The sequence below is a fragment of the Rhea pennata genome, chromosome 5, assembly GCF_028389875.1.
Source record: "Rhea pennata isolate bPtePen1 chromosome 5, bPtePen1.pri, whole genome shotgun sequence".
Taxonomy (NCBI): Eukaryota; Metazoa; Chordata; class Aves; order Rheiformes; family Rheidae; genus Rhea; species Rhea pennata.
Window position 1 is genome coordinate 25,357,798 of NC_084667.1, and position 72,089 is coordinate 25,429,886.

General features: G+C 40.4%; 1 long non-coding RNA gene across 1 annotated transcript; it reads left to right on the forward strand.

The window, feature by feature from the left end:
- Positions 1-24,081: 24,081 nt before the first annotated feature.
- LOC134141616 (uncharacterized) lies at positions 24,082-37,160 on the forward strand. The gene is made up of 3 exons (XR_009958671.1): positions 24,082-24,170; positions 35,739-35,828; positions 36,963-37,160. It is a non-coding gene; the product is annotated as an uncharacterized LOC134141616 (long non-coding RNA).
- The last annotated feature ends 34,929 nt before the right edge of the window (positions 37,161-72,089 follow it).

The window sequence follows — 72,089 nt, forward strand, 5'->3', positions numbered from 1 at the left end:
GAAACTTGAACCAGCAATAGCTATGCACATCACTAATAGTTTGTTCTCACTTTGAACATCTACATGAGGCCATTCACTAGCATTACTCTGAGGATGGAAAAAAATCTGTGCAGCTGTCTTCGAAGACTACCAGTTAACTGCTTAGATGACCTACTTCCAGCCTATCCGAACTTTACGTTTGATTTAGACAAAAATATATAAATGTGAATACAGTTCTGGCTCTTCACATCAACCGCTTTCCCTGCTGCTACTGCAGTTGGTCAGCAGCATACTGAATAGCACCATTTTTCTACTACCTTTGGTACTTAGCAAAAAGTGGATCTTTAATATGCTTTTCTCCATGCTATCTGACTGTAGATTATGTCAAACTCCCCTGTACTGGCTTAAACCATGAAAACAGAGGCTGAGATTCTCATCTGTTATGTGTGAAGTATGTGGGACTCTGAATCTTACTCCTTGCAAAAGAAACTGCCTGTGATTCAAGCATATGAACAGAGGTTTCCATTTACAAGCTTAGGTTGAAACATGGGCATGGGTTGAGACTGACACCTCTCTTCTACAGAAATAAGAGAAAATCAAGAAGGTCCTACAAGAACTAGAAAGAAATTAAGTTTTCTTGCTTTATCTGTTCTCTGATTATTACACAGGATCTGCATGAAATATGCTTGGAACATTTTCATTTTGTACTTGGGATAAATGTCATTTTTAAATAGTGCCTCTCTTCTTTTCTTTCTGAGAGATCCTTCCTGGGGTGAAACACTTCTCTAAGGAGGAAGAGAAGGAGGAAGAGACCATCTTCTGTATGGACTCAGTCCTTTGGAGCACTGTTAGCTATCAGATCTTCTACTAGATGGGCGCAAGAGATAACTGGGAGCTAAGAAAACAAGTGTAAACTCGGATGTCCCAGGAACCACACTACTGCAATCTTTAATCAACTGCTGGAAGAGGGTGCTTTACAGGCACCTTGCTGAGCCTGCACCCGGAGTGTGGGCTAGCTAGAGCGGTGCAAGCATGAGCAGGCTGAGGCAACGTTGGTATGAAAGGGAAACAATCAAAAGGAAGTGCAGATAGTATCTCTCAGCAGTGATGTCTGTGTCTGTGTAAATAGTTAATAGATAAGGTTTCAGGAGATAAGTTTTCTAAGACCAATAAAATTCCTTCTTTTTGTGCACTGCAAATGGTTTCCTTTGTTCAGATCTTTCAATCAGCTCCTGACAGTATCAGTCCTCCACAGGGTGTGCATCAGCTCCTTGTTAGGCAGGTTTGCAGGACAGGCTTGCCTGGGAGTCTCAGCTGTTCCTGGATGCCTTGTCCCTTTACCCTGTAGCCCATAGCCCAGAGCATCTGGGCTTGGTTCTTAAAAGTGTCACTTTTCTTTTGGATGCAAAGTTTCTTGCTATTGCCCCAGCTCTTGTCACCCTGAGATTAGACTGCAAGGCAGTGCCCTAAGCCACTGTAGAGCTGAATTGCATCTTGTGTAGGATGGATTGGCCAATGCAGATTGAATATTGCCTTTTAGAATATTTTCTTCTTCCAAATAAATGAGGGTTCATTCCTTCATTCATTTCTTCATTCATTTGCTTGTCTCTTCCTTTTCTTCCTAAGGGGCTAATGAGCAGTGGAAACAAGACATTGTAGCTTTTCTGAAATGTAAATAGGCAATATGAAACCAACAGCAGAGCTATTGTTTTGATCTTTCTCCTCAGGGTAAACGACACTTTTCTCCTCTTTTCTCTCTTTTTGTAGCAGAATAGCAAAGATGTGGTAATTGTCTAGCAGTGACAGCAAAACTTCAGTCTTCTGGTTGCATGTAGTTTCAGGGTAAAATACTGGGGCCTTAAAACTTTGATTTTAGCCATTTCATCTGCCATCTGTTTGAGCTTACACTCTCCCCCCCCCCGCAAAATATGAGTGGCAGGGGATTTTCCATGATGAAACTTCAGCCCTTAAATCCTTTACTTTCTTTAGACTATTAGGCTCCAAACTTATTGTCTCTACAAGATCCTAAAAAAGTCACCTTTTCACCAGAAGGGATACAGAAGAATTTGACTGATTCAATAATGTTATTTTCTTTCTTTAATTTATTCCATTCCAAGAATTCTCTCTCATAAACTGGAAAGAAGATATTCCTATTCCTTGCAATTTGTTTTGGCATTTCCCTCACCACCAAGTGCCACTCTGCACCTAATGCTGTGGCACTTCACGTCCTTGCTTGAGGTACCGACTAGGACTAGGCTAGTGGAGCACGCTATGTGGGAGCATATCCTGACTCTGTGTTAATCAAATCAGGTTACAGCTGGCGCAAGCCAGGCAAATCTGGACCTTCCAGCTGGATTTCTCTCACCTCACCCTGAAAATAGAATTTCAGGCAAATCTATGAGATTCTCTGCTTCTCTGAGTGAACAGGGGAGATACAGTAGGGCTGAAGTAGGATGGTGGCAACAGTCATATGTTTCCCTGTGCTCAGGACTTACAGCTAAGTCCTGAACATTCAGTACGATAAAATAAGTTTGCTATTTGTAAATAGCAGGGCCATCTCCAAATTTTTGAAGTCTTAGATCCAATGTTAATGTATGCCTCTCCAGCCCCAAATATAGGCACTGAATGTATATTATATTTCCATTTGTGCATATGTAGGACTGTGAAAGAACTGTAAGCTGTGACACAGCTGAGGCAAAAGCCATATCCTATTGTCATTTCATAATGAACAAGAGGTTTGACCATATTATAATGTGGGATGCCTGGCAACTCCTGCACAGGATTAGCATGAAGGTCCTTCAAGACTGGGCACGCAGGCCTTTCAAAAGCACTCATAGCTAGAAGGTGGCCATCCCTCTGTTCTGAGAAAATTTAATGACAATAAAGCTCTGCTTCTAGTGGCTGAAGACTGGTCAGCTTTAACAAACTTTTGAGAAGACCTTAACCATATTCAGAAAGTGAAACTAGTGAAAAATACTCCAATGAAAGCCCAGTGAACTCCAGATTTTTCATTCTTGGGGAATGTCGTATGGTTGAGTTTCATTTCCACTCCTAATGAAAGCAATAAAGCAATCCAGAAAGCTATTATAAAGCGGAATTATGAATAAACTAATTGTTGTTCAATCAAGTAATTTGTTTGAATAATAGCAAAATACTTCATTTAGATCTCAACTTGAAATATTATGAAAAATAGGAAAAAATATTTTGCAATGCAAAATTGAAAACGTCATTTTAAAAACGCAGTAACATTTAATTTTCAGCAAGCTGACTCTTCTGTTTTTCTCTTCAAAAGGAACGTTAGTCAAGATCATCACTTTTAAACAGATGTGTCGTTTTCGTGAAGCAGCATTTTCTGAGAGTCTAAATGTAACTGGCTTGTATGTAACATACCTAACTGATAATATATTAAAATGGTAATCTAATGTCAATGAGTTTAAGGTGTCAAAGTGAAACTATAGTGCCAAAAATATCTGAAACAGGCCTACAGATAAGTTTCCCCCCCCCCCCAAGTTCTTGGTCAGCCAGAGTATTTTTATGGACAAAAATTATAATAAGGGGGAAAAAAAATTACATAAGTTGCACCGATTTTCCTGTAGGTCCAGAATTTTTCTTTAACGGATGCCATTTTCTAGCTCAAGTGGAACAATTTTCAAGCCAGAATAGTGTGCTACTCACAGCAGTCTGTTATAGTTCTTCTTTTTTTTTTTTTTTTTCCCCACGTCCTTAGTTTAAGAAAACCTCTAGAATATTTTCTAGCCAATTGAAAATAGAATCCCAGAAGAGCACACATTTGTTGGTGAGGTAAATAGCGTTCTCTAGGCAACTTCAGCTGCAGCTGTTTGGGTTTATAGCCATTGATTTGCATTGCAAACTCTGTGCAGCACCGCTCCCTACTGCTTGATAAAAAGAGAGGGATGAGTCCCTGTAGCTGTCCATTGGTATTAATGGGGACCCAATGACGGTTATGGTAAACTGTTTTTGTTATGGTGGCAATTAAGCTCAACAGTAGCTTTTTGGAATCAATGGAAATTAAATGCAGATAACAGACATAAATGGAACATTTATTGGAAATAATTTAAATTATGTATAGTTGTGACTTAATTAATGGAAATTAATGACTACCATTTGGGAATAAGCAGAACTGCTGGAAAGTAATGAAAGTCAATACAAGCAGTTACAAATGGTTGAGATAAGGAAGTACTTATTGATATTAGTGATCTTCAATATTTTCCATTGGAAGTATAGTCTAATACAGACCATATTGCTGTGAGATAATAAATTGGTAATAATATTATAGAAGTAAAGTACTACTAATTTGGTAACTTGTTATGCTGAGTATTGAAATAATTAATGCAGCAGATCATTCTTAATTATACTCTTATAGATAAACTTGAAACTAAGGCTGTTATTGATTAAAAGAGGTGCCACACTGCAGACTTTTCTAACCCTGTAACTATATTGTTCTTGAATTTCATGTAGTGTTGCTCAGATTTTTACATCTGACTTGAATTACATGAATGTCTTAAAGATCTGTGTTCCAACCAGATGTGAGAAATTACTTTGGTTTGGACGGTTTCAGGGAAGGACCACCTAATAATCAGGAAACAAACAATTCTATATTATTTTTTACTATATCATTTTTTACCAGAAACAAAAAGTATAGCCATTTTTTTAAAAATATATGTTGAGATCCTGTCACGAAAATGTTTTCTACCTGCCAAGTATGATATGTTTTTTCCAGCCTGCTCTATTTCTGTAATCAAGGTTATATACTGTTTCACCTTACTTGATAAGCCCCTTAATTGAAAGCATTACAAATTTCTGTACATATTATTACTATTTACTTTGCTTTGTGCATGTTTTGTTACAAAGCCACCACTTTATGCAGATTTTCTGCTAATTAAACACCACTGGTTGTACTAATGGGAATAATTGTGTATACTGATAGACTACATATATTCTAGTTAATCATATAAATATAAATTTATCTTCCTTTTCTTATCATTAATTTTTTAACTTTTTCAGTTAGTTTAGCTAGTTTTTAACACTACTTGTAAGGAGCCACTTATTATTACTCCAAATTTAAAATGAGAGGTGTTACCTCTTTAAGAGGAAACGTGGGCCATGTGGTAATTTGTTTTGTCTTGTCTTTACTTGATTGAAGTACTTTATCTCTCAGAATCAGTTTTGTGTTGCTAAGTCACATGCTAAACATTAAAGACATTCATTTTGTTCTATTTATTCTGTGAGGTGTAATGAAAAACCCTCTACTGCTGTGAAATTCTCCTTGGCAAACTGAAGATGACGGCTAGGAATTGACTGCAGAAAGAGCAAGAAAAAAGGCAATGGGAATTTATCTACAAAGGGTGAATAAAGGTTGGAAATTTCTTTGGAAATACTTCTAAAACTCTGTTGAATATATCGCTGAAAAATTTAGAGAATTAACTAGTCTGTTTTGCCGTATGCAATTTTTAATACTGGTAGTATCTCAAGGTAGTGGTAGAAACAAAGGAGCTATAATAAACAGGTTCCTATTTGCTCTCTAAGATACTATCTGTACTTATCTGTGATAAGTCCAAGAAGTACAGAGACCAAGTTTCAAGTACTGAGAATGACTGGAAAATATAATTGGCATTATTCCTTTTAATTATACCTGGTGATTTGTTCAGGGATTTATAACCCTGACCTTGATATTTTATAAACAGAACCTTCATTGAAAAGGGATTAAGGTTGGTTATGTGTAGTAACTCACCTTAACATAAACTCCACCTGTAAGAATACGCCAGGTTACAGAACACCTCCTCACCACCCCCTTTTGCTCACACAACATGCTTATTGCTAATGATTGACTACATGGCTTCGGAGGAGGGAGCACATCACACGCAAGCCTCCTCTGGGTATAAAACACTGTCTTATTCATCTCTTATTTGGGATCGACAGACCTGGCACACACAAGATCAATGAGCAGTATTATACGTATTTGTGTGCAGACCATAAGTGAGAGTTTTTGGCAAAGCAATAAAAGAAAAAAAGAAAACAGTATTTGGTTCATCTGTTCTGAACCCCTTAGTCTCAGGTAGCCAAAGCTTGCTAATACAGACGGGCTTGTGTACGCGGACAAGCGCAGACGGCGCCGAGCTCTGTCGTACCCTCCGCGCCGGTCAGCGGGGGCTGCTTCTGGCCCCAAAGGCCTGTGTAACTTCAGAGCTAGCGTGGCTTCCACGGCTCCCAGGCTGGAGCTCGGGTCAGGACACAACAGAAGAGCTCTGGGCTGTCTTAGGTCCGCCTGGTCTCTGGTTGTCTGAAGCAGAAACTGTAAGGGAGCCAATATCTTCAGTCCCAACAGAAAAAAAATGCTAAGAATTAACCATTTTTCCTAAGTGCAGCTCTCACACGTACAGAACTGCCTGAATCCTGGTCCTGGTTTGTGGCTTCTGTCCCACTGGAAATTCTGGGAAAGATGGCCGTTTCTTTTACAAATATATACCATATACCCCCCCACACACACACAGAGTTGTGAAGCGGTTACATCTTTACTGAGGATTTTGTTACAGGCTGGGTTAAGCCTTGTTGAAAATGGTAGGTTTAACCACCACCCATGGCCCTTCTCTTATGAGAGACAGTTCAGCACATGTTTCTGCCCAAAACAAAGGCGAATGCAGGGTTGCCCAGGAATTTAAAAGATCTGGGTGGGGAGCTTTGTTGAGTTTGTTTTGGGCAGGGATGTATGTGGAAAAGAGACAGAGCAGATGATTGAGAAGCAGAGACAGCCCTCAGGAGCAGACGGGGAGGAGAGGTACAGAGTCTGCAGGAGCAGCAGTGGATGGCTTGGGGAGGAGACTGCAGAGAGGGAATTCAGTTCTCACATTTTCTGGGAAAACCTTGGGAATACAGACAAGGAATCTTTCTCTGATTACATGATTCCTCCTGTGTTCAAGATAAGCGGGGTTCAAGCATCTTGTGAACAGATCGAATTTCAGCAGGGATAGATACCTGTTTCCCGCGTTAGCTAGTTTTCCAGCTCAAACAGCTTGCAATGTCCTGAATATGATTTAGCTGTGGGTCAAAAAGGGCAACATTATATCCAGTCCCATTCAAAGCTGCACAAAATTGTAGTCATTCCAACTAATGAGAAACTGTGGATAAAACATGCAAGACAGGAAGTACAATCAGGAAGAAATTCGCTTACTTTTGATCTATTTTCTTGAAATGTATGACCAAAGTATCTTGCCAATGACTTTAACCATCAGCGAATTTTGAAAGGCTGCTTATTTAGCTGGCCTTAAAAGAATCAGTTTAAGAAAGCTCTTACAGGTCTATTTTCTGTATTAATTGAGACTTACAGTCTAAACAACAAAATTATTTGAAAATTCCCAGATAATTCAGTCTTTACTTGTAGATTATGAACAGTGAATCTGGTAAATTCTGTATACAGCCAAAACAAAGAGTCTGAGACCTTCTTTAGTTAATAAACATAACTGAAATACTTGAACAATCTGATAACAAACACAGAAACAGGCCCTGGACTGCTTATTTAAGTCACAGTTTTCACAACAGCCTGGGAAGATTTACCTGTGTTAGGGCTGCAAATACAGTTACCTAGAGATTTTGGTTGGATTTTTGGAATCTTATAACTGTACTTTAGTTCTCTGTATTTGAACTGGAGCCAGAATACCAGTTGCTGCAGATTTATAGCACTTTATCCCCTGTAGTGTTAACGTAGGAGGCCACGGAGCCCTCCTTCTTCAACATGCTCATGAGAAGATAATCATCTTTGTACCAAAATTTGCAGGAGCCAAGTCTCCTCCTGCCAGAGTCAATGGAAATGCTATTGCTGACTTTAGTGGTAGTATATCTCAGTTCTAACACTTTTTTACGACACCCCTTTTTGGAAAGGATACATTTACTTGAGCATTGGTTAATAATTATCTGTATTTTTGTTCATATTATCGTCTAATGAGACTTGCAATGTATTTCTCATTTTTAACACAATACTCACTGAAAGTAAGGACTGCATGCATTGAGCAATATTTTTAAAAACTGAACTAGCTTTTTTCCTTGATCTTTCCTTTTTAATTAGTCATTCATTTAACAGGAATGTGTTTATGATATGAAGTTTGGCAAACAGTTCATAAAATCTAAATTCTATTTTATTCTTTATGATACAGAGAGAGGGGGGAATCCTCTCATCTCAGCAATTTTTCACACTGTGCTGCAGCTCAGCATGATTTGAAATGATAGAGATGTACCAAGCCCAGCAATGCACATTACACAGTGGAAATGCCAACTGCTTCTTTAGAAGAGCACTATTACTGGCACCACTGTTCACTGTTATGGAAATGAATTCAAAGGAGCTGGTCTGCTGTTCTCAGATCATGCATTATGTTATCACTTTTCCATTCTCACATCATTTATTTAAAAGCAATTGTTTTCTTGATTCATAGCAATCTCCACATACGCGATATGAAACACTACATGCCATGTTTTATCTCTCCCTGGGTGTAAGTCTACCATATGTTGATGTTGATGTGAGATGAGGATGCTCAGCACTTCACAAAAGCAGGGCCTCAGCAAAAGGAGAATGCAATGTTTCAGCAAGTACAAGTAACAAATGGACATGATGAAGGTAGTGATTAAAGACTGCTATAAATACACTTTAGGTTCTGATGACGCAATACTAGGCTAATTCTATTTCATTTTTGCAACTCATTTCTTTACAAAGTACCTCTGATAGTCCTGTGGTTTATTACTGTTTTCATGCCAGTGCTTTACATACTATTTTTATTGAGTGATTCTTGACTAAGGGAAGAGATTTGCTTTTAGAAACACAAGATGAAGCACTGACCTTCACAGCACTGCGTGTTTGTTCTGACTGCCTTCCTCTTCCACCAAATTTCACTGTGTTGAGGGCACTCAACCCTCCTGTTCAGCAGACATGGACAGCGGAGCTCACTTCACCTGTAGTGGAGGTAGACATCTGCACATCAGCTGATCACTCACACTCCCATTGTAGTTGATGGAGATAAATAATAAGCACCTATAGGATGTGATTCATCTTACCTATTATAGACATCTAGAAGAGTGTGAGCAGAAGCTTGAAACTGAAACTTGAAACTTGAGTGCTTCAGGCTTCTCACAGACCACACTAGAAGCCCTGGAATTCAGTGATGGCTGCTTATACCATATGTATCCACTATTGCTCAGAAGAATCCCAAAGCTTGATACTTTTCTCAGTATGACCTTAAGTCTAGGATAACTCCACCTGAAGCCATTTTCAGGATTTATACACATTACCTCAAGTCATTTTCCTTATTACTTTGAAGACACTTTGATAAATGGGCACGTTTCAGGGTTTCAAAAGCAACTGAAGTCATCCGATGACTATGCAGCATTCACAGTACCCTAAAAATAGCACCTCTGGATTTCATCTAGATTTCATTTTGTTATCATATCATTTCAATTTCATTTTGGTATCAGTAGCAAGCCATGTTCAACAGTCATAATATTGTGAGGTGTCTGTAATCTTCTACATAGTCTCATTCACTCTGGAAAAAGAATAAAATTGTTTTCAAGATTAAAAGTAGTCATGCTAAAAACTGAAACAAAGAAAATTCTTCTGTTACTAATTGAGATGTTGAAAGCAACATGTGTTTGATGTTGCTTGATTGAGAAGCCACAGAGCCTCTTACATTGAATCCTGTCATATGCACTGCTCTGTCACTTCTTTATGTATATTTTTGGTTTGTGTTTTTAGAGAGAATTGCCTCATGATTCTGAAAACTGATTAAGTAAGATAGTAAGGCTGGCTTAATCTAGTCTCTATCCTAGCAACACTCTGCTTAATTTTGCTACAAGAGCCAGCAAAATCTCAGTGAGGCTCCCATATTCTGCAAATTCAAAATTTCATCATCAGCCAACTAAATCCCCCAGATCTGAACATAGCTGACATATTGAGTAGAGAAAATACAGCTTTCAATCTGAATTTTGTAGCCTGGGTTTCCCTCTCTTTCCTGTCTGAGGGCATAGTCATGGCAACTACTTGCACAAGTTCATAGCCAACTGAAACGCTTGTGACATACATATGTGCTAAACGAAGGAATGTAATAAAAAATTTATGAGTTAGTTACACTTTGAAGCAATAAAGTGTTAAAGAGTTAAAAAGAGTTCCTTTTTTTCCAGGTCCTTCAGGCCAGGAACTGTTTGCAATGCACAGCGCACACTTGGGATCTGACTGCTATTATTATTCCCTTCGGCAGTGTACTGTATGCATATCTTTTTTGATTTCCATGAATGTGACAAAGATCTACCAAGTGAAGCATGATGTAGTGATATGAAACTCTCTAAGTGCTTTTCAAAATATGGAACCCATAAATCATTCACCTTAACCTAGGCCCAAATTTGCATGAAACTGGGGTAGATCATCTCAGACGCTAATTTACCAATAACCCAACCAATCCCAGCTGCGTGTGAAGCACATATTAGAGTTACAAAGGTAGGTTTCACATTGCTTCAGGGTTTGTAATGGATGTTTTGCACAGCTGTAATGATGAGTGGGTGAGGAGAGTTCAGAGCGAATAAAGTGTGGGTGGTGGAAATATTCACTGGCCTGACACGGCCAGAGGAGGAAGCACAGGGGCCTCCCAGTCTCCATGATGGGAAAGCTGTCAAGGATCCCTGGACATGGGTTCCACTTATTTATTTATTTCAGCTCTGACACATTCTCATTAGGAAGGCAAAAATGTGAAATTGATACAGTTCCTTTTGAAAGCAAGGAGCTGACTGCGGCTGAACAACAGTGCTGTTTTATAATCTGTTTCCAAATGTGTGGGTGCCTCTTGGGTTTCCTCAGACATTTTATGGACCATTTTCAAAGATTTCTATAAAATCAGGCCAACAATGTCTGCATCCTCTACCACATCAGTGAAAAACTGGACCATGTTTCAGAGTCATGTAAATTCCTTCTATAAGAAACATTTACATTTTACAAAGTATAAATTTAGCAGACCACTTCTTGGGGTGAATTCATCCCTAGTGTACCTCCTTCCCATCCCACAGGGATGGGTTAACTAATAGGCTAGCATTAACAAACAGAAAAATGAGTAGCATATATAACTGTGAACATTACAAAGGTTTCTTCCAGGATTGCCAGGATATGTTCGGATAGTTGATAAGATACTTCGTTCTTACCATTCCTGTATTTTCATGGGAACTTGCCTAAAAGTAAACAAAACTCAAAGCCTAGTTTATGTTTCTTTATTGTATTATTATATGGCACAGTAAGTGTAATAAAGCAATCCACTGAACATTCTCCTTGACTTTTCACATTCATTGATACTAGCCAGGGTTTTCTAGCACACGAGATATGAAGGTGAATCAAACTATTGATTAATAGAAGAAAAGATACCTCGAGTGGTAAAACATATGTAAGAACTTTCACATCTAAGATCCTAGCAATTTTAATACAGTCTATTTTTTTAATGGCAAAATATTCTTAGCAATTAGGACTTGACGAGGCTGGGACATATTAGAAGTATCGTGCTGATTAACTGACTAACACTGTTAAAATTCAAGAAGTGTAATGTTTAAATAATGTTAGATATTCATGGTCCAGTGCAGGAGTAATTACGATCTTCTGACAGGACTTTAAATATGGGCTCTTTATTTGCCTTGAATGGTTGTTCATGGTTCATATGCTGTGTTGTAACAGAGGGAAATTACTCATTCTAGAGAAAGCCCTAATAGCTTGTTTAGCAACTTTTAAATTGGATGAATAATTCCTAGCAGACAAGTATCTGTATCACAAACCAGCACCAGTAACAGGCAAAAGTTTGATTTACCTCGGAGACCAAATGGCCATCATCTAGAGAGGGCCTCTGCAGAACATGTCTGGAGAAACCCAGGGGAGCAGGGACACCACAACCGGGCTGTTGTGTTGGTTAAAAAGATGCTGTGCTCCAAAGCTACCTATGTTGCTCAACAAATAAGTTCACTTAAAATGCTTCACTGAAGTCTGTGGCAAACTTCATTAATTTTGGAGGGGTGGAACAGTTCTTTTTGCACAGAACGATGCATTTGTTCAATCTGAAGGACAAGTAGGTTTTTCAAAGTGTTCTTTTAGCCAAGAAAATATTATCTCAAAGGACTAAAATTGTCTTTGATTCTGTGAAAAAAATAGTGATATTGATAAGTGTCATGTCTGGGGTTTTAAGGAAAGCAATGAAAATTCAAAATTTGCCAGTATTTCATTCTTTTACACTAAAAGACTCATGCTGCAAAAATGTGTAAAGGCCACTCAACCAAGAAAGAGCTTTCTGAACAGCTGATGTGAAACTTGAAAAGAAGCAATGTAACAAATGAAATGTGTGTGTGGGGGGGGGGGGGGAGAAGTGCTTTCATTCCAGTTTAGGAACATCTGGTTTATTGCAACAATAACTACTGTAATTATATCACTGCTGGAAAACTTGCTCTAGGTTAGGTTAGGTTTGTGGGTTTCTATAATAAATACTGCTTTGGAGGAGTGGGGTTTCAGTATTTCAGCCATGTCAGATCACACTGAACTGAACTGTGATTTGAGGCAAAAATAACAAAATATGGAAAACATAAAAGCATTGTTTCTAACCATGTATTTCTTGAGATGTGCTCTTGGTCTATTCCTTGTTATAGTAAGTGGAGTACATGCCAAAGCAGCAGATTTTTGGATGATTGACCATATTTCACTGATAAAAACTACAAAAGTAATTTGTTGACAGTTAGAAATAGGCTCATTAGTGCATTATAGAAATACACATTGCTGTAAAAAATTAAAAATTCTGAAAAGGACATTAAATATTGTTATTCTCATTGTACATACAGGGAAAACTGAGGTACTTGCTTTAGGTCAAATAGCAGCTTAATGGCAGAGGTGGGTCTCCAGGTAAGAATACACTGGACTTTTCCAGATGAGTGTGTGTGTGATACAGCACTTAGGAACAAGCTACCATATTATTTGACAAGACAATCAAAATGAAGCAGGGTTTTCTTGCACATGAGATATGAAGGTGAATCAAACTATTGATTAATAGAAGAGAAGATAGCTCAAGTGGTAAAATACATGCAAGAACTTTCACATCTAAGATCCTAGCAGTTTTAACATAGTCTATTTTTTAATGGCAGTTCCAGTAAAATGCTTTCCCATCTAATGCTTTCTATCTGAAGTCTGAGTTTATACCAACCTTTAGCTACAGCAGAACCAACTGAACTCTCTCCATGTATTTCATGAATATTATGCAGCAAGAAATAGTTGTCTGTTTGCTTGGTGACAGAGTACACTTAATGACCTTAGTATAAATAGTAGTCATAGCAATATCATAGGTGCACTTGGGTCTGTGATGTGCCAGATGTTGCACAGGAAAATTTTCTGACAACTATAAAATATAAACAAACTAACTAGTTTATATTCCACTAATGTTAGAGTATGCTTAGGCTAGATTCTACAAGTGTCTACAATGTTAGTTCATCAACAATGCATAAAAAAGAATGGGTAATATCTTGCTGAGGATGGCAAATAAGAATGTTACTCCAAATACATGAATTCCCATTAAAATGCTTCATTATTATAAAACGGTGTGCAACAGAGGCAAGGTAATAGATCCCAAACTGCACCAGTCCTTAGGAAATTTAAGAATGATGGCAAAATAGTTATTGTATTACTGTTGTTTTGTACCCTATGTCCATCTCATGATATGGGGTTGTTTGTCTATGTAGTCAGATTCACATTTGCACACAATAGGTCAAGTAGAATCTGAAAATTACATATATGCACCTTTATGACAACTGACCCAGTGTTCTTGTATGTTTATAGTGGTAAAATACTATGTAAGAATCAATAATGCTACACACACAAATGTCGGTTTATGTAGTCGGAAGACTTGAGTTTTATAAAGACACTTAACATCATTATTTTTAGTTCTATCATCTCCTGCAGCTAAAGTAATCCCTATTGGCTCACTGCTTGGAACCAAAATAAGTCCTTTACTCCACTACACAGAATAAAATGATGCCAGAACATTATACTCCAGTTATTTTTCTGGGTGTTATTCTACTAGGAAAGTTCAAATTAATGGAGTATAAATTGCATCACATTAATGGTAACCAAATCCTGCTGAAGGCTGACCAGTGAAAACATACTATGATTTTCCCAGCAACATAGGAGAGAAAGTAACAAAGTTCTAAATTTCCAAAATAGAAAGCAGATTTCTTATTATTCAGGAACTGCTCTATCTGAATTCCCCAATGTATTACAGATTTTAGTATTAATTTTTACTAGCCTCATCAAACTTGCATATAGTTTTTTCTTCTATAAGGTTCTTTTTATCTTATATATCTGATATATATGTGTGTGTATGTGTGCATGTGTATACATGTGCACACACCACTCCTACAAGCATACCTATGATATATTTCTCTTTGGGAATGAATAAAGATCAATCCATTTTTCTCTGTTTCATAAAAATCTCCTTTCTCAAATAAAATCACATGAATTCTAACAGAAAAAGCTCTCACTTGAAAATTTCCTCCTTCTCACCTGTCTCACATTTCATCACCAGTTTTAGAATTCTGTTAAGTGGACTGCTGACATTTTATAAGATTTAAAATACACATTTTTACATGCTCATAATATGAGCACTTTTCTTTTGTATGTGCTCTAGTTTTTATTTCATAGGGTTCGGTTACACTCATTGACACAAATGGCTTAACTGGCTACGATTTCATTGCCAAAAAAGGTTACATTTCAGACTTCCAAATAGAAGAACAGATCATCAACTGATATCAGTCTTCATACTTCTGTATCAAGAGGACTACAGAGCAATTTACGTGTGCTGAAGTATGAAAGAGTTTGTTTGCTTTCTGATATGTAGAAAATACAAATGGCCTGATGATGAAATAAATGAGGCACGAGCCTGAAGCTTGCTCTGTGCTCCTGCTAAATGCAACCCCCTGCTCTGACTTGGTCTCTCAGGCAGAAGTCAAAGGCAAACAGATTGCATGCTATTGGCAACAGCATTGGGCCTGCCTTACCCACCCTCGCTTTTATATACCACTAGAACTGGAATGAACCTTTCGCTTCTCATTTTTTGGATGTTAATAAATCTACATATCTGCTTCTGCCTGCTGAGACACTGAATTTTGGAAGACGTTGAATAATGCTTGGATAATGCTAGGTGTCCTCAAATGCCTTTCTTGTCAATGGCTCTAGATACCTTCCAGCACCAGGCATCGATTCAAAAAAAAGTTAAATCACTGAAGGGTTTTCTTCTATTTATTTTGTGTCAGAAAGTCTTGTGGTACTTAGGATTGAGTCCTGTAAATGTTGACCTTTTTCTCTTATTACTCTAAACTGCAGCTGAGCTATTCCATATAATCCATACCCTGTTCAATTTATAAATTGAAAGAAAAAGGAGAATGCTCTTATTAAAAAAAAAAAAAAGCAAAAATTTGAATATCAAATAATTGACTGAAAGATGATTAAAAAACCCCACAAGATAGGATTTCCAATTCTCTAGCTTTTCTCCCCTTTTATAGTGTTTCATTAGTACATCTAGACAGCAAAAAAAATTGCTTATAGTTAGCTATCTTCCTTCCACGGTACTTGTAAGTCATCACTGATGGGTTCAACTGCTTTTCACCTCTGCTCAGCTCATAGCAGAATTAGCTGCACCGAGGATGTGCTCCCTTCCAGCACTCAGCCCCATGCCTCATTACATTGGCCCTGGCTGCTCATGTTCATAGCAAAATTCTGCACGGGAAGGATGGGGCAGCACCTGGAAGTGTGAGAGACTCCAGCTTCTTCTGCAGATACTGTTGCAGATGCTGCCTTCTAGACTTACTCAGTTCTAGACTTTCCTCTTTTAAAATGCTAATGTGGAATAGAAAGCTCTCTTTTCAGAGAATAATAATAACAAAAAAATGTTTGCAAGTGAGGCCATGAAGTCTATCAGACAGAGTAAAGGTCTGGGATATTTGCAGTGATATTACAAAGCTTAATAATTGATAGTTTTCCACCACACATAAGATGTAAAATAAACATGAATGAGAACTACTACATACACACACACGTGCACACACAAGAATAAAAAGAGCTAATCCTAGTTCCACTTCTGTGAAGTCCTGAGTACTCTCATACCTAGTCTGTCACCTTCTTTTTTGTTTTTTCCTTCCCCCTAAGTTGCTTTGTTGTGGTTGCAAGAGCTGGTTGTACTTTGGAGACTCCATCACTCACAGAACTGCTGAAGCTATTCTCTGGATAAATACAGAATAGCTTCACATTAAGGTTCTGTGGACACGTTAAGAGTTATGTATTCTGACACCCAGACTTCATTCATTCAGATAGTGAATAAATTCCACTAAAAGCCAGGGAGACAGAGAGACACAACTATGAGAGAAAGTATGTTCCTAATATTACAAAACTTTGTAGTAATCACTGCATGTGCTCTTGGTGAGTGGTTTTCTCGGTGAGTGGTTTTCTCTGACTTCGTTTTGCAACTTCAAAATCTTTGTTAAAGAGCCTTCGGTAGCCTAAGTGTGTTTCACAATCAGCTAGTTTCATGCAATAGCCATGTCATTACAGGTACAAATTAGAAATAAACTCAAATCATAAAACTCAGACGACAAAATATGGAACAGTCCACAACTCCAAGTTCAGATACCAAGTCTGACCATGCAGAGTTGAATGCTGCACCAGAATGCCAGACAAAAGTATAAAGCATTGGCATAAAGGGCTGTACACACATCTCAGGTCTGTTTAAGGAAAGCCGTTTGTAAGGAGAACTCCTTGGAAGTTCAGACTGTTCAGATTAATGTCTGCTAAAAATGGAAAATATTGGGGACTACTAAACACTGCAAATTTTTACAGAAAAAAAAGTAACAAACCCAGATACTCACTTCACAATCACATTTTTAGAAAGGTAAATAGGTTTTAAGTGCAAGACATATCCAAAGCTACAAAGGGAATTAATTTCACATCCAGAAGCAGACATGAAGAATGCTTTGCTGATTTTCACTTAAATCGTTCGATCAGAGTGCTCAGGCTATGGCTACTCAGCCATTTCATTCCAGCAGAAATCCCCAATGCCAACAAAACGCATAGTCCTGCCAGTCCTCCCTGCTCCCCCACAAGGCCTGTCCACTGGGCTCGTTGCTTGGTCTCATACCAGTTACCATGTAACAAGAGCAGACCACTGCTCTCCCTGCAAATGACCCAAAGTGGTTAGTTTTCATGGCTGAATCAGTGCCCTAATGAGGCTCCCGGATTTCCCAGGGGCTGGGTGCAATGGGACAACCTCTCTCAACAGCAGCCCACACTGACATAAGACTTATTAAGTGATTGCTTAACTGTGCCCTCCTTCACTGTGTATTTGTCACTCACTCACTGTGTTGGACACACTGAATTTTGCTGTCCAAAAATCATTCCACATTTAAGCGAAGCTTTCCCTGTGCCATCCAGCATCTTTCATTTCACAGCAGTCCCTAATGCCACTACAGTAATGCATTTAATTAGAGTTGCATCTTTCGAGCTGGCTACTTTTTCCACGGTTTTTCCTTTTCTTCCACTCCCCGTTCCAATTCAGAAATCTCTCCCTTGTAGCCTCCAGAGAAAAACCCACAAGGGAGAGCTCATTTTCCCTTCCTCAGAAAACTTAATGTCCTTTCCATGCTCTCCCACGGCGTGTCGGCCTTTCCTCTCTGCCCTGCGTCCTTTAGTGGCTGCGTTCATACTGGAAGAGCTTTTCCCACGTGCTGGACTGTCAGGGGACGTCCAGACCGTGGCCAGCGGCTGTGGTGTGCATGCACGGGGGTGGGAGGAGGCAGGGGGCCACCGCTGCGCGGGACAGCAGCACTGCAGGACGCAGTCCCGCACCAGAACCAGGATCTGTGGGCGAAGAGCTGCTGACCTCCCAGGATCTGGGGCCTATGCAGACAAGTATCAATAAAGGCATTAAAATAGAGAAAGAAAAAATGATGGCTTCTCAAATTGCAGCCCTTGATTTGCACAGAGAGGTTTTGTGTGTCCCACAGTCAGGAATGTAAATTTGTCATCTGTCCACACCTGCTGCATTTGCTGCAGAGCTGCTGCAGAGCGACAGGACACTTAACCTGGAACGTTATTTATGCAAAAAACTTTGGACTATTTCTCACCTGATAATCTGTTAATAGCACTGCCTTTATATATTAGCTGCTGTTGTGGTTTTGGGACCCCCCTCTTGTTTCTCAAAAATACATCTGGGCTGCAGAGGTGTTACCCAGAGTAATGAGGGATCCCAAACTCAAAATTCAGACCCAGCCTTTTCCATCCTTCAGGTCAATTTGGCTCTATGCTTGGGATCCCTCTCTCATGGGAAGCTGTGAAATTCTGTGTTCCCATTGCTGCCTGCCTGCCCCTGCCGGCAGGGGCACACGAAGCAAGCACAGTCTCACATACCTGCTCGCTAGAAGCCTCCCGTGTGTTAGCAGACCTATACGCCAGGCACGACACCAGGTCGCAAGAAACAGAGTTCCACGATCTTTTACTCACGGAAAAATAAAACAGGCTTGCAGCTTGGGATTTTTTTGTTTAGTTCTCTCTCTCTCTCTGTGTGTATGTGTGTGTGTGTGCACATGTGTTTGTGTGTTTATGCCAGATTTATCCAAACGAAGGCTGGCAATACTTCTTGATTTAGTAGTTGAGACAAACAAATATAGCAAGGCCAAGATAATATCTAGTAATATAGTACTTTTTTCATCCCTAGGCATTGACAGGAGTCAGTTCTAAACTACTTTACAAGAACCCCCAAAGTGCAGCCACACTGTACCTGCAGCAGTAGGTGCTCGGACTGGGCCTGATTTTTCAAGCTGCTGATCAACATCTGTTGGTGCTCAAGCTCTCATCAAGGTCAACAGAGACCAGGAACATGCAGCACCCTTGAGAACTAAAAAGTGTTTCAGAAGATCTAGGTCCATGGTTGATTCAGGTTCAAATCAAGACTATCGATATTGTCTTTAAGTTGATACCTTAGATCCTCGGTCACAAGAGGTGAAATAAGATTAAAGAACTAAGTTTTTTAATCTATTGAATATTAAAAATGGCCACTTCTGGCTTTTCATTCACACCATCTGTTGCTAGCAGGTTGTATATGCAGTTTCAGGACAGATGATTGATAACTGTTCCTGATTTTTGAGCACTGAGAGGTTAAAAATAAATCAATAGCCACACAGATAAGTCCCTAGTCATTGATTTCTCTAAAATATTTTGGCAACATGTAAAGAAAATATACCATATGAGGCTTCCTAGAATTATTTCTCCCAGCCACATGTGATATAAATAAAACAAACCTCAAGGATCTGGCTTAGAATATGGAATAACATTATGCTACAGTCATTTCGGCTGTGTTTACCACAGCAAATGTTAAATTATAGGCATCATCATACATAATATTTGAATATTTCAATGATACCCAGAGCTCTCAACACTCTTGTTTCTTTCCCTTGTTCACAACAATTTGCCAGCAACATTTCAGAATAGAGCAGTCATTTTATAGCAATCTTTTTGTGTCAAGAAATTAGTGCACACTACACAGCTGCATCTAAGATGCAGCATGACCTCCTGCTTTGGCATCCTTATCATGTTCTGGGGGGCAAAAGGATTAAGAAAGTCCCAGAACGCCTGAAGATTTCTCTGACCTAGGGGACCCCCACCTTTGGTTTGGAGGTAGTGCTGTCAAACGTTGTGAGAACGGGTGCCGTACTCCCAGCCACCACGGTTGTCCTGAGGAGTCACTCCTCTCGGTGAGACCCAGTGCGGCCCTACTGGGGCCACATGTTGAGCCAAGCAGTGCAGACCGAAGAAGTATCATGCTAATACAACTCTGTTATGCTTCTTCTTTGAGAAGAGCCTGGCTAAACAGAAGTCCAGCCCAAACGAAGAATGACAATTGAGAGAAAATGAAGAAAGAAGCCTGCAAAAACTTTCCGTTATCTGAAGTATAAGAATGAAGATAACGGCAAAACTATTAGATGAAAACAGTGCAATTAAGATGACCTATTAAAATGCAGAAATCATGTTTTAATGTATAAGTAGAAAATAAGTAACAGACAAAAAAAAATAAATAAAATAGATCCACAAAGATGGTTTAAAAAAAAAGTTTTTTTTTTTTTTTTCCTGGCCACTACAGCAAGACTTCTCAAGAGAATATCTGGCAAATAAATGTAAAGTGCTAAACACATCTGAAAATTTGGCGATTATTAGGTGCCTAACTGGAAGCTGAGTTCTTCTGGCCAGTTTCCTACAGAGTGAAACTTTTCTGCATAAAACAAATATTTACTACAATTCCCCTTAGGAAACTGGGTAATAATTAGGCATCTGACAGCATCCACCAGAAGGTGCTGTGGCAGGGAGGAAGGAAAGAGTTTAGTCACAGGATATTGAGACCAATTGAGAGGTGGGGGGAACTATCGTGACCCGTCCCACTTCCTCCCGCCTCGGCTCCCAGACGTCTCCTGAATGCCAAGTGTTCCCGGGTCTGGTCGGAGCCTCCTCCCAGTTCCAGCCTTTCCCCACTGAGGACAAGCAACTGAGGGAGCTGGACCGTAACAGCAGCTGAGGCCAGTGGGGGGAAGGATTCGGAGTCTTGCTGGCAGCGCAGATGTAAGTATTATCTGATGCAGCATCAACTGGAAATGCATTATGTAGATCTTAATGAAGAGAGGGGGAGGAACAAGTTGAATGGCTAATACAAGGCGTGAGGGCAGGTGCTAGCGGGAATTAAGCAGCTAGATGAAAAGTCCTTATTTGATGGAAGGGAGGGAGCAGGAATGAGAAGGCACAGTATCTTCCTTTGGGCCAAAAGAGAATCTTCATGTCCATCTTCCTCAGTTTTTAGACCTTGATGAGTTTTTAACACGCCTCAGAAGCTATGGGTTGAAGGGCCTGAGTTCCTACAGAAAAATAGAGGTGTTCTGAGTCCCGCATCTTCTTTGCGCTGCTGATACAATTTCTTTGTGGTCATTTGACAGTACCAACTGAGGATCCAAAAGCCTCCTAAAAGCACTGAAATGACCTGAGCAATGATTTGGAGATTTGGCTATTATCACCTGCACTTTAATGACAGGCTATATAACTTGTACAAAGTCAAAACTTGACTTCGTATCAGAGCAAGGGAAGAGGCCAGGCATCTCTGCTCGCCATCACATGTTCTCCCACTAGCAGGACACTCTGCTGCCACATGACCTTGCAGCTAGGACACTGTGGACAACGGATGTTTTTTCTCTCTGGAAGCCAGTCAGGAGCAATGTCTACTGACAGCATGCAGGATCAGATCATTCTGTGGTCAAAATAGGAAACATTATTCATTCTTCTTTTGGGACTGCAGCAACTCCCTGCACAAAAAAAAAAACAGTCAGCTAGAAAAAAGCATACCTAGGATAAAGCTAAATGATTTTTCATTAAAGAGTGGATTAACTATCCCCAAGGCCACTAGCAAAAACATCACAAGCACATGCAAATGATGGGTGTTTTAGATGGACCTACACAACCTTTTTCACAACCTTTTATATAACTTTAGTGCAGGCTTAGACAAAAAGTAGTCTTGTTCTTTACAAGCCAGCATGAAGTATAGCCAGGAAGTATTAGTCATCAGAGATTTTTGGTAGTTATAGTTTGGAACCCCAACTGGAGTGTTTGCTTTATACAGTTGTAAAAAAAGCTGAAAAATCCAACCAAGAATCAGCCACTATCTTGGACAAAACATACTTCTCTTTAAACAACTTTTAACTAAAATAGTGTTATTAGAAGAAATTTTACTTTTTACCCCCTCACACAAAACAAATACAAAAGAAATAACCCTTCCCTCTTCCCGAAGGAACCATGACAACATTTTTTCAGTAAGATTTTGCAGGATTACGTATTAAAATATAGGCTGAATTGTGTTTTAATGAGAAAAAACAAAAATGAAATTACGATTTTTGTAATCAAAACAGACAGATGTAAAATACTTCTCAGAAGGTTTTTATCTCCTTGAACGAAGCCGACTATTTTTCATGGGTTTGTCTGAAAAATGCATTTTAAATTTTGCAAAGCAATACATGGATTTCTTCAGTTATTGGCCATTCGTGACAATACATCCATCCTGCTTATTTCTGTGTCCCGGTCATTTGGGGAATTGTCACAGTTTTGGTCAAATAAAAAGTACTTTTGCACACAAATAGGATTTGCTTCTGTAATCAAGATGATTTTCTACAAAGCATTTAAGCAGTAAGTACAAATAGTTATGTGTACTTTGAATTCTTGAAATGAATCATGGAAAACTAACATAATAATGTGCTGTTATTAAGTGCTATACAGTTGCTACAAAAAAGAAGAAGAAATCTGAGGTAGTGAAATAAATCTTCAGCTAGTATAAATCAGCACAACCCTACTAAACTCAAGAGAGCAACACTGATTTAAATGGACTGAGAACTTGATATGGTCAGTGTTTCACTATATTAAATAAACTGTGGCACAGGGTTGTGAAGAAATATGATTTGCCCTGAAACCAAGGTGTCATCATGGTCCATGCTCTTAAGGATCTCTTCAAGAAGGCCTTGTCAAGCATAAGACACAGCACAGAAAACGGAAAAGAAGGTATGGTAGCTAAAGGGTAAGCTCAGAGCTCCTCATAGAACTAAGGAGACAGATGTGACTCAGGAAAAGTCTAAGACAGCATGTGATAGAGCACGTACGGAGGCACCCGAGCGAGTGCTGAGACAGAGCTGAAGCACTAGCTCTGCTGCTCTCTCTTAGCTCCTTACTGCTCTTTGCTCCTGTCCATGCCACCTTCTCTCTTGCTGACATAGATGGCAGCGGGATATTCACCTGGATCAGAAAACTGAGCTGGGTTAAAATCAACTTGGCAGAAGATTGCTTGGTTTCAAATGGATCAACTTCCTAATTGAAGTTCAGTCAGTTCATAACTCTGCGGCAAATGGGAAAGGGTGATACTGGGGGCACCCAGGACAGCTTCTCTTGGTGGGAGCACCATTAATATTGACTTAAAGAGTTTTCAAAAGTACCTGAGGAAGAGGAATTCCTATGTCCTCTGGTCAAATTCTCTTGCCTGTCAATATTCAGGATAAAAGGGAAGAGAGTATGTTAGGAGCAGAAAAGCAGTGAGTCTGAGGAAGCCTGACTTAAGAGATTTTTATTACTAGCTTTCTCTCTGCTCCTTGCTCCCTAATCACTTACTGCATCAGGAAGAAGTGTTTGAGAGATAAGGCCATTCCTTCTGGGCCTTGGCACATGGCAATAATAATGTGGCAGGTGCCCAGCAACACTGTAATTAAAAGCAACTCTTCGGCAATTGCTCACTCACCCAAGCAGTGCAGCGCCAGCTCCCCACTATTGCTCGGGACTGCTTACTTTTCGCTTATTCACCCAGCAGCTCTCACCTCCGCATGCTGCATCACATCTGCATGGGAGCTCCAAGCAATGCACAGGATCTGATCCTCATGGCCTTGTATGACTCCACTGAAACAGACCCCTTACCACTGCTACACAGCACATGGTGTAGGCAAAACCTTTCCCAGCACGATTGATTTTGTTCAGTAGGCGATCTCCTCCCAAACAACGATGTGTTACCTCAAAGGTGGCTTTGCTTTAAGCATCACAAAATAACACCAACCATGAGAAGCCAGACTTCAGAGCAGGTAAATTTAATTCAGGTTGTAACAGGTATGTTATTCTCAGTTCTGTAAGCTTCTGTTTCAAGAGTTGCTTTGCTTAAGGAGCAAAATTATTTTAATCACAAACGCACTCTTTTCGGGCTTGTTGCCTTTAACGTTCAGGATTCTGAGGAATTTCATAACAGTGCCTTTACATCATTGCATCCTGACACAATGTTAACCATTGTGAGATTAACGCATGTTATTTGCATTTGCTGAAGTGTGTAGCTTTTCTCTCTCTTCGCCAAAATGTAATGTTTTCCTTTCTGAACTATGAATATTTCAAATTATGCACAGTTCTTCTGGGGAATGATAAAGACATCCGTATTTTAGGAAAAACAATGCTGCTTTTAAGTGACACCAGAGTGGAGCAGTTATGCATTACCTACTCACGCATTATGATCAAGACTGTGTCAGAAAGTTGTACAAAGCCGAGGGCACACGAGAGGTATGACGCTTCCAACATCGATCTCTACTTCATGGTAGGTAGCTCCCCTGCCTGTGACATCTGCATGGCTTTGATTAGACACCAGTACATTCCAGCAAATCTGTAACTATCCTTATGGACTCCAGTTGAAGAAATGTGATAGCAATGATCAGAATAAAAATTGAGATAGCAGTTACTTGTATGATTGACATTCTGCTTCAGTGTTTTCACACAAAGAGCTCTCTCTCTCCCTGACATGCAGGCACTGCATTCCCAACGCATTCTTGCAGCCTACACCACATAGGCGAACAATAGGGAGCCTTCTTTCATTTTCCTGCCTCCTTTCTGTGAACAGAACTCTGTTGACAACCGAGTCTGTTCTCACTCCTGAAGAATTCCAAAAATTGAACGATATAAGGACAGCCTGTGACTTTCAGGAGGCATCTTAAAGCAGTCTATTTTTAAAATTGTGGTTTGGTGCTTCTTTTTTTGTTTTGTTTTGGTTTCAAAGGAAACCTAAAAAAATGCAGTTACCCTGCAAATCAGTCCTCAGACCAGAGAGCTGTTCTGAATATGGCACTGCTAACAGCAGCACTAAAATGCAAATATGTGGGTGACTTTCCCTCTCTGACCATTCCAAAACAGCCTTTACCCCCTGAACTTTAGTGCTGATGCACAGTGCCAAACTGACAACCCCTGTGCAACTGAAATCTTTTTCAGAGGAAAGACGGACATTGGTTTCCTTTCCTCACTAATAAGCCCCAAGCCAGAAAAGGACAGGCCACAGAGAAGATTAAGAAAGTCCAGCCTTCCTAACTTTCATTCTGACCTTCCCTCCTAGTCCCAAAAGAATACAGTTTTGGTCAGATGGAAAGGACTTAACGAAATACAAGCAATGTGTGCAAAAGACCTAGATCGCTCTCTCCTTGGGCACACATGAGCAAACCTCTCTCACCATGCTAGCACGGCTGGCTGCAATCCAAAACAAAACAGAAGTCACTGCAGTGAGTTTGCTGGTGTGTTATCTCTTTCTTTTGTTACACATCTACACATCTTGTTGATACACATCTATACCAGGGTAATACATCCCATAAGCCAGAAGTGCTTTTGAATTTCTCCTCCATACTACGCTCTCACAAAGCAGCAGTGACGAGAAATGTTCTCTGCCATCTTCAGCTGCATCCCATTAGTGAGGACCACTATGGGCCTTCATCACCTTTCAGCTGGACTGCAGAAATGCACTATACCTTGGCATGAAGTGCTCAAGGACTAGGACACTTCAACCAGTGTTGTATGAGTGATCAGCATCTTTACAGCAGCAACGCTCATTTCAAGCCCAGGAATCCGATTTCCCGTAGAGTCGCCATTGACTTCATTCTGTTTGAAGTAGACGCCCAGTATTGAAAATTGCATCTTGACTCACTAAAGTTATAAGCAACTAAGTGTAAGACGCTCTTAAAATAAAAGGTACTCGAAGTGCTATATATAATAGAACAAAACAAAACAGAATAATGGCTCTGCTTCCTGGCTCTGGCTAAATGTTCATCGAAACTACCAAAACGTTTTATTTGATCTGCCATCAGATGGCCATATATATTGGATGGCCATATATATTGGATTTGGTACCAAATTACATAATCCGGTTACATGCGTAGGTTAAGCAGAACTTTTTAATGTTTATTTTATTTCAATTTATAAAGTTGTATCACATGATCTGAATAAGCCAAGTTAATTATGAAACAGCAACAGGAGATGCAAATAGAAATACTGGATTTTTGTTATTGCAATACCCGAAGGACTTAGCTGAGACCAGGAAGCTACTGTACTGGATCCTCGGAGCAAGAGCTCAGCCAAGTCTCAAGCCACTTCCTATATCCTTCAATATGCAAATCCTCCAGCCCCTAGCACACATCTCTCACCTGCTCTGTTCATTGACGGAGATAGGACTGAGTCTTTGCCAAGAGCCTAATTTCAGTCCTTCCATGTTCTTGGCTTGCCTCTGGCGTGCTCCGTACACTGAAGCTCAGAAGGCTGGATGTGTAGAATTGCTATATCTTTACACTGCCCACTGTCCCCTACACACTTTTTTGTGGTAGTATGTTTCTTTTGCATCACCAGACTAATCCAAGAGACTAGAAATGAACAAAACCTCTCCCTATCTAGTCAACTGTACTTATTTTCTGTTTAGAAGAAAATATGGAGCTATTTTACTCTATTTTCACTGCAGCATTTCTCTTGTTGGCATCCTCGATTCTGAAAGTGTGTGCCTATGCACATGTACTATTTCCACCCATTCAAGAAGCCTGATAAATTCAAAACACCCTATGTTAACACTGCTTATACAACACTTAAGCATTGTCCGCATCTTGCCTCAGAAGCTTGTATACGAGGATGCTTCAGGGAAAGCCCATTCTTAATTTAGGCCCAATTTGTTCTTGGCTTCTGACTTCTCTGGGTGGATCTGGCACAGTCAAGGCCAAAATGGAACATCAATAAGCAAGTGTGCTGACGTCACCGAAAAATGAGAACAATTGGAAAATGACAATCAAAGGAAGGTGAAAGATCTAGTCCCAGGGCTTCCTGTTTCAGCTGAGAGTTTATTCAGATGGCCTCCAGATAATCCAAGCCAGATAGAGGGCACACAGACTTAGGATGATGTTTATTCTCTTGATTTTAGCTATCAAATGCAGGAACAGTCTATCCTGGATGCATTTATGCCCTACCATTTCCACACACCCTTGGATTTAGGCTTTGATTTATGGTGCTGCAATGTTAGAAGTGATATTGAATTGGAAAAGGATCTAAGAAACATAAATGAACAAGAATAAGCAAGAGATTTCTGTCCTCTGACATCTTTCAGGATATAATTATGTAGGGCATTATTTCTATAGCAATTATACATACTTAGTAGGCAAATATAGTGCCCTCCTTTACACATCTTTGCTCTTGAAAAGAGCTTTAACCTTATTGTAAATTTAGTATTACCCTTAGAGTAGTGTATGGAAACCACAACATGCATGAAAATCAGTTCCAAGCTATGCTAAGTCTTTCCTGCAAAAATTGGTTAGCCAATTCACATAAGGCTATTTTGAATTAGATAATTCAGTTGTTAAAATAATACTAAATATGAGGAAAAAAGGACGAGTTAGTCTAAATGGGAAGTACAAGTCAAAGTCAAGACATTTACCCAAGTTAAAAACCTGATTAACTTGTCTTCACTGCACGTGATCTAATAGCATGCAGCTCCAGACCAGCAGGCAGATCTTCACCATCAAATTCCATTATCTCCACTGCAGAGCGCCAGCTCTGGAAGTCAATGTGGGAACAAGGTTTCCTCAAAATATGTAAGGAGTGAAGAGGAGAGACGCTAGCCTAGGCAAAGGAAAAGGACAAGGTTTAGAGCAGTAACAGCATTAGTTAATAGTATATGCACACTGCAGAGTTGACAGACTGTTTGCTTTGCTCGTTTCCCTGTACAATGAGCTGTGTTCACGGCTGAGTTGCAGGGATAACCCTGCTGTAGCTCCACTGAAATCTATGACTTGCACTAAGAACCAGCAATTTCTCGCTCTAAAATGCATTTCTTAAGCCCCTCAGTGAAAACTTTTTGTTAAGGGTAGCTCTCATGGAACTACTAAGGAAAATGCATCTCCTTTTCAACCTCAAAGAAACCAATGAATTTAGTTAAGTACTAAAAACTGGAACTAGTCAGAAGGACTAGTGTATTCTTCACATCTCTTTCTATCCTATGAACCCATGTGCTTGGGAAGATGTCTCTCTCTCACATAAGAGTATTTTCAAAATGTAGTTGACATTATAATACTCATTTATAAGGTATCTTTTCTGTTGATTTTTTTTTTTTTTGCTCTGGCTTAGGTGTTTTATCCTAGGTTTTACATTTAGTGCCTTTAAACCCAAGATCCATCTTGAATATTATGCTAGCCATACTAATCCAGTGCTTCCCACTTTTTAAGATGTGGTTTGCGTTCGAAAAGCTCTTAGGTCACAAGACCCTGAAATTCACCATGCCTAATATACAGTCACCACAAGTCACTGAACTAATTTCCTGAAGGGTACTACTATTAGCAAATTTAATAATGCTTGCTCAGGTATTTTATTTTAAGCAGATGCTTAAGTTCAGCCTGATCTGTTGTGCATTTTGCTGAATCAAGAGCAATAATAGTAGATGCAAAGGTCCAGTCATCTAGAAAAAAGACAATTTTATTACTGATGCTCAGAATGTTGTCTGAAGCAATGGTAACACAAGCATTGCTATACATGCTGTATGGATGTGCACACAAGACGTAAATTAACTGAAGTATTAAGCCGTCATGGGATTTTAGAATTGTTGGCTAACTTCATCCCCAAATCCCAAGTGATTTACTATCGCATTGTCATCTATCCGAACTCATTCAAGACAGAAAATAGCCAAGGAAGGTTCTTACTGAAAACCAGACACAAAGCACATCTGCTATAGAATACTGAAGTAAATTAATCTTACATGGGTTCACTTTTCAGGCACAAGTGGCTTGGTGAGTGCCAGGCATTTGCTGGACAGCTCTGAAGCAGAGCCTGGTGGTGCGGGTGGCCCGCTGCGGGAGCCTGGCCCGCCTCAGAGGAGCCCTGGCTGGACATCCTCGCTGGCTGAGACCCGCCACTGGCTTCCCTACCAAACACTCCTCCTTCCTTTTCCACACAGCAAAAGTTGGTGCGATGTGTTCAGCGGCTATCGTTTGAAATGCCTTCACCATTTCTTTTAATTGCATTGGGATTTAGGATCTCACTGCAATTAAAAAACTGAAGTCCACCTCTCTGCCCAATTTCGGACATCAGAAACCATAGCGAGGACAGAACACATTATGCTTCCTTAAAATGAGAATATGAATGCTTCTGTTACCAAAAAGGTATACAGAAACATGAGCATTGCAATGAACTTGACAGCTGTCTTCCCCTCCTGAATCAAGAGCCTGATGATAAAGCAGAGAGCGGGGCTCTGGCCCCTCTCCGTGTCGCTACCCCAGCCTGCGCGGCAGCGGTGCTCCTCTGCAGCCCCAGCATAATAGCTGGCAACTGACATTCATTTGAGCAAGCTTAATCTGCAATAATTATGTATTACAAATATATTTATTCTTTTTAGGGAGAACCCCCTTTAAGGCTCCAGCTGAGACATTTCTCACACATATTATTTAGCTTTTCCTGAGGCCTTAATGAATTGCTTTAAATTATAGACTTAGATATTGATTAGCCTCATTCAGTTGAAATCTAGGCTTAACAATCTATACTGGTCTATAGTTTATTTGTGATATTATTCCTAATAAAGAGCTGCAATTAATCCACATCAAGAAAAATCAATTAATACAGATTTGTATCACAAAGAAAGAAATCCTCCTTATTTCTGTCCACTAATCCTAAAGCTTAGGCCTTTCTTTGCTACCAAGGAGGATAGAAAAAAATATTGATTTCACCCTATTTCTAAAACTTATAGCGATACAATAATAGCACGCAGAACAGACGGGGCTTATCAATTAAAACTATTTCTGTATTTGATGGTAGATGAGGACACACCATGCCTCAGTCTTCTGCATTATTAATTTTTATTAATATGATGGACTACAAGTTCTTGCAATAACGATAACCATAAAACTTGCATTTACTGCAATTACTCCACGGATAGTTCTCAAAGAGTTTGAAGTCCCTTGTAGTATGGTTATGAATTTTGCATCCTATGAATTACAATTCATTAGTGGTTCTTGAAGCAAAGTTGCAGTTAGCAGCAGCTGCATAGGAAAGCAAAACTATTCTGTATAATTTTAGTCTAATGGTATAATGTGAAGAAAGACAAGATGTTGTCCAATCCAACATTGTTCTAATTTTATCCAGGTCTATCTCACATTTGAGCTGAGCTACTATCTTGCCTAATTTATTAGAAATAAAAAAATCTTATCAGAGTTGTCTTGCAGGAAGCATCACATAAACACTATGAATTAGATTTCGCAATTCTAGAAGCCAAACTTTATCCATACTACACAAAGAAGACAACAATGTGTCATTGTCCTTTCACAATTCCTACTGTAAACAGTTTATGTGATTTATTCTTTTGCATGCTAGATAATTACATATTTTATACCAGTGTATCATCAGTAGGTTGCTATTCTGACTGCCCCATAATAGAAATTGTGTATTTTCCCACTGCAGTGAATGCTATTCTTAACATACATTGGCCTCAACCGGCTAAAAATATCAGAGTTCTGTTGCCTGTGGGAAAGTTATGCTGAAGTTATTTCTATTAGAAGTTTAATATTGGTCTCTTCCATTCTTCATACTGTATGTGTCATACACATTCAATGCTGTCTTCTCTCATATGCAATTACTTACATGTACTTAAGCGTCACATATGGCACATATTAGGCAAATAATGCCTTAATTCACTCTAATGATAACATTAATATGAATGATTAGGACTAAGATTAGTACTAAAGCATACCATTTTAAAATAAATTGTGATGACTTAGCGACAGCTATATGAAGGATTAAGGAATATGGATTATTGCAGGTTATGGTTCAAGATATCAAATGATACAGCTCTGTGTCTGTTCTTGCCAAGGACACCAGGCAATTAGAAGCCCAAATTGGCAACTATAATTCTTACACTGAATCTTTAAGCTTGTTGAGTTTTTTTTTTTTTTTTTTACTCCTCTGACTTTTTGACAGACAGTAGATTCTGAAAAAAATAGAGGACAGTGTTGCTGTGACCTATATGCAGAAAGGTTTCTCCACAGCCCTTTAAATTATCTGGCGACTTGGAAGCAATCTGACAATGAAGATAAAAAGGAAAAACCTCTAATTCTATAAGCATTCTCTTTTGAACCCAAATTCATATAAATGATGAAGATGCCACTAAAGAAATGACAACATCTATTTTCTCTACTGTATTTCTTTAAATTGATCTCTTTGTAACAGTATTTTATTTCTCTTTCTTCTTTCTCCAGAAGGTAACTGAAGCCCATTTAGAAACCTTAATGTATGCAACTAAACCCACAACGCCCATCTTATAGAGTCCTCTACCCACATTGTCTCGTCCTCATTTCTCTATCTCTCCATATAATACTTATGTATCTCAGCAACTTGTAAACCAATACAGTTCCATTCAAGGAAGTGAGTAGAGAGTTGAGAAGCACTAACTAATTCCTGTTTGGGTTATCAGATTTTAGGAAGGACCAACAAATCTAAAGACACCATGAGCTTTTGGCTCACTCTTTTCTAACTCAGAGGAGAGATAACTATTCTAGCTACTGAAAGTGTGACCAAATATCAATTGCATTCAGCTTCACTGAAGCTTGTAAGTGAAAGAACATCAGCGATGTGTTGTGTAACTTAACATCATGATTGTTAGCAACAATAAGAGATGGTGCAGCTAAGAAAAAAACAAAGCGGCAATTAAATGGCCTTCTTTTGGTAGCTCTCCCACACTGGTATGTAAAGATCAATCTCAGTCCAGTATCTGTTTCAGCTTTGATATTCTAAGTTAGCTCATGCATAGTGTCTTCTGGAGGCAACAGACTTCTGATTATTCAGGACAAACAGTGATCTCTGGGCCTCACTGGGGTTTTGCTCATTATCACCAGGAAGAATCCCACTATCAGCATCTGAAAGTACTGTAACAAAACTTCCTCTTACTATTGCCAGAACCAAAACTCTTAAAAATTAGAAGGTTCTAAGAAAATAAAGCAATATGACGTAGAAATGTAAAAAATGTTGTTTGCCAATCAGTTCTCAAGGGCCAGCAGGAAGAGCTTCGTGGACCAATACCTTCTGTGTGGCACTATATGGTATAAAATAACGGTGCCATTAGTGTAGTATCAAAACAGGGAATTAACGAAATGAGCACCCAACGTCTATTCTACCATGAAACAGTCTGGTGCATCGTTTCTCATTACTAAACTCGCATTGGTTTAGATCAAAGAAGATATGTTTAATTTTACATATACGACAAATGGAAACCATTCTGGATCACTCAAAACAAAATTTATAATGGAGACTCCAGCTCAGATTACAACTTGTTACTCTGAGGTGTGCTGCTGTGCATACAGTGAACGCACTGAGTTGGGATCTGATCCTGGCTTTGATACCTTTTTTTCCCAAGGTACAGAGAAAACTTAAAAATACGTATTATGATACCCAAAGACTAGCATATAGAATTGGAAGCCACTTCAGATAGCTGGGTTTTGAGAATAGAAAGTAGGACATAAGAGTGTGTGTACATTTATCCCACAGGTTTCCTCTCAACATAATATATTCTCTCAGGTTTCCTAGATAGATTCTTACTCAAACTAAAGCATATCTTTCAACACATCATTTCAAAATTTGCAGCAATACAGAATCCACCTTAATCTTCATATGTTATTTTAAAGGCTAATCATCCTTATTACTTAAAACAGACCTTATATATAGTCTGCATTGTTTAGGTTCAGTTTACCACCATTAACTCCTGAAAAGCTTTTGTCATCTAAACTGAAGATTCTTCTATTATCTGCACTACTTTTCTTCATATAAGGTGATCTGCTCCCTATCTTTCTTCCTGAAAGCCTAAAGAGAGTGGAACCACTGGGAATTTTTTTTATTCCTTTAAAATTTCTTACTCTTTTCTTAGTACTCTATGATTTTTTAAGGTGATTCTTCAAGTGTAGATGGACTTCAGTTACAGGTTACACCAAAAATAAATAATACACCTTTTACACACCTGTTTGACAGCTTCCTTTTGATATGACCATAGATTATATTTGCCACTTAGTGTCTCTGGAAGCGTATATCCAGCTGATGTCTATTGCAGGCACTGGCAGTCCTGGAAACCACATACTGAAGCTCTCTTAAAATTCCAGGATGCAGGTATACAGATATTTTGGGATTTCAGCTCTAACTGCAGTAGTTAGTGTTTAATAAGCTCCTGAGTTACGTATGGAAAAGAAAACATTTAATGATCACTATACTCATTATATGATATGGATTTTTCTGGAATACAAGCCAGTTCTATCTCTTGTACCTTACTGTTCTACCATCTTGAGCTAGTAAAAAAGAAATACGATCACTATACTCATTATATGATATGGATTTTTCTGGAATACAAGCCAGTTCTATCTCTTGTACCTTACTGTTCTACCATCTTGAGCTAGTAAAAAAGAAATAGCATTGTTTGGTTTTTTTCTTCTTAATGTATTTAAAAATGAGCCTGCTGGATACAGATTTGCCTGGTCTCTTTATGTTTCCCTTATTGCTTTTCTGCAGTTTTAAGCTTTTAACTCACATGTATTGCTATAGACTTCCTCTTCTTCATACGTGTATATATATATATACACATACACACACATGTATATATATTTACACATACACACACATATAATTAGTGTTCTTTCTTCACTAGCCTAGAATTTGTTGGTCTTTTTAACTAAAGTGAGTGTCTTTATTGATCGTGGCTTTTCTGAGCACCCAGTAAAATTACTTCACCGGGCTTACTCATATGCTTAAAGTTAAGAACATGTTTAAAAGTCTCCTTGAATTGGGGTGTATCTGTTTTTAATGAAAGAGCAAACAAAAAAAAAAAAAAAAAAAAAAAAAGAGAAATAACAAAAGTGGTTTGTCTTAATCTGGAAATCTGAATTAACTAAAATGGAATACAGCCAATTCTTAGCATAACTTCCTTTCAGTTTGTTCTTTATTTTCTCTCCAATTACTTTTCTGTTTGATCTTTTATTTTCACCTCTCACTCTGTCATTTTAAATCTGTCATGCATGTCATCCACGTCTTTGTGAAGGCTGTCTCTCAGATAAAATGCTAATGTGTTGTTTTATATACATGCGCACACATAAACACACATACATTACACTTGCTTCTTCACTTAGGTATAACGAATGCTTATGTTATTTTTCCAGCTGTTTCTGTGAACTCAATATGCTTTAATGTAACAAATATTGTATTCATAAAAAACAATCATAGCTGAACATAAGCACACGTATTACGTGTGAACTAAAATATATACACATTTTCCTTTAAAGGTGACCTGCAAAGGGAATGGAAGCACAGAAATAAATCCCCCTTTCAATTTTTTATTTAACACATGCAAGTATTGCCTGTAAATTTCTACCTTGTCCCTCTTTCCTCATCTTGACATTCCTGGTATTTTGAAAGCCTGTCTGCCAGCAGAAGTTTTCCTAGTTGGATCATTTCTTGTGGACGTAAACTAGATCTATTGAAAATGATGATTGTACCTACTGAAGAGTTTACTCCAGATGCTGATAGGGGTTTGGGTATCTGTCAGAGGAGCGCACCCAATGTATCAAAATCAGTCTAAACTAATTCAGTTGTGCTGGCAAGAATTTTGTGTGTACAAAATCCTGAGATACACACATATACACACACACACACACACATATATATATACACATATATAGAGAGAGAAATCAAGCTGTGAACTCTTTCAAGCTTCCATTATAAATCATCAAGAAGTGACGAAAAGCATAAATGCAATAAAAATAATCATTTGCAGGTCACTTTTCAATGCTGTGACAAATGAAGACAGTAATACCCTAACACTGAGCCAGAGAAGATTCATATTCTCTCTGATCAGTCATTTCCTTTCTCTGTAAATTCCCAAGCACTGTACCTCTTTTCCACTTTTCCTTCTTCCTATTAACTCTTCCACGCTGTCTGTTCCCTTCATCTCTGAGGAGCATGCTGCTAATCATAATTTCGCCAGGCCCCCTTGGGGACAGCAAGCTTTCCCCAATGAGATTGTGGCACTTCCTCTTGAAGCTTCTTCCAGAACCTGGAAGTGAAGAAACCTGTGAAAATAAAAAATGAGAATACTCACATCTTTGGAGCTTCAGAGGGACCCTGGACTGCACTTTAAGGAAAATGCATAAGCCTGGCCAGATCTCATCCACTATTAGCAAAGTAAATTCAGTGTAAGGGCTCTGAAATCAGCAGAGCTGGAGGAGTTTGAAGGCTGCCTGGAGCTGCTTGGAGCCACGCAGGACTGAGCATCAGAACAACCTCTGGTAATATTAATTCAGACAAATGCTAATACATGATTCATTACATTGCAATACCTAAAGCTGGTGGGAATCAAAAGGTATTAGTCAGGAGACCCAAAATTATTTCTAGCTAAACAATTAGTCTGCTGTGAAATTCTTAAGTATTTGTTTCTCTTCACCTCCTTTCTAAAATATTTGTGTCTGGGTAGGAACTATCTGAAGGCCGCTTAGCACAATCTGATCTCTGTTTTGGTTAGGTTCTGTAAGCACTTCTCTAATATGAATAAATCATCAGTAATGAGACATCACATCAAATCACATCATCAGTGAACTCTCAAACATCTTGAATAATGTTCTACAAACACACTGACACAATCCTATGTGTTTTAGTCAAACATATACATACCTACATATATTTGCACTCATACATGTATGTGTGGGTATTTATGTGGGCGTGTATTCATACATATCTGTGTTTATGCAGAAAGTATACCTAAATTAAAGCAGAACACAATGTTAGCACAGTTTGAATTAATGATGCTGTTCTTTTGGATAACTGGGTTCTTCACTTACTTCAAAAATATTTTTTGTTTCAGAAACTCCTGTGGTCATTCAGAGGGATGCTAATGGATAGAGTTGTACACTGCTCCATTATAAAAAAGAGGATTTAAATGTGTTACTGACAGGTAAGCTAAATATTAAACGCTGTCTAGCCAAGCTCATACAATAAGATACAAAGTGAGGCAGGCAATGAGTGTTCATGTGTGCATATACTGCAAGCCTGAGTGTGCATCATACTTGCTGATAAAATGTGTATGATTCCATCATAAAAAGTAATACAGACAAACCAATGCAAACAGGTTTAAAAGAAGCCTGTTTTGCTCTTTGTTGCGTGAGAATTCACAAGTGTGCCACGATCTCTGGGAAAAGGATGCACTTCTGTACGTACCAGAAAGGCTACAGAAAGGGCGGTCAGAGGGCAGAAATTTTCTATCCCCAATCTGTAAATCCCGCCAACCCAACTCTGCACGCCAGCTATGACAGAAGCTGTGCAACTGTGTTCCTGGTGGGGTCAGGGGGACATGGGCCATATGTTTGAGTACATAAAACTGTAATTCAGCAATGGAAACCACATACCTCAATGGGAGCAGGTATTTTCTCCTATTATCTAAGTGGAATCAGCTCCTGAAAGGATCTGAACTTGGCTAGGTATCCTGGAAAAGGGTAATTTCCCAAATTCTATTTTTGCTTATTTTCTAATCTCTGGCCCACTTTGTTTCTATCATGCACATTTTCTAAAGTGAGAAAACGGTCATTCTGTTTGTGGCGCTATTTTACTGGGATTCGTCAGCTGCTGCCATGACAGATAGTTTTGCTGGTTCCATATCAGCCACAACATTTAGAAAAAAACGAGAACTTTTTTATGGCGCAGTATGCAACATGTTCACTCCCTCAGTGTAGCGTCTTGACCATGTCTAGGTCCCATGTTCTCAAGACCTATACAAAGAATTTCATACTGTGTTGAAAACACGTAAAACTCTCAATAACTTAAGGCAATTTATGAGACCAAACTGAAATCATAACACTATAAAGTAAAACATAATTAGCTAGGAGTTATCTGTGACATTATGTTTATTCACTACACCAGAAATGTGTATACATCAGCCAAAGCAAGGAAACGTGGACAGCCACAGGACTGTCTACATATCTGAGTAGGTTTTTGGGCCCAGCTCTGGGTAGCTGTTTTGCTGCCTCTCCTGTGCTCTGTCCTGTTGCTCCTACTTTCTTCTCTCACATTCTTCTCCCCTTCTCCCATTTAGGTTTCACTTCTCTTCCCCCCACCCGAAAATGGGGGCTCCCTGGTGCTGGAGAAGGCCACGCCACTCTGCTGCCCACCTGCATCCTCTGTCCTGTAACAACAGATGTGAGATCCATTGGGCACCATTTGCCTGCTCCCACTACTGTAATAAGCATCATTACTAATTAAATTATCACATCTACTTTTGCAAAAATGATGGAAAGATGGTCACTGCATCAGAAGAGGTTGATAGCTTGAACGCTACTGGAGTAAGCACCTACAGCACCTGCTAATACCAAGTTTAGGTTGATTCAGAAAAAGGCATGCCCCTTACTCTAGCAACACCTCTCCCACGGCACTGAAGAGCCCTCTACAAAAGTACCAAGTTAGCATATGACAAACGATGAGATCACAGCATGGGGCAAACTTGGCTGCAGGCATTGCCAAGTTTTTAGTATCTGTCAGGCAGTTTTGCTTGTTTTTTCTTTAAAATCAGTCAGCCTGTGCAGTAACTTCTGACTGATATTGCTGGTGCCGTGTCCAGCCCAGCCAGGATACCCACCACCATGCACTATCCTACCTGGCCAAGAGACACCTCCTGGTGAGGTCCTGGAGTACCTGGACGACATAACGCTGCTGTACTAGGGACGATGATTCGGTAGCTTTGATATAGTAAAAAGGCTAACAAATATCAACCTCTCACCATCTGCCTTGCCAAATCTATTGAAACTACCATAGGCAGCAGGATGTCTTCACATTCTTTGGCACCTAATTTCCAGGGTTTAATGCAAGAGTGACAGTTTCTGTGTCATACCACTTAGGGGAAAACTTGCAAATGAGTGTCTTCAACGCATGATGTATAGAGTCATATGAGTACCTGTATGTATGCAGAGGGATTTCTGCACATCTAATGGTACGAGAAGTCATTTGGGTAACGTATTCCATCACACCTTAATGACATAAGTTAACACCACACCAGTAACATGTATGTCTGATGACAGCTAATATTTGTAATTTGACTGGTGCGGAGCTGACTGAGAAATTCACTGTGGATAACTGAGAGGAATTTAGTTTCATTTGCTGCTCTCAGATATTGAACGCACCATTGTGCAACACAATCATACAAGCAAGGGACGTTTCGCTGCTAAAACTATCAGACAAACTGATACAACACATCAGAATTCGTTATTACCTCCCACCCACTTCTGGTTTGTACTTTGCTCGGGCTTCATCACTTACGAGATGTACCGTATTGGATCCAGGAATAGGCTTAACACAGGCAATACAAGAGAGAGGTTCTTGGCTTAGGGCAACTGCCACTGTACTTGCCACTGATTCGACTAACATCAGGGACCAGTTTAGAGGGGGTAGCTTAATCCTGACGGCCATCAATTACTTGTCGAGGAAGATCACATCTTCCAGTTAGCTGCAGCTGTGCCAGTGGCTTTTTATATACACGATGCTATGCACTTAAAGGAATATGCTAATAACGTTTTGCCTGTTCTTTAAGACATTAAAGGAATATGCTTAATAACCTCTTGCCTTTTAGGACATCTAGTCCTTCACAGGAATGGGTAACATTTCCAAAAGAGCCTAGAGCTTATTTTCCAGAATGATTTAGTCACAGAGTTGTACATAAGCTTATTTATGCTGCTCCTCAGGCTGTGGTTACACATACGCATTTCTCCAGGACATAGGGCAAGCGTCTGCAGCCCAGGTCCACTCTGGCTCTCCGCGGCTTGTTCCCGTTCCCCTGCCACCCCGGCACGCAGCACAAAGAGGGCAGTGTGGGGACTGCAGCTTACAGCCCTGGGTGGTAGGAGCATGAACTGCTTAAGCCAAAATTGCCACAGAAAGAAATGTTTGTGCTTCAAGCACTTCTCAGGAGGGTAAACTGGTGTTCGTGGACCTCCATCCTACCACACCTAGACTACTTCCAAGAGCCAAGCTATAGTGATAACCCAGTTGTCTTTCCAGGTCACCCTGACAGGTGCCTATATACACTTTTAGATGCTTCTGGCAAGTTTTACTCTGTAGCTGCTGCTTGGGTTTGCCTCATCCAGTGGCAGACATAGTGCTGTTCCACTTTTCAAGTAGCTAAATCCCATCAATTATTATATTCCAATGGCGAAAGAAAGCACAAAAGCACCTGGAGATGGACAGGCTTGGGCTAACAAATCCTGATCCCTCAAGGCGTACTGCAAACATACTATCTGACAATCATAAATCATAAACTTATTATGTAATGGTCATGCCATTTCATAGACAAAGATGCATTTCAGAGAGAGTATGGTTTTAATAAACAGGCAGCCTTTCAGTGGCTAGACTGGAATAAGCCAGTGATCTCAGTCCAATTCCTGTTGGAAAGGTAGTCGCAGCACAAAAACCGCCAGCTCAAATGGACAGATTGTTAACACACTGCAAGAGGAAGCCGAGTGCCTTTCTCACCACGGTGGTCGCGGGAGGCACGCTTACCGAGAGGGTGCCCTTGCCTTCAGCAGCTCCGGGCGAGCCGTCGCAGAGGCGAAGCTTCGCAAACGACTCTGCAGCTCTCCAGGTGGTACCTGGCCTAAGACAAAGCTGATTTGGCTCCCCGGGCTGCCTTTCTGGCATCCTCACATCTCACGTGTGCACAATTAACTTCAGATATTTAATTAATTCATCTGAATGCTACCATGCAGTAAGCAGAGGAACACACAGAGCCGTCAGAACCGAGACCTAAACTCACATGTGCAAAGCATGCTCTTCTGAAATGCAATGGCAAATATTCATTATTCTTGGATAGAGCTCCCTTTTAGTTCAGCAGTTATAGCAGCTGTCGTCATTTACTGCATTAGCAAGCACTGTTTCTGTGAATTTATATCATCGTATCCTGGAGTTCTTTGCCAGCAATATGCTTAACCAACTGCTGCAAAATAATCCCATATATATTGGCCACATATTTGAGATATTATGATTAGACTTTTTAGAGGGTGTTAGGAATTATTTTTATAAATGTAGCATGTGTGTATGCACAAACTTTTTTACAATCAACCTTAAAAAGGAAAGAAATATATATATTTTTTCATTTTTAAATGTATATTTTGACTTTGTTCCTCCTGGTATCTGATATGGCATCAAATTAATACAGCCATGCTGGTACAGTGAAACATTCAGAAAATAACCAAGTTCGAAGAAATAATGTAATTTACTGTACTTTTCTGAATTATGATTCTTACAGATCTCCCATGGACTATAAAAGCTTCTGTCACTGTAAAGGAATAGCTGATGATCCCTGATGGTGTCTGAAGATAACAATTAGAAAACTAACAAGTCTGTGCCTTTGAGAAGCAGAGGCATTACTAAGCAATCTTACTTGCTTACTCTCTGCACTTCCAAGTCATGCAATACCCTTATCTTTCCTATAACATCATCTTTAACACTTTTGAGAGAAAATGCATTGAGGAAAGCCCAGATAAATACATCTCCAAATTTTAGCTGTTATAATGATACAAAAAAATTGACTTTTTTTTTTTTGTACAACAATGTTTAGACGTCAAAGGATTCAGTCTGCAGAGGAAAGGGCTGTTTTTTCAAACAGAGAAAATGTCATGTATTCCAATATAAATTGATTTCATAGAGGAGGATGAATTTTACTAATAAAAATCACACAACAATACAATATAGTATAGTAAAATAAAATGGTATGTGTGACTGCAGTTTGAACAGGAAAAAATAGATTCGGGAACAGCATGTTTCTAAATCTTTTTGATAACCCATTTAGACTGATGATATATAATTCATGTACAGGATACATTATACATTCCCTGCTGGGTCTCATCCACTAGGGATATAAATCTGCCACTGCTGACAGCTCCAGAGTTTGTCCGTTAAGTCAAGTTGTAGAGACTGGTATGTACCACTAGAAATTGGTGTGTTAGCCAAAACGGCAACCCTCAAAAATACCCATGTCATGAGAGTATTATAAAGTTTCTTACAAAGTTATTGCTAAATTTGCAGAAGATACTGTGGCCTGCATTAGGCCACCTTTCATCACAGAGGGTTTGAAAACATATAATGTTTTCTCTACATTGAAACTCAGAGACTTCTGAGATAGGGGATACTGCAGCTCTGCCCTGCAGAGTTTAAACTTGAAAATAAAGGTGGATGCTTTACTCAGTGGATAGATTTTACTGTTCAGCCAGTTGCTTTAGTGTTTCTGTTACGGAATAATATTCCAGCTAGTTTCTTCATGCTCCCCCTCCCTTTCTAATGCCATTTATTTGTGAAATGAAAAGGAAGATCCTAGTGAGCTCCGCGCACACCTAGATCTGCTCAGATTTCTTGTATGCCAACATTGATCCAAAGCCTGCCAGGCTGGGTCTGTTCCTAAAAGCAACCTTGCTGCTAGCAGATACAAACACTTATGAATTACCCTAAGGGCTGGCAAAGAGTCTTTTGAGCACTACTCCACCACAGGAAATGCAGGAGTTGCAGGTATCCCCATTTCTGACCAGCCCTCATTCTCACTAGATCGCCAGAGCCGGATCCAGATGAAGACATGATCGTACCCGAGCGAGCCAGAGCTCACTGACTCTATCAGAGGAGCATTTCAGGACCGGTGCGGTGGCTTAGCAAGCTAGAGGTAACTTGCTGATTCTACTGCGTTCAAAAGATTGCTGTCAGGCACCCTCAGTGAGATTGAGATCTCTGACTACAATAACTAGAGGAAATTTTCCATACATCCATGTGCCAGGAAAAAAGGGATACTCCTTGTAGCAGTTGCTCCCTGAGGGTGGAGGAAATTTGGAAGAGAGAAACACAGGGAGAGTTAGAGCTACCTTACACTACTGTATTGGCACATGTGCTGGTATTATTGGCTGGCAGAGCCTTGCTTTAGACGAATGCTGTAGCCACATCTTTCTGAACTCTGACAATGCTGGAAAGGATATAATATTGCACATAGAAAGGGCAGAATAAAGTAAAACTAACTGATGGATCTGATCCTGCAAAGATAGCCTGTACTTACACAGACTTCCTTACAGGGCACTCAGCTCCTCAGCAGACTGGACCTTCAATTCAAGGCCAACTGTTGTCATAAATTTCAGACGATGTATTATAGTCTGATCCTGCGATAAAGGTACATTTTTGGTGAGCTGCAGCATTGAGCCCTTTGAGAAAGGGTCTTATTTCATTCTAATTTGAAATGGCAAGAGCCTTTCTACACAACTGGCTTGATATTTTTACATTATCTGCTATTAAAATCAAAGCGAGTGTGCTGCATCACACTTAAGTGCCACCTGCAAGAAATAATCCATCACTAAGGTAAGAAGACAGCAATAACTAAATGAATGAATTGAAGTTAGATACTCCCCACTCCCTTCATAATTTAACTTAAAAAAAAAGTTTTGAAAATAGAGCAGAGTTTCAGAAAAGACTCTTGGCACTAACTGACAGTTTTCAGTGGAAACCATGTGATGTGCCTCAGCAGCCGCTCTCTAGCTGTTTCTGAGCTGCCTACTGCTCTGCTGAACATCCCACTTCCTGGGGTCACTTCTGCTTATTTTAAGGCATCCAGCATGCCTTTTACTTACTGTTCATTTGTAAGTGTGGAGGAGTACAAACCATTTTTCAGCCTAACACCCAAATATTTTGTTTGCGTATCTAAAAGCCACACCTTTGAACCCACGAACCCACCCGCCATCTATGCAGTCTGTCCCAAACGGAAAGTTATGCACATTATTGCTAACCTAGTTTTGGGGTGCGTGTGTGTGTGTGTTTTAACAATAGGCCTAAATCCATATTAATGATCCAAAAAGTGACCAGGCCTCAGCACCTTTTGTCCTCTATACATTAACTATCCAATAATCAACAGTAGCTGTCCTGTACTCTGGTGTCTTTGGCCTAATTCAGAGGGACAGATATTTATCATCACCCTTGAATTGGGTGACCCATTCTGACAGGTCGACATCCTTATTTATGTAACAACGTCATAGACAGTAACTGCTAATGAGTGGAGTGACACAGAGGTCTGTTAGATGGAAAGGCAGAGGAAAGCTGAAAAGGGCATGAGGGGTTAATGGGACTTTTCTGTTCCAGCCTCCTGGGATGTGTAATTATGTTCTAATAAGAAATGAATGTATTGATTAGATTAATGTGCAATTGTGTTCGTGTGCACACGTTCAGGGACGCATGCATATAGTCACTAATTGTGTGTGCCTCGATTTTCTTTGGTATGTATTTTAATGTAAAATATCTTCATCCTTCAGCGAAAACCAGACAGCACAATTCCCCAGTCATCTTCTTGGGCTTACTGTGGCAAAGTCCCTGTGATTTCAAATGGAGTTTATCTAAGTAGAGACAGAATTTAACTCTAGGAAACACCAAAGAAGGGCCTCAGCATTAGACCCTCACAAACAACTGGCTTCCTATTTGCACTGTTTGGTACACACACCCACCCTCACTTCGAAGAGCAACAAGAGCAGCCAATACATTTAAAATAACGTAAGCGATGTCTACTTAGGAGAATTTTCATGAGACAAAGACAACCACACTCATCGCTGATTAAGTCCACTTCTACGAGCCCACTTACAGTAGGAAGGAATTTGGCCCAGCACTCTTTCCCACCAAGCCAAATATGTTCTTTGACAGGTCAAGGAAAGCATCCTTCACACACTCACAAAGGGCTGATTCTCCGCTGCATCTCCTAAGTGTGTGTGAGCTGAACTTGAGGGTGAATTCCCTTGATGGGAAAGACACAACAATAGAAAAGAGAAGTGGGGGGGGGGGGGGGGGAGGAAAGCATGTCTGAAAATCGGAGCTGCCCATGGATCAGGAGACGAAGGAATGCAGCTGATAGCGTTACTCTCGCTTGTAGTGTCTTATTGGTGCTGATATGGGAATGCAGCAGAATTGTGGCTTTTCATACCTTATAAATACTGTACAAATTCCAGCTACGAACATAGCCTTATATGTCCTGTAGGCCTGTATTTGATGTTTGAGTAAATAAGGAACAACCAGGGTTAGCCTGGCAGTGGGAATAGACTTTTTGGGTCACAACCTCAGTTCCTTGTTCCTGGGATAACGAAGGCCATAGAAGCAGCATGCACAAGCCTTTGATAAATGAGTACCTCCAGTTGCATGCTTAAGAAATAAATTACTTTCTAGTGACTCCCTCTGGAAACAAGTAGCATTATTAGGCTCTAATGGGATTTCTTCCTATCTCACTCTTGACTGGGACCTTTGTGAGGCAAAGGAGGGGAAAAAAAGAAAAAAAGAAAAAAGGGGAAAAAAGAAAAAAGAAAAAAAAATAGAAAAAAAGAAAAAGGAAAAAGAGAAAGCCTCAGAGGGCTCACTTTACCTGACCATAACTTTTGTAAATTGTGGCTAGGATTCCATATTCAAGAAAATCTGTATTACAGACATACAACGAGGTGCTTGCTAGGCAAGATTTCTAAACATTTCAGAAATATTTAAATTATCTAATGTAACACATAGTAAGATCAGTGTTATAAGAGGAGAATCCCTTGAAAATGGGTTGTGATTAATCTGGGAGAGGAGCTTTTTTCTAAAGAATGAAAAATGGCTGGTATTAAAATACTGCATTTGCACATATGGAGAAAAATGGAGTCCTAAAGGCTGACCACTACTGAGCTACAACGTCATGGTTAAAAACAATTCTTTTCCATTGCCCACTATTTTTACTTTTATTTTTCCCATCTGAGAAGCACTAAGGAGGTATATTTCTAAGTGTTTGGATGTATAAAATATTTTAAGGAACTTATTTATAAAAGAGAATATATTCATGTTCCCTAAAAGAGGGACTTAAAATCCAAGCTGGATCTAACTGAAGGTTTGTCTTCTGAAAATCTGCCTCAGGAGTCAAAATGGAGAGTAAGAGCCTTTGGTGATATCTGTAGGTATTTTATCTCTGACTTCGGTAGGGCCAAGACTGCATCTGAAATGAAAGCAATGGAGAAGGAAGAGCCTAACAAAACCATGGTATTTTCTTCCAAATATTGTGTGATGTTACAAAAAGTTCAATATCTAGGATGCACTCTTCAAAGGAAGAGGCATTCCTAATGCCATAGTTCAAATGCAGGTCTGAATGGCAGGTGCAGAGAAGTTCATTTTTCAGTGACTGCTGGCCCTTTGACTCTTAATAGTTGAGGGTGGGCTCACATTTGAACGTTCACACAAAACTGATTTTGCCATTATATTGATGAGAACTTTGTAACACAATGAATCATCATCAACTGGCTAATTTATTTCACAGGGCAACTTGAGGCACTAAACTTGGAACAAGGTAGCCCAAACTAAGCAGAAATATCCTTCTCTGTCCCATTTATTAGTGTCAGCATCAGCATAAGCTTTTCTCCTTAATGGACCGAGCTTTCATTCAGGCCATAGAGGATCCTGAGAAAGTTTTCCTCGTTTCTTTATATTTTGCCAAACATCTAAGTGAGCTCCTAAAAAGTTATTGAAAGAGCATTACTCAGTCTGACACATTCCATTTATTTCAATATGGTGACAAAGAGGGAAGATCTAGTTAAAAATATTGCAATAGCCTTATGGGATACTTATGGGTTTTTTAAATGTAATACATCACAATAGAATACTTTGTTTTTGTAGAAGGGCATTCTGTATTCGCCCCAAAAGCTGCTGACTTAATCATTAGTTATGATGAGAAGAGATTTAGTGCTCTCTTTCTTTACACTGTCAGTGAGAACAATGTCTATGAAAAAGCCTATGCTTCCCATTATAAATCACTATAAGCTCCATGAAAATTTCTCCACTACCCTGGGGTTTAAGTGAGCAAATACTTGGTGATGCAGACTCCCAGTAGTAGCACTTTATGCCTAGCTCTACAAATTTATGAAATGCTGTGGCTCACTATAAGTCCAGGTTTTACCCCTGCATGCCGTTTCCATTGTGTAGCAATTTATGAATGGCTAGGCTTTGATATAAAATGAAATGCCTTCCAGTTCCCCCCTCTTCCTTTGCAAACTGTATATATTTTTAAAATGCTTTTAAACTGGAACACAATATTGCTTTTATCATTAAATATATATATCAGGGTTTGTCATGAGATTGCCATTTGGAAATAGAATACACCCTCTACCCCTTCATCCTCTAATGTTGAGGACAAACCATTTCAGGTCTTATTCTGAGTAAGCAAGGATTCAAAAACGAAGCCATTCAAAATAGAAATGGCTTATAGATGTTTCCCATCACTGAATGAAGAACACTGTATGAGACCATTAAAAGAAGACAAATTTAATCTTGAAGTTCTGAGATACAGATACCACTCTAAAGAAAGAGGGTTATTTGTAAATGAAATATGGATTCAAAGACCTAGAATTAAGCATCCAGGTTTGAAAGTCTTTAAACTTCTTCCCTGCCTTCTCTCTTTCCCTCCTCCCCATATCATATTCACAAACACAGGCTGGATTTTATTGTATACTTTGTAAAGGAAAAAAGAGAGAGTGTTCCACACATCTGCCAACCTCTCTCTCTCTCTCTCTCTCTTTTTTTTTTTTTTTTTTTTTTTTTTTTTTTTTTTTTTGGGGGGGGGGGGGGCCAAGCTGACAGCTTTTTTGTATTTCCTGGTTTATCAGAAGTCTATCTAAATGTTTTGAGGAAAACAAGCCAGGACATTTTTCCTAGAAGATCTTAGTGCTCTCTAGTATTTAAATTCATCCTTCTGTTTTTTCCTTACTGTTCCCATTTTTTCAAGATAATATTCTCATTTCAAGAGGATCGGAAGTTGTTTGCTTCATGTCAAACTGTGTCAGTCTCCTTTCCTGGGCAAAGGGTACTAGCTCTGTGAGTTTTGTTCAAAATTCGTGTCTTTAGGTTAAGTTTTGAAAGGGAGGACTTTGATTCTCAGCCACCCACACTGGACCTGAAAGGCCACTAGAAATAGCTCTTGTCTGCTTTGTTTCTCAGGAACCAGAATAGACACATTCCCTCTGGTCTGCTGTGAGATATGGATTTGGCTCAATAAGCAAATGTCAGCTGCAGAAGCAGCTGGCTGCAGAGCAGTTTTCATAGAAATGAGGAGCATGTGTCCTCCAAAAAGTTACAATACTATTTTATTAATTGTTACTACTTTAAATTTGTTCCAAATGAGCTTTGAACACATCGAATGATGAGCTAAAGTCAAATTCTTACTAGTCCTTTTATTTCAATTTGATTATTGAAATTATTACCGTGAATAAAATTAATGAAGAATTTGTTTTGAAACACTGTATATATGTGCACAAGACATTTTGCACTAAAGTGTAACAAGACGAAAGCACAAGCATTACAGGTCCCTGGCTATGATCGCAGCTCCCAAAGCCCCACGCTAACATCACTATTCCAATTTTCACGCAGAAGCAAGCCATGCCCTAGCCCTCACAGGTAAATAACGCCTGGAGATGTGACCCACCTTAATTGCTTTACTGATGTCTGGTTTTCAGGCAGACTAAAACAACAGAGGCAGGGGCTGGGCCAGCCCTCTGAACGGGTTGCAGTGCTGTCAGGGAACGGAGGTGGGGAAGCGGCTCCCTGCATGCTGCCCTGCCGCCGGGTGGGCTTCTCCCAGACAGACCTCACCCTGCCCAAAGATAAAGAGCAGCTGATTGAAGCACAGTGTCCTCCAAGAGAAGTAGTTGTAACACAGGAGATAGCTCTTGTGTGGATAACTTCTGCCATTTACATAGAAAGCAGAGGCAAGGCCCAAGCACAACTCCATGGATTGCCAAAGCCTCAGACTATCTTAACCCATCCAGACTCTAAGGAGTTTAGAACCAAAACAAAACTCTTTCAACTTCTTGAAGGTACCAAATCCTCCACTAATCAAAATAATTACCATCTGTGGTACTCCCCCATCCCCACAAATCCTGCAGTCCCTGTGAACAATGAAGTTACTCAACCACAAATCTACTTCCCAGGCCTGTGTAGATCTCTGTTCCTGATTCCACCATCCCTTTTAAAGTGAAATTTTTGCTTTCCGATATCCCACTGGCATTGGTTGTGGTTAAATTAAACATGTGGTTAAATTAAAACTAAAATTACAAGTAATAAATTATATGAGACTGTGACAATTACGGCAGTCATCTCCTTGCCTGATCTATCTGGAGGCATCGGTTTCCTGTGCCTTCCATCTCAGGGCATGTGGCAGCTCCAGCCATCCAGTCCCACACTAATCTAGTCCTCTCCAATAACATCTCTTGCTTTGATTTTGAGTCCCACAACTTCTTGAGACAGTACAAGGCCAGTCTACTCCTGCTTCCACTTGGTTGCTGTCCAGGGGGCTACACTGGATTTCTGCTAATTTCTCCTGGGAAAGGCAGAATCGAATAAACAGATGCTTTTCTCCAAGGATCCTTGTCCCTTGTGCAGGGTCCTAACTCTGCATTAACTCTACTATTTCCACAGATGAAAAAAATAAAGTAAATGTGACCCGTACAATTGAGATCCTTTATTCATACAAGCAGTCCTATTAAAGTTGAACGGGAACACACATCATCATAATTAAAGTGGGCACGAGCTGGCTCTGAATTGCAGGAACTCCGGGTGACCACATTTCACCTTCCCTGGCATTGACTAAGATGGAATTTCCTCCTTTCCACCAAATAGCAACTCTTTTATTTATGGATCACATTTATATTTTGGAAGAAGGTAAAGTTACTGATAAAGTTCGCATGAAAAACATACAGCATTTTGTTTCACAGATGACTGCTGTTGATCACATCTGGTTTGCAGCACACATCAGTGTATCCAATTAGAAAGATCACAGAATATTTTAGAGGACTTGAGATCACTTGGTCAGCCAAAATATTTGGGCTTTGAAAAAGAACAATACAAATATGGTACGTGCTATTTTTCATGACAACTACAGCATAATATTCTATTAAAAATGGTTACACAGATGTCATCCTTAGCATTAAGTATATATATACACATATACACGCACACACACATTTATACATATATATATATGTACAAAAAATATATACAAAAACCAAGAGGATCAGATACATGTTGTATTATCTTAAAAATAATAATGGCTCCATGAGTTGTGGTCCTGGCTTTATCCACAGAATTGACATGAAAGGATTGGGTCTTCACGGTCACACGATATTCCAAAGAGGAAAAACAATTAAAATCTGTTTTTCCTTGAAAAAAAATAAATGTAATCTTTAGTTAATAACATCCATTACTCACAAGGATGGAAATACTACCAAAATGTATCTTAGTTTTCACTTTTAAAAAATTTTTTGCCTTCTGGTTTTGAGACTACAGCTCTGATAAGACAAGTGCATCAGAATATTTTAGAATAAAAAATAGGTTTGGGGATTTCATATTTCCAAACTAGAAAAGCATTTTAAAAAATTTTAATTCTACAATGTTAATGACAGCAAAGGGCAACCAGATTCCTAGAAAAATGCACAGGACAAAATATTAAATAATTTAACAGTTCTTAGCTCAAAGTCTGAAAATGTCTTTAGTTTCCTTATGAATTCTCCTTTTAGTTTTCCACTAGTCCTTATGTTTATGATGTCTTCCTGTTACTCTGTGAATAACTTGATGGGATCTGTAGCTGAAACTATAGTGCCTCCAACCCATACAATAAAAAAAGAGAAAGTAATGAACAGCTAAGGACAAAAAAGCCAGAGCAAGATATACAAAGCCAGAGAGAACACTGGAAAAAGTGACCTAGAGGAAAGCTAACTGAGTGAGCTTTTGGGCTAAGTACTGCTTGTGAAAAGGCCTTTGAACTGCAAGCCACAATATTCTTCCTTGTTGCTTGATGCCTGCTGAGTTCAAGAACACAAAACTCTCTATCTGAGTAAACAAACAGGACTATATGAAAGATTACTCTTTCCTTGTTATTAAAAAAAATGGCAAAACTTGCAATTCTATGGCTAACCACCTAATTTTAAAAGGGAAAGAGCTGGTCAATCTTCATCTTATGGCATGTCTTTCAGATGAAACCTTGAACACTTCAAGCTTCTTTCTTCCGAGCAGGCACAAGAGGTCCCACGCAAACGCCTCTAAACAGCTAGCATCCTCTCCCCTTTCTTGACTTTAAAACTTCCCTCATGGTTACGATTCATATTCCAGTAGCCCCCAAACATTTCTGCTAAGAGGGAGGCCCCTTGAATTGCCACTTGACCAGGCACTGTTTAACAGAACAGACAGCTCCTGTGGCAAAACGCTTGCACCCTTGGATGGACGATGGTAGAAATGGATCACAGGTGCACACAGACCTGAGGAGAGAGCATCTCCTTTGCAGGGCTCACGTGGAGCCCTCCTGCCCACCTGCAGCCCTGCACCCTCGCCGACGCCTGGGGCTAAGAGTGCCCAGTTCTGCACCTCTCCTCCCCGCAACTCCACCGGGATGCGGGGACAGAGCCGCTAAAGCCCTCAGGAGGAAAGGTGTTCTGCAGGACCCTGTTAGAAGTTAAATAGGTACATTGTAGCCTTGCATGCAGTCTATTTTACTTGCACAGTATGTTTTTCGTTAAACACATAAAATACAGAGTGGGTTTTAATGGTTGATCAGATCCTGTTAAAGCAAATTGCATGTTTAAATACTAAGGATGAAAGGGCTTCTATTATTCTACAAATTTCTAGCAGCGCTGCACCTTAAAAGGAATTTTATAGCAAATTTGTAGCTTTGCAACCAGCTCATGAACCAGGGGGCATAAAAAGGACATATGTTCCAAGAGCAAATGCATTCCATATTTCAGAAAATAATAAGTGCTTGCGTGAACCCAGATCCCAGCAATGCAGAGAAAGGATTTTGCATCCATGGCAATTAGGACTTTACTATCTTCAGCAGAACATTATTCACTGAGGTTGCTAGCCTGTTATCAGGTTATCCCCGATGTGTTACATGACTGCCTATGCTACAGCCAGTCAAGAAATGTCTAAAAAGCCCCTGCTCTACACCCAAATGCCACAATGCCCTCCTTGCCTTACGCTTTAACTACAGTCTGCACTAACATTCAAGAATAAAGATCTTTAAGTAAAACACTGGCCCTGTGGATCAGGGCTCATTAAAGGCAGCTAAAGGATTAAAATACCCAATAGCAAAGTCTAGCAACAAAGTTTATGGAGAAAGTACAATGTAGCTGCAGCTGGTGGTGCCTGGGTACACAAACAGCTCGTTTATGCAAGTGAATCTTCACGCAGCCAGGAAGCAAATTTTCAGGTAGTCTTAGAAATGTGTCTCTTGCTGTAAAATCAAGGTTGTAGGGGTGGAAGCTGCAAGAAATACAAAGCTTGTGTAGCCTCCAACTACAGTAACATTTGAGCCTCTGTACTATGTATTTATATGGATGTCTGTAAGCCTGTGAAAATGCTGTTGTGGCTTTAGGTTGAACTGTGTTTAAATACCATGGAATACCATGAACACTGCAGCCCACAGCCATTAGGAATGCAGATGTCACTTTACCAGGCGTAAGAGCAGGCAAATACTGAAAAAAGTGAAAACTGATAGAAACTGAATGCTGCAGTGGATGAATCCTGCTGGAGTTAACAGCTCGGGTTTAAGGCACTGTCGCTGCCAGCTATCTGCTCCACCTGCCTCTCACAGGGTCTCACCACGATCTCCTTGCCACGTTCTCTTCAGCTGCCACCAGTTTTGTTTCAAAACACTGTGTTATAAATGACGTAACTGAGGATCTGACACAGGCTTGCTTCTTGTGCCTTGCTATGGGCAGAAGTAACTCCTTCGGCTGCCCCGGTGAGATTCAGCAGAGGCTGTAAGCTGGAGGCCTGAGCATGTTGCTGGCGGAAAGACAGTGAGCGTACAGGATGCTTCTCTACTATACAGAAACAATTTTACTGCTTTGTAGTCATGGTTCTTGATTGTTACCTACAGCTTTCTCTCATATTAAGAGTTTGCTCACATGCATTGAAAGTTCCTGGTCTCCCGTGAAGAAAAGTTTTACAGTGCTAACGAGGAGAATGAAAATGAAAGAAAGGATGAAAATAAATCAGAAGTCAGAAAAAGGGCAGATATTTAATGTGCAAAATTATGTTCTCCCATGAGAAAAGTCACAGTGGACTGAAGTCTGCCGAAGTCATCAGTGTCTTGACCAATACCTGAGCCACCCACAATGAGCCATAGAACATTTTCTGCAAACTCAGTGGGGCAATAAACGTGGTAGAGCAATACAAAGAGTTGTCTGCACCAACCTAGCACCTAGTAAACCTCTAAGTTTTGAACTAATGATGTTCTCTGTTCTTGTTTATGTTAAGTCCTTGGTTACTAATACATTTCCAAAGTATTTGAACTCTTCCTAGTAGTGTGCAAAGCAGTAATGCACTAATACCTGCCACATCTTTTCCTCTGCAGAACATGAAATGGGAAAGAAATGGGCTTTGACAGTAGAGCAAAGAGGATGGTAAGCTCTGTGACTGCCCACACTGCTCAGAGAACTTCATGCCTGTGTTGTGCCCTCAAAAATGTCTCTTGCACAGGTCTGCTTTATCTATTTAGAAAAGTACAGTTGCTCCAGAGGGTAAAGCTATTGAAGTTTTTCATGTCAAGGCATTGGTATGGCTTTGCTGAGTGTTGAGGGAATGGCACATAGAATCATTTTTCTTCATCCACAGGTAGCAAGCTATAAAGCTTTATATTCATACGTAGACAGTACATTTTGGACAGCACAGAAAAATCAAATTGTGGGAGAAAAATCTTCCAAAAATAATCACAATCCTAAAAGGCTTGAATAAAATAAGCCAAAGCTCTGACTACAAACTTTAGATAAAGTGAAGGTGAATCCTGTATGATCAGTCAACAAATACATAAAATATTCTAGTTAATTCTTTCCCACTTTCACATTGCCTCAAAGCTGCAGTTAAATCAGGAAACTCCTATTTGCAGGCTGGAGAGATTTTCTGGGGTTCAAAACCAGATTGTGTCTTTAAGCACCTTTTTCAAATACATGGCTCCAAAATCCTGTCACAAGTGGTGACCTACATTACTGATTTATTTTCAACTTGCAGGACGTCTAGATAATGTCTGGCATGAATTTCAAACTCACACTGTGTCGAAGTGGTTCTGTTGTAGAAAACTCCACGTTTTCAATGGCTTAAAAATTGTTCACATTTTGAGAAGAGAATTGTCTCACACTTGGAGCTAGAAGGCTAGCTTCGTTTTCTATTCCTTCCTGCCATCTGCAAGATTTCATATGCAATAAAAATGGGAAATTACTTGAGCAAATCTTCAGCTTTCTTTAGTTTTCTTTAAATAATGTCCTCAGCTTTCTGCCTCACGATTTACATAATAAGGAGACTGAGTTGTGTTACTACATCAGTTTGATTTCTTCAGGGAAAAAGGCTCCAGATGTATTTGACTAAGCCATTAGTGCAAACATCCCATTTTTGTAACATCATTCCCCTAGATCAACTGTAAAGACACACTGTTGATTTTGGCTACAGGCTTCGCACTGGACAGACACTGCCACTTGATCTAAGCAGCTGCCTCCTCACTGCTGCCTCCAGCTTCATTGTCAGGGAGAGCAGTACAACCCCCTAATGGATCCACAACATGAGCACCGATTCATAAAACCTGGCAGATGACTCATCTGATAAAAATCATCATTGCACAGCTATTCAAGGAGTAGGGGGGAAAAAAAAAATCTAGCCTTCCTTAGAGAGATTATTTCCTTTTGTCAGTATGTTTTTCTTCAGTCATATGGGAATGAAATTACAAACAAATATAGAGTGCTAGATCCTGACATCTCAGCTCAGGTGGAGCGCTACGGCCAGTAGTTTGTATAAACTCCAGTGCTGCTTGTAGAGTAAGGCATGCTCAAGGGGAGGAAGGTTACTAAAGCTATTCCTGCCAGAATCAAAAGCACCAGTGAAGTATAAAAACAACAGACGTGTGCCTATTTTTTTTATGTTGAAATGTTATTCATTTTATTACAGTATTTGCTGTTTGCTGCTAGTGATAGCAAAAACTTGACTACACTAAATTATTACCTACTATCACATCTACCAGGAGCAAGCTTTTTTTTTAACGGCAAATAAAACATCATTGTGATTTACTTTTGTATCCTTGCATTGATCAGTAGAAATCAAAAAGGTTAACTAAAATGTGTATTTTCAATTTTTAGTAAATTGTTCCAAATTATCAAATTATGTACATGACAAAAATGTGTAAATGAATTCTCTGACACATTTGGGCTGCCATAAAGCTATTGCAAAGTAAAGGAATATGCAAGGTCAATCCAATGAACAGCTTCTAAAATGAAATCATCTAACTACCCTGTTTATGAATAAATGTCTTAAGAATAGGTGAGTAATTCTGGTAGATGCTGAAAAGCTGTATTACATCTGTGTCACAGACTATTTGATTTCTGGATGCAATCAGAAGTAAAGATTGGCTATTTTTTTAATAAATGGATGGAGTTATAGCTCAGATATGCACAGTTATGTATCTAGGCAGTGAGTACTATAATTTTCATGTGGAACCTCAGTAATTCACCTAGTATGATACAAAGACATACAAGCATTAAAATGAGCACGTATTATAAATAGGCAAGCAGAAGAGAGGGTTACCTTTTTACATGGTAAAAAAAAAATCGTATTTATTACCGTCTACTGGATCTGTTATAACTGTTCAGATCCCCATTGATGTACAGGAGATGTGGTATTCACACTTAATTGCATCATTTGAAAGCCTTAAAAGAGGGTATTCTAATGATTAAATCAATGTAAACCAGGTTTCACAGCCAAAATAATCAAAAGTCTGACCAAGGCAAATGTTCTCAATAAACTGAGCTTGCCAAACACAAGTGCTAATTAACACCTGATTCTCATTTGGTGATTGTGAAAGTGTGGCAATGGAGCCCTACAATTTTGCAACTGGAAATAACACTGCTTCTCTCCACTTGGTGGATTGCATGAATTGCCTTCATGGGCAAAATTCTTCCTTTGGATCTGCTTGGGGGACACTGTGGCGTGGTGGCAATGATACCCAGGTTGCACAATACTTCTCAGTCTAAGGCTATTTACTGTTTACCATTCCTTGGTAAACATTCCCAACTGTAATGAATGAAATGTGCTTCTCCTTGATATTGCCCTTAAATAAACATTTTGAAGATTGTCTGTTAAGTTTAAAACGTTTTACTGATTGCAAACTACAAGTCCAAACCAACATATTCTCCTTTTGTTATGATTGTTTCAGATTTTAGAGAAAGGAAGAAAAGATTATTCTCCCTCTCAGCCAGGTTGCACACAAGGACCTCCTACGTACCCTATCAAGTCTTTGATTCAGCAGCATAAAACAAATGCAGAAGTTAAAGCATTTAACTCCTGAAGTCATGGGTCATTAAATCAGTCACTTGAATAATTAAGGTTTTGGCAACGAGTTGCAAAGAAGTTCTCTGTCCTGCTCACAGTGGGTGAGGACGCACAACAGACCCAGCCAAACAACTGACATCAGATGGCACATTTGTTGATAGAGCCAGTAACCAACTAAATGGGCAGAGACTCACTTCTCAAACAGGAAAGGACTGGGAGGACTACTCTCTTTCCAGAAGTAGGTAACAGCAAGTGTTGCCAGTGCCCATGATGAGTCTGCTCTGGGTAACTGGAGCACTTCAGATCTTAGGACCATTAATGTAATGCCCTCTCTCAGAATAATCCTCTTTTTTGAAAGAATACACATTTAATGATACTCCTGCATTTCTGCACACAAATGAGTGATCCAAGAGCACCTTTCTACCCAGAAACAAAGCTGGTATGGAAAAAAATAAAGTTATTACTACCTTAGATAAAGTAAGTTACCTGAAAGTTGTAACACTTATCACTTACGATATGCCTAAAATAACATGCGTTTGATCTTTGTTTGTAACGTATCTAAGTAATTAGCAAAGCATACAGTATACGAAACATCTTTGAAATCACAGCTAGATAAATTTAACTTTCAATTGACTGTCAATGAGTTTGGTTACAAAATCAGCAACTTATGTAATTGATCTATACAACAGTTACATTATACCATTTATATATTTTTTTTAATTCAGTCTACTCAGTCTTTCTTTAAAAACGTATAAAATTCAAATTTGTTAAAAGCAAGAAATATTTGGAGAGACTCATAGGTATTTTATTACCTCTTGCAGTACAAATGTATTTGTGTGTTTAAAGCAACTGCAGCTTATCCTCAGTAAGAGTGAATTTGCACTATAAATGGCATCTCTTTAGAAACAATACTTCCTTTATCTGCTTGCGTTCAAAAGCGCCTAACAGGGAAACCCACCTTATCTGCTTCATCTTAAAACTGGAGCTGCCTGTCAAGACTTGACAATCTTCAGATTCTTTTGGAAATAGGAAGCAACCCATTGTGTTCAAATTTGCTCTTAGTGACAGCTGATCCCACAGGAGCATCTAGTTAGAAAATAATTGATAGTACTTGAAATAGAAAAGATTGCAAATCAGGTATGACAAGTTTGCATTCTATGGCAGTCCTAAAGCTAATTGTTCAGTTAAGAAATCAGCTTCAAAAAGAGAAAAAAACTTAAGGGGAAGGAAATGAGAAGTTTGTTTATTACATACACACTTTCATTATGACAACATTTTCCTTTTAAAAGGCAGGTCTGGAATAAGGAGTACATTAAAGGGATGGGCCCAAAGCAAAACCTCTGATCCGAATGCTCCGAACTTTATGACTCAAGCCCATCTGTAGTTTGTTATAAACAAGTCATAAGGCATAAACGAAAAAATCTGGATGCAGAAGGATAGAGGCTCGATCCTGCTACTATTGAAGTTAACAGAAAATCTCTTGCTGACTACAGAGGAGTTTGGATCAGGCACTCAAATTCCGAAGTAATACTGGCAAAGCTTCAATCGTGTGTCTGTGCGCGCGCGCATGTGCATATATACATATATATATACACACATAAGCGCACACATGCACAGCCCCTAATATTAGAAGTTTTTAACCCTGATTCTTATATCAGACTTTACCACCGGATGTCAAAAATGAAGATAACATGGGAGGAAGTTTATTTTGATGAGGAAATCCCTAAATGCTGTTGAAAATATGCTTGGAATGGTTAATTAGTATGTAGCAGCTTTGGAGGAAATGATATCTTGCAGCTTGACCATCATCTTTTTGCCAGGTTTCCCTTCGATTTATCTCTTATCTGCAGGAAACTGTCTCACAGCTTCTGAATCTGCTGTTGGCTAAAAAGAGAAAAAGGACAATGACTCATTGTTGGGCATCAGGACAAGTTCTATTTGGATTCTAAATTTCCACATTAATGCTTGTTAATGTCATATCTAGTGCACTTCAGCCCATCCAGGGGATATCCAGGGTGGGCTCACAAACTAACCAAAAGTGAAAGTTCCTTCACAAAAATAACAAACAGTAAATTAAAAGAAGACATAATACCCACGGGATGAAAACATTGAGTAATGCAAAAAGTATCTGCTGCATTTTCTATGACTAAGGCATCAAAAATGCCTTATTAATAAATGAAAGTATTGTAAAGTGGTAAGCAACTGGTGACAGGATGCAGCAACTGATACCCACCAAAGTTATTTACGGCCAGAGAATATTAAGTATGTCGCATGCTGTGACTTGTATTTGCGGGACTATTTTCACGTACGATCAAACAACGCAGGATTCCTTACTGCATAGCTTTTTTCGAGGGCTGGCAATGAAGCTCACATGAGCTGTAGAAAAGCCTGAGAGGAACTGTGTGCAGCAACCACAAGAGGAGCATGGTCTGGGGAAGCACACAGGCATAACAGTTGAGTGTCCCCACTGCTGTGCTCAAAGCTAAGCACGTATGTAAATGCTGAGCTTAAGGAAGTGCTGGGGGTGGGGACGAGAATGCGTCAGATGATTGCTGGGCCAACACTGAAGAGTACATCAATGAAGGATTAAAAAAGGACAGGACGTGTTGCTCCCATTCCCTCTCCTACAGCGATTGCTCCAGTGCTCAGAGGTGTGGCTTGATTTGGGTAAGAACCGAAAATTCAGCAGCTTCTCCAAATATTGCATAAAAGGAAAGAATGACATAAAAACACGATCTAACTGTGTAAATATTTTTTCCAGTTTCACAGACCAAATCCCAAGCATGTCATGCGTCTTACATTTTTTATTCCCCCAGCTCTTTCCCCAGTGCTGAGCTAACATGTGAAATAAGAGCGCACAATCAGTATGTTAATAATCAAGGAGTCTGCTCGCTGCATTATACAGACATCAGAGGAATTTCTTCCACTGTCTGATGAATATTATAAACAGGCCCGTTTGTATTAACAGAGCCTTATGTAGCAAATCCAAAAGTGACAAACCAAACAGTTTTAAGTGGTTACATTCCACCGCCAAATGTCCCGACTATCATACATCATTAGAAACCTGCATCCTGGCTGCATGTGAGGAAAACAAAGCCCAGCAGAGGCCCACAGGCAGTTGGACTAGACTCTTGGCGGTGAAGCAGATGACTACGACAAGGTTTTTAAACTGCCAAAGTGACACTGCAAATGCAATCTGGTATTGCAGCTGCAGAGCCAGAAATACTGTATCAGTTACCAAGAGGGAAGGCATTTGTTCTTGAGAGCGACACTTCAGGAAGGGTTTACATCTGAGTCATCAGCCTTGACAGCGTGTGTGTCCATCAGCAAGCTGAACGGCAGAGCTTCTGCAGAACGCTTCTGGGAGGTTTTCGGATCTGCAGATCACTGCGGATTTGATCCGCTACCCTGTGAAGTTAGTGGACAGGTTCCCTTCCCCTTGATTTCTGTGGGTTGAGGATTGATCCCTAGATGGTGCTTTTTGGACTTAGAAACGGCATTAAAAATTCCAAGCAGGTGGCCAAACTGACTGAATTAGCACCCAGGAACCCAACATTTTAAGCAAACTGAATGAATAGACACAACTTCCTCATCCTCCTTATGGTAGGTAACACGTAAAAGCAACAAGGGGCAGGGGAAACGCAGGAAAGGAAAGATGAGAGTCATATGAACGATCCTAAAGCTAGCAGGTCTTAACTGTGTACGTTGTGATGGTTTCTGCGGGCAGCTCCTGTGACACTCTTTAAACGGATCAGCATAGCCGTGAGACTGCCACTTTGCCTCTTTTTCTTTTCCTCGAGCCTTTCCTGCTGGCACGCTCTGAGGCCCGTGGGAGGCAGGAGCCCTCCGCGAGGCCACCTCCTTGCCGCTCGGCTGCAGCCCTAGGGCACAGCGGGCGCTCAGGGAAGGCCAGGCTGTTTCGGAAGGGAGAAGGCTGCCCGCAGGCAGAGCTCCTGCGTTCGCCTTAGAAAACTGGATGCAAATGCAGGTTCGGATTGTCTTGAGCTGGCCGTGAAGGACCGTCGTCCCCACGTCCACCACGCACCGCCAGGGATGTGCACTCGGGTTCAGGGAGAAAGGGAGCGGAAACGGCTGGGAGAAAGCGCTTTATTCACAAACCCGGGCGATGCTTACTCACTTGGGTCCAAAGCAGAGCTGGAAACGGTGAAGGAACAGTTCTTCTCATGAGATTTCCTGTTGGTGCTGCATCCAGGGCGACCGGAAATATCACAAGAATAGCTTTTCTTGTGGTATTTTATTACTTCTGCTTCTGCTGCTGGCCGGAACCGGGAAGTACAGGGGTGCATGGAAATGAAATATAGTGGTCAGAGGAGAGTCTGCCAAACATTTGGAAACGATGACAGCAGGAAAGGTCATTCACTGAAAGTCTCAGGAACTGCTTCTGCTCTGCTCTTATTTTCTTCAGACACATTTACTTGATGCTGCTTTTAAGACACATTCAGTCGAGGGTGGCATCAGCGCGTATTCAAACACTGAGCATCTGCGGTTTAGCTCGGAGTACTGCTGCTAAGTTCCTACAGAGAAGTGACTTCTGCTTCCTAAAATGTTTAACTGAAATAATCCATCTAAATAGGCCCACGAAAAATAATTGCTGAGCTTCACAGTTGCATTCCCCTTATGTAACAGTGCGATAGCACAATTAGCCATAAAAGACAACATACAGAACTGGGCATATATATTCTTCAGTCAAAAACTATCCATGAAGAGCATCTATTTCTTGGATTTCCTGCTCAAAGCTGCTTGGCAAATGCTCTGCGCACCCAACGTCAGTCTAGCGCTTGTTTCTAACACCCGTCGCAAATACTGTTCCAGGCATCTGAGGCAGCCGTTCAACGGCTGGCGGTGGTGAGGACCAGGCAGCCCTCCCCGCGCGCACGGGCCGCCAAGGCAGCCGGGGCACGCAGGTAGCGGTGGCACTCGGCAGCCGTCAGGAGGAAGGAGAAAGAGGACAACGGCTCACGCCAGGGCTGCTGCCGAACAGAACGGTAATTCCGCAATTCACACCCTTGGCGCTGCAGTCGAAACTACCTCAACCCCACGGGATTGCCTCCCAGTTTCCTGTTTGGTTGATGTAATCTTTGTAAGATACTCCTGTTTCTTCCTGAAGTCAATTCTCCTTCACTGCAAAACTAATTTTGCTCCGTTATTAAATGAGTGCTGGCTGCTAATCAACACTTTGCTTTCCTGAACAAGCTCCATCTGCAGAGACACTGATAAACTGAATTAGAAGATGCATGAACACAGACCAAAAGCAAATCTGCTTAAAAGCAAGGACAAGATTCCCTCAATTCTTTTCCCTAATTATCTGACTCTCTTCCTAAGAGGACCCAGCTCAATTATGCCAGAAACTTGAAGATTTGCTACAGATATGTCAATACCAAAAGCAATAATCATGGGCACTTTTACTTCCCTCTTTCACAAGTGACACAGGATTATTGATTTTGCTCACTGGAATAATCACATTGAAGTCAAGGGGCCTATTCCATAACGAGAAGGGTAAAATGTTTTTGGTCCAAGCAGGTTGTTTTTCTTCTTCTGAGTTTTGGAGCATAGAAGCATATACCTATAGAAGAGAAACTGTAACAGTTGGTCCCATATGCTCTGTGATAAAATGAGACTGACTCCTGCATCAACAACCTGTACAAGCAGGACACAAGACATTTATTCTACAGTTACAAAATCTGTTTCATCCTTCACTCCCTTGCAACTGCACAGATACTCTGAAGCACGGTTCATAGCTGAAACTAATTATTGTTGCAAAATGCCTTGGTTATCATCAAGGACTTTTCTGTTGCACTCTTCAGATGGCGTGGCTCCACTCCCCAGATGTCTGCTCACGTGCTTTCACTGGAGTCACCCAGCACACAGTCTTCTCTTTCTGCTCTGGGCCAAGGAAGAAGATAACTTGAAGCCAGCTTCACTGGTTTCTCTCCCTAGCTCCTCAGGCCATATGTGATCCCACGGGCACTTGGCCAGCCAGCCAGCCTAGTCTCCTCTGTTTCTCTCTACCTGCAAGTTGATTCTAGCACAGTATTCCCCAGTTTTTCTATCTCGAGCAGGGAGATGCATCAAATCTAATTAACTGCCCATATAGGGAAAGGTGTAAAACAAAAGGCAAATTCACGTAGGCCCTATCATTGCAGAAGATGGGTGAATGAAACTGCTAGAAGCCAGGCTGGAAAAAAATTTGTGACGCCTTACCAAAAAAAAAAAAAAAAAAAAAAAAAAAAACTTATACGGTCAAATCCCTTTATTTCAAGTTCTGTGCTGTTTAGAGCAAGAGACGCTAGAATTGGTTCATACCTTGTGATTACCTATGCATCTACTGCACATCTACATTCTTCACTTTAATTAAAGCTGGGAATTTAAAGTATAATTCTGTGATAAAAGAGAATTTTATGGTATATTCCACAGTTGTAGAGTTGCAGAATATATGCACAATTTGTATATATATATAATAAAAATTAGGGATCTTTTTAAGTAAACTGAAAAACATTCTCAAACATCCATAAATGAAATCCCATGTGCTGGTAGTTCACTGTAGCTAGTGCTATTGGGAATGAAGAACTAAAGATTATCACAGACCAAAAAAAACAAGTTTTCTCTTGTTGAGTGTATTTTCACCCACATTATGATTTGCTTTTGACAAAACTATTATAAAGATGCACATTCAAGCCTTCAAGATCATGCAATGGCAACCTTAATCTAAAGAACTGCAAGAACAACCCCTCATCCTTACCCCAGAAACGCAAAACAATTTGGTCACCTCTCCCTCCCATTTTGCGCTCATTTCTTATTCAAGTAAAACTCCTAGGGTTTGCAAGGGGAATTTTAAAGTCAATGGGAGTTTTGATTGAAAAAGGCACACAATCCCCTTTACCTGGGATCTGCCATGGAAGAGGGAAAGTCTGAAAATTCATAGCTGGAATACATGCACGCACTGTGCTTTTATTTCATAGCACTGCATAAAATGAGAGTTACTGGACAGGAATGGGTGGTCCAGATGAATATAGCCATCCCTTTCCAAGATATTCCTGAAAAAGCCTGCAACAGCGACTGTTTTTTATGTTGCTTCACAACCCTGAAGCGTTAATAGTACACTCACAACAGAAAGTTTTCAATGTGCCTTAGTAACTATTGTGGCTGGATAGTAGCAGATAGCTGCAGATAGTAGCAGATAGCTGCAGATTCCATGTCCAATCTCTAGCTATGTTTTTGGCAGACCTCTTAAGAGTTGCATAATAAATACAGAAAAGCTTAAGCAAAGACACTGAATATCATTATCAACATTATTACGCGAGCAGATTGCAAACCACTCAGCATCCTAAAATGTGTCATTCGACCAACACATTTTCCTACCATTTTTTCTGTTCTTTGGAGAGAACCAGCAATTCTCAGGGCAACCATGGATCTGAAAGCAGAGGTGGGACTCAGAACATGGAGTGTGTGCAATGTCACCGAGGAACTCTAAATTCAGCCTCTTCCACTAGAAAAGCAGCATTATTTAAATGAAGCTTTGCCGAGAATCTTTTACTGATTTTACTGCATTTAGAAATTAAAGGATGATTTTTTTTCCAAGTGAAAGTCTTAGAAATGGTAACATAATTGAATTAAAGATTAAAGATAGGTGCAAGCTGCAAAGCTCAGATTTGCCAATAGACTGAAAACATCAGTGAAATTGAAGACTTTGATTGAAAGGTTCAGAGGCATTCAGAATCAGGGGTTTGGTTTGGCCAATTCTCAGAACGGGGTAAATCACAAAGTATAAATCTGGATTCATTTATATATTTCTCTGGCATTTGGGAATGTTTGGGCCTGAGGTTTTGTGTTGAAATTTCAGCTACCAATTGCTATGATTTTAGTATCTTTGTTTAAATTCTTTTCTAACACTTCAGTAGAACAGAGACTTTCAATTAACTCAATGCTCTCTACCTGCCTTTTCAAAGCAGCAACTGTAAATTAGAAGATAAAGAACTAGAAAGGGTATGAGGGTCAGACTGTGATAAAAATTCTGCAACCCGAGCCGGCTGAGATACTGGCCTCTGAGTTGCGGTCACTGCCGCTCAAGCACAGGGCAGAGTTTTGGTTTGATTCCTGATAGTCTCATAAAATTCTTTTGGTATCAGTTGTATTTTATGTAAATGAAGGATGGAAAATAACACTCCTATTTCCCAGGACGGTTTCAAAGATAAATTCATTAATGTTTACATATCATTTGGCTTTAAAGTACATGGAGGGGGAATATGGAAGAAACACTCAGCTGGGCTAAGGAAAACAGCAGATTCTCTTCATTCCCAGCTCAGCAAACTACACAAGCACATGCTTAACTTTGAGAATGTACTTGAATCCACTGCAGCCAACAAGAGCAGAAGCACGCACGGAGTTAATTACGTGCTTTGGTGCTTTTCCAAATAGGGGAAATTAACAGGTATGACTGAAAAATGCACTTGCACAGAGTATACAGGCTGAGCTGAGAATGGCAAATAGCACGTCCCTTTAGTGCTCCTTCATCTGTCTCAAAGCCTGGTGTAGCCTTGTCTTCCCTGTCACGGTTCCTCACTGAGTCACTTTGCAAATATTGGATATACGCAGGGTAGTTCCAGCAATATTCATATACTTGAAAGCAGAATTTGTGTCATTATGTTTGAACGGGAAGTTTTAAATGAAAGGCGGATCAAGAGAATGGTGGAATACAAGCCACATCAGAGGGGTGCCCAAATCACAACACTGGATGCAGGACTTCTTGAATGGAGGGGGAACTTGGACTCTAGCTGAACTTTGCAACTTGTGTTTACTCATATGAAATAAAATTGAACTGGAATGTCAGTCTTTAATCAGCAGTTATTTTATCAACAAAACAGATGGGTGCAGGCTCAATACCATCCCAGCTCATCTCTACAGTAACAGCTCTTGCATTTATTTAGGGTGCACTCTTTCATTTGGAAGAAAGCAACTCACAACCTGAGACATTAGCAGTACCCTGCATCTCAGGCTCTAACACATTTTGGAGCTAACTATCAGTTGCAGTAAAATAAACATTTTATGAGCGACTATTCTCATGCCCTATTTGTAAAACCTGAAATGCTATCACCAGAACAAATGCTTCTTTCACTGGCTTTCTGGAAATGTAAAATCCAGAAAATCAAATTGTGTTCGTTTGGGAGATGGCATGTAGACAAAACCTGCTTCAAAAGTCAGAAGGCCCCTAAGTCAGAGGAAAGTTCAATTAATTTGTCAGCGAACCAAAACCAGCTGATTTCAATCAGGACCAAAAAGAAAAAAAGAAAAAGATATAAAGGACCTGGCAGCAGGCGCGCCCCGAGAAGGTGGCGCTGCGCAGCGCGGCGCGGCGCGGCGCGGCGCGGCGCGGCGCGGCCCGGCCCGGCCCGGCCCGGCCCGGCCCTGCTCTGCCCTCCCCGCGCGCAGCCAAGCGGCCCCGCAGCACGAGCCGCTCCCGCTCCCGCTCCCGCTCCCGCCCCCGCCGCACCTCGCGGCCCCGCCCGCCGCTTCCCGCCCGCGCCATGCTGGCTCTCATGAATGGCCGCGCTCCGCAGCGGCCCCATTGGCTGCGCCGTCCGCGGCGCTGGCCAATGAGCGGCGCGGGCGCTGCAGGGGGCGGCGCGGCGCGGCGTGCGCGGAGCCCGCGCGGCCCCGGGGCGCGGGCGGCGCGCAGCGGTGCCCCGCGTTCCCGCCTGGCCGCGCCGCGCCGCGCCGCGCCGCGCCGGGGTGCAGCCCGGGGCAGGTCCGCGGAGGCGCGCGGAAGGGGCCGTCCCGGCGGCGCGCAGCGGGCTGGCGGCGGCCGCGCTGTGGGAGGCGCGGCGGCGGGGGGATGAGAGTCCCGGCGAGGCGGTAAACGGGCACGAACCCCACGAAGCGGGAGTCTCGGGCTGAAACGCGCAGCGCAGCGCCTCGGTATGCGCGGCGCTGCGCGGGATAGGGGCCAAGGCAGATCCTGGCCCGCGGCGCTGCTCGGGCCTGCGGCCGTTGCGCTGCTCGGCGCGGCGCCGTTTCGGGGCTCCCGCCGCGGTGCGGCTTGGCTCCTCCTCGTGCCGCAGCTCCGCTGCGCTTGTGACCGCGCATCTTTGCCAAGTTTTCCTTTTGCCCGCGCCGTCGGTGATGTGCAGTGTGCTGATCCCTAGCAAACTCATCCGCTTCAGAGCGCGCTGCATTTCAATGGCAGAGGAAGTTAAATCTTGTTTTTTATTGGGGAGCTGTATTTGAAAGCATGAGATGCTATACGAGCAACAACCACTCATAAATGTGTGTTACGGATTTGAATCCGTAACTCCAAAACGAGTAAGAAGCCCAAATTATCACTGCCACTTGCTCACTCTAAAAAGTAGAATGGAAATGACTAAGAAATGCACATTTTTAATGGTAATGTATTTAATATGGGCTCACAGCACCATACAACCAGCACGTTAAAACGAGAAGAAACCACCCGTTTGTGGCTCACACCTTCTCCACATAACCTGCGTTAGCTGCTCCCCAGCGCTTCCCCACCAGTTACTGCTGTTCCTCCAGTCTGGACAGCGTGAAGGCAGCAGCCGCGTGGCACGTCTGGAGCCCGGGGGGCTTCCTCGGAGCACAGGCCTGCCTGGGGCCCCGGGGGCTTCCTCAGGAACCGCCCGGCTCCCGCAGAGCGCGTGGGATTATTGCTGGCCGGCCCTGAAACTGCTATTGCTGCCCTGCAAGCCGGGCGGATGCCGGTGGCAAAGAAAGCGTGCGTGGCTTGAGCCAGAAACGCGCTGGCCCTGTCGCTGCAGGGTTTGCCTCCCGAGGACTTCTAGTGCGAAGTGCAAAATCCTCTTAGGTCTCTCTCCCAGGATGACCATGGTTACGAATCGCTTCTTTTAAGACATCATATGTTCTTCTCACAAACATCTACTGTTACTACCCTCAAATACACAATTAAGTGATAATAAACCTCATTTAAAGTGATGCTTGCTATAATTTGAAATAATGGAAATATATTTTTGTTTTAGAAATCAATTCATAAGTTCTTCTCAGGTACGACTGAAATTACCAGATTCTGAAACTCAACCTGAACAAAAGCTGTGTTTAGCAGGTTTCTGCCCATTCAAATCTGCTTACACAAGGAAAAAAAATATTTTTCTACTTTATTTAATATTGGTATGAGTATAGTGTCTTTCCCCCATGATTAACACACTGAAGTTGCATTTGAAAATAAAACATGAGAACATTTCCTACCACCAGGCTGCTGGAGCATGTACACACATACATGTATCCCATCCTCCATGTGGACACAGTGTTTCTCATACAAATAATCCATATCTAACCTCTTACTAGGTTCAGGTTTTCAGTAGCAATTATAATCTCCTGTATTCCAAACCTTCCAAATCTTTTTCTTACATCCTAGAAAAAGTAGGTGATTCAGATTAAGGTAATTCCCCTGTTCCCATCTTTAGCTGGCTCTTTTACCTGTAAAACACAGCAGCATGGGAAAGTACTAAATAAAGTCCCAGATACAAAGTTCCACTTCTGTAGCTGAGCTTTGTGATTAGTGTTTGTTAAATCAACAAAGTAGTCTGTTAAAAGACTAATTTTCTTTGGGAGGACTCCTATAGTAAATACAGCTGTTAATTGACAGTTGCAGTGTTTTGCATAGCAAACCACTAAGTTTGGTTGATTGATTCAACCTTCACTTTACTCAGGCAAAAAAAAAGAACAAAAGATTTAAAAGACAGATAATTATGCTACATGGTGAATGAAAGAAGTAGGGGACAGAGCCTTTCCATAAGGGAGTGGTGGTCATCACACCTTTCTGATACAAGCCCTGCAACTCATTAACACTCCCCCAGGGTGAGGAGTAGGACAGTTGGATGCTTCAACAGTTGTGCCCTCAAGCCGTGTCCGTGGCAGAGTGCTACACCGCACAGCTGCTGAGGCCCTTCCTTGTGCTACGCCTTGCGTTACCACAAAATGCAGTCCTAATCATGCTGAGAAGCAAATACAGCTAAACTGGGCAGCCCTGCAAAGCCCACAGAGGTCAATGAAATACTGCTGGCTTCTTGCTGGTGATAAACGGCCAAAGTAGCCAGCCGAAAGAATGAAAATACAGTATGAAAATACTTCAACTCTTGGTACATGAATACATCTTGGGCAAAGTAGGAAGGTCTTTTCCATGCAGAAGACTGAAGCGGCACAATATGCCCATCTGTAGTTCTCATGTTTCATAGTCTGACTCCAGCAGAAAAACCCCAAACCTGCAACAAGTTCTTTGGGCAGGATAAACTGCTTGGGGCAATGGCTAGTGCCTAGGTGGTGGCAGCCCACTGCCAGCAGCAGCTTTCCAGCCATTTACTCTGCAGAAGGACCAAAATGCAGCTCCTCCAGTTTCCCATATCATCTCTCTGTTTCAGCTCTACTTGTGGTCCTAGTGCCTCCACGAAAATTTTATTTTATCTCTTACACTGAGGAACCTTGGAGCGGCTTAGAAATGGAAGACATCAGTTCCAGCCCTTGACCCCAGTCTCATAGCATCTGAATTCATGGTCTAATCTCTAAGCCACAGAGAGAACAGTTGCTCTTACACAGCTTGTTTTGGCCCTGGCTATTGACCTTCAATTTTGCACTAACTTAGCATCGGAAGAAGATGCATAAAATGGGTACTATAAACTGCGCTGAAAAAAATTCCATCTAAGACCTACTGACAGGAACAGAAAAGTGGCTAATCAGCTAGGTCTCAGGTACAGAAACCGGCCAAGTGAGCTTTGCATACCTCTTCCTAACATAAAATAAAAAAGATATGTCCACAACGGACAAGCTACTCCCTAGCTAGTCCTACTCCTCCGCATGCTCCTATCCTGGCCTAAAAATCTGATGCCAAAGTAATTTCTCTGGATACCCAGCACCTGAAAAGCCCTAACCTGCTGCAACTACGCCCAAAGGAATAAACACAAACAATAGAATAAAATAATTTATCAGAAACTAAAGTGAAATACAACAAAAGCAGAAAAAGAAAGTCCCTTAAAATACCAAAATGGGGGCATTGTCATCCTTTCCTCAAAGGCAAGGTCAACACTCTCACTGATTTCAGTGCAAGCGGGATGTTTTCCTATTCCTGAAAGTTTGTTTGTTGCTAGTGTATGTCAGAGCATTCATGAATGAGTGAGCACCCTGTTGCAAACAGTATTTTTTGGAAGCAAGAATTAAGATATATTCCATACTCTTTTCCAAGTACAGGCTCTAATGGTAGAAGTTAAATTACACAACTGTCTGAATCTGAGCAGATAATCCCACTATTCAAGTCTCTGTTATTGGTATAAAATTATATTTGTACTATTTATGGAATGTGCAGATACAGGGGAAATTTATTTATAGCTGTTTTGACTAGTTTTACTGTATGCTTAGAGAAGAAACCGTGGAATTTGGGGTTTGGCATTTTTTAACACCAGGCAAATTAGAGGGGGCATAATTAGATCGCCTGCCATTTGCTGCTCTGTGGTTATCAGGTCACTCAGGCATCTTTGGTTGGAAGTGGCAAAAATTCCCAGCATCAGCCATGTCCTCTTCAGCTAATTATCTTTAAAGCATTGTGGTCAGCTCCTCTCTATTGACTGCAGGAAATACAGACTTAAGTCACACATTGGAAAAGCTATCTGGCATCAGCATTTGATTTGGAAGAAACTTTGTATTGAATTTACTGCCTCTGTTTAAATCAAATCTTTAGCCCACACTTGGCATGAGAAATGATTCTTAGGGTTTGTTGTGAAGAAATAAGACAGCTAAATCCTTTAACTAAGCCTATAAATTAAACTTTTGCTTTTCCATTACCTTGAACATGGGCTTCCTTGAGGATTAGGTATTAAGTAACTATGTCAGCCTTAACTTTTCCAATTTCTTTATATTACGTCCAGTAAGACATGATGCATTTAATATTTGGTAAAGTTCAAAGAACACAGGCTAGTCTGTTGGTCTGATGACAATGGGATCCAGGATTCTCCCAGATGACTGGATTTCTGAACATAAGGATTTTTTAATCACGCCTTCTCTGTAAAAAGAGCCAAGTAAGCTCCTACAATACAAGGTTTTGAGACCTGCACAAAATATCTAGGCTGTGACTTGACGTTACACTAAACCTGAGTTTAGAGCTCCTGCTACCAAAAATGGCACAGCTGTGTGACACAAAATGCTGATCATTCTCATGGTTTCAGTGGTGGAACGGTCTGTTAAGAGGTTATTTTTTCATTGGCAAGATCCTCACTGGATCAGGTCTCATCTGACCACACCGTTTAACTTAGTCCTGGATCAAGTATGGCCTGTCCTCATGCAGCTGGTATAATGTTAGCATAAACTGCGTATCACAGTCTCTAGCACAGTTAATAGAAATGTGATTCTATGCTGAGGCCTGATAAAAAACAATTTATACAGCTGGGTGTTTTGATAGTACACAGATCCTCTAATTTATGATAATGGGATCATATCTTACAATTATAGCTAGTACAACATTTTATTTGTACTTACACATCCTGAATTAGTAATTTATTACACTATTTTCCTTCTTTGTTCACTGAATGTTCTTGCAAATTTAGGGTTTTCCTTGAATTCACTCTTTGGGCAAAATTATAGGACAAAATATTTAAGCATTAGTTTTTAACGGTGCAGCAAACTGTTTAGAATTCACTACTTTTTCAAATAGCTGTGAATAGTCAGGTATAGCACAGGATACCTTTTGTGGGCTACAAGTACTCACAGTGTGACTGAACAGAGAACTTCAAAATGCATTTTCTGTTACCCTTTATACAACGGACTGGCAATCCAGAAAAATAAAAGTTTATAGGTTTTTTGCTGGCTTTGGAAGCTGAATCAGCTCTTTTAAGAGTCAGGTGAACTCCAGATCCAGGGTAAGGCAGAGGCAGAACTGCTCACAGGAAAGGGAGAGTGTGGATTTGCATGTTTTCAGTGTCAGTTCAATCACTTCAACTATCTTACTCGACTGAACTCAAAGAACAGGCAATGGGAGAAAAAATGGACCATTTTTTAAAGATAAAAACATAGTCATACTTATTTTCTCAATGTCCTTCCCAACATTTGTAACTCGACTGCAGTATTAGAGAGCCCATGGTCTTTATTGAGGGGGGAACACAGTATCTTCTCTAGCTTGAGATTGAGAATGCTTCCTTTCTTCCTTTCTGAACTGGAAGAAAAATCATCAGCATAAAGCAGCATTATACTCAGTAATTAACCACATTTGTTTTTTCTTCCTTATTTAATTGCATATAGTGGCAGAACTTAAGAGAATCCAATCAAGAATCAGGCCTCCATTGTGCAAAACATTAAAAAAACACATCATAAAAAGCCAGTCCCTGCCATCAGTGAGTTTTATATAGCCTTCACATTGGAATATTTTTGATGAAAGTCTATATTCCAAAATGAAGCATCTACAGCAAAGGGGGCTGTATTGGAAAATGCCATGCTTGCATTTAAATAAATTGACCTAGTTAGTTTAAATGAATAGCTTTTAAAGAAGTAATTCTCTCTCCATTCTATGCAGAGGTTCCATCACAGACCACCAGTATTCAAAGTAAAGAGCTTGTGAGAAACAGCTGGATTGAGTGAAAAATCGAGAAACAGTCTGATATGCAGTCAAGCCCATTTAATTACGCTTGCTAATTGTATTTCCCATGATAATTATATACAGTATTTAAATGCAGCATGCTATTTCCTGTTCAGAGTGATTAAAAACACCCCCGTGATTGGTGAAAAGATCTTGGTAAGACATACAACATTTCAGATGTTACTGATAAGACCTGCTCCCTTGCAAAGAGGAAAAGAAGCTCAGTTACAGCAGCACGGGATCTGAGACTCAGCCGCGGGCAGATTAACCGCACCACTCCTCCAGGGTACATTGCTGCAGTGCCTGCTCCTCACCTGAGAAAAGACTCCCGGATAAATCTCTTAACTATCTGCTATATCTGTGCTTGTGGGTCAAAATATTTAAATTTGGGTTCTTCAAGTTCAGCGTCTCACTCTTTATTAACACATCTAAAGAAGACTTGCAGAACACCCAAGACTCCAGACGAACAGAAGCCAGAATTCCTGATTCTTTGCCTCTTTCACTACTGTGCTGGTGATTATTATTTACATGTGTGATAGTGCCCAGGTCCTTGCAGGTATTACACTGGATACCTGCATCTGAGAAGAAGGAAGCTGAAGAGGAAAAGGAAAGGTGGGCAGCAGGGGAATACAGACTGGCGGAAAGCCATGCTCTTCTGGGAAGAGTATATAGCAATCTGCTCAGAGACAATGAGGCCTCTTTGCAAGCTGCCCTCATTCACTATCTTACATCTTAGGTGTATCCACAACTGCAGGACTAGCTTACCTTGCCTCAGAGCAAGCTACATGATAGAATAGGAAGGGAATCCCTCCCTGCATTTCATCATGTGGATGCTGCTTATTGCAGAGAATTGGATTTCCCAAGTCCCAGCCCTCTCCCAGGACACATGGTGCAGCAAAAATCCTTTTAATAAGTTTCTGCCTTTTGGTTTACTCCATCCACACGCTCTGATTTTTTTTTTTTTTTCTTTTTAATATGCTAGATACGAAATACTTGTCATTGTTAGGAAGACATGGCATTTTGCTTATAAGCATGTTCTCCTGGACGATCCCAAAAGGGAAGTATTGCTTCTTGGAATGCTGAAAAGGAAAACGCTTCCAGGAGGTGGCCTTTGAACTAAGTTTCTGCTCCATTTAACTACTGCATTTGACAGCAGCAGAGCTCCTAATTCCTTTATGGAATGAAGCTCTTTCACTGCTGATCAACAGAGGCTAAGTGTATTTGCAACACTGCAGAATAGTCCTTGGAAGAGTTATT